The 60,948-nt window shown below is 31.8% G+C and overlaps 5 protein-coding genes and 1 pseudogene across 9 annotated transcripts; 1 reads left to right on the top strand and 5 right to left on the bottom strand.

Moving 5' to 3' along the window:
• Positions 1-489: 489 nt before the first annotated feature.
• On the top strand, positions 490-2,666 carry LOC133672818 (protein PHYTOCHROME KINASE SUBSTRATE 4). Its single transcript, XM_062093351.1, has one exon. It carries the CDS (start codon positions 848-850, stop codon positions 2,468-2,470), a length of 1,623 nt encoding a protein of 540 aa, XP_061949335.1. The 5' UTR covers positions 490-847; the 3' UTR covers positions 2,471-2,666.
• A 7,091-nt stretch (positions 2,667-9,757) lies between these two features.
• On the bottom strand, positions 9,758-12,988 carry LOC133672684 (probable RNA helicase SDE3). 4 transcript variants are annotated; one of them, XR_009834889.1, is made up of 4 exons: positions 12,060-12,987; positions 11,492-11,713; positions 10,244-11,335; positions 9,758-10,022 (listed from the first exon to the last, which is right to left on the bottom strand). XR_009834889.1 is itself a non-coding variant. In XM_062093171.1 (4 exons), the coding sequence occupies exons 1-4, from the start codon at positions 12,537-12,539 to the stop codon at positions 10,003-10,005; spliced, it is 1,665 nt and encodes a 554-aa protein (XP_061949155.1). In that variant the 5' UTR covers positions 12,540-12,988; the 3' UTR covers positions 9,758-10,002. The 4 variants fall into 4 exon arrangements, 2 of the variants coding, with proteins under 2 accessions (XP_061949155.1, XP_061949154.1); XR_009834888.1 differs by having other exon boundaries at positions 10,305-11,335; positions 12,060-12,986; XM_062093171.1 differs by having other exon boundaries at positions 10,393-11,335; positions 12,060-12,988.
• Positions 12,989-17,049: 4,061 nt separating this feature from the next.
• LOC133672664 (probable RNA helicase SDE3) lies at positions 17,050-21,328 on the bottom strand. 2 transcript variants are annotated; one of them, XR_009834883.1, is made up of 4 exons: positions 20,043-21,328; positions 19,475-19,696; positions 18,286-19,319; positions 17,050-17,314 (listed from the first exon to the last, which is right to left on the bottom strand). XR_009834883.1 is itself a non-coding variant. In XM_062093146.1 (3 exons), the coding sequence occupies exons 1-3, from the start codon at positions 20,895-20,897 to the stop codon at positions 18,339-18,341; spliced, it is 2,058 nt and encodes a 685-aa protein (XP_061949130.1). In that variant the 5' UTR covers positions 20,898-21,327; the 3' UTR covers positions 17,050-18,338. The 2 variants fall into 2 exon arrangements, 1 of the variants encoding a protein (XP_061949130.1); XM_062093146.1 differs by having other exon boundaries at positions 17,050-19,319; positions 20,043-21,327.
• Positions 21,329-24,481: 3,153 nt separating this feature from the next.
• On the bottom strand, positions 24,482-27,025 carry LOC133673565 (F-box protein At1g11270-like). The gene is made up of 2 exons (XM_062094438.1): positions 26,891-27,025; positions 24,482-26,088 (listed from the first exon to the last, which is right to left on the bottom strand). Exon 2 carries the CDS (start codon positions 26,012-26,014, stop codon positions 24,830-24,832), a length of 1,185 nt encoding a protein of 394 aa, XP_061950422.1. The 5' UTR covers positions 26,015-26,088; positions 26,891-27,025; the 3' UTR covers positions 24,482-24,829.
• A 5,157-nt stretch (positions 27,026-32,182) lies between these two features.
• Positions 32,183-38,044, bottom strand: LOC133672614 (dihydroorotate dehydrogenase (quinone), mitochondrial-like; annotated as a pseudogene).
• Positions 38,045-52,593: 14,549 nt separating this feature from the next.
• Positions 52,594-55,224, bottom strand: LOC133672891 (cytochrome P450 726A27-like). The gene is made up of 2 exons (XM_062093449.1): positions 54,008-55,224; positions 52,594-53,453 (listed from the first exon to the last, which is right to left on the bottom strand). Exons 1-2 carry the CDS (start codon positions 54,893-54,895, stop codon positions 52,827-52,829), a joined length of 1,515 nt encoding a protein of 504 aa, XP_061949433.1. The 5' UTR covers positions 54,896-55,224; the 3' UTR covers positions 52,594-52,826.
• Between the last annotated feature and the right edge of the window lie 5,724 nt (positions 55,225-60,948).

Raw genomic sequence — 60,948 nt, 5'->3', positions numbered from 1 at the left:
CTATAGTGCTACAGATAAAACCACCCCTCTTCATTGCTTCTTTTGTACGTGTGTGTGAAATTATGTCTCTCTCATCATGTGGATGGTATATCGTTTGGTGGAGTTAATGTTGCTGTTCATGGAGGCAACTTCCACAAGTGACAATGGACACCAGCGGTAGAGGAATGTGTATGTGAACTGGGGAGGGTCAGGTTTGCTTGACATTTAGGAATAAAGGTTGATGGAAAACATCATGTTGACATTATTATATACTGTCCTTGTTGTTCATACCCCAATCCTTAGAGATGTTGATTGATTTCGGTAGACGTGCATGTAGGGCATGGTAAACCTTTAATCTAACATGATATGCCTTTAGTTTTTGTACATTTTGTGCCTGGTTGGTGCTGGCCTTTGTCGTAAAAGAACACGAATCGTGTCAAAGAAAAACTGTAATGTTCTCCTAGCTCAATGCTTGGGTTCGAGTCTTGACATAACCAGGTAAGGGGTTGGTGCTGGAACTGTGACTAATCCCCATGCCACTTGAGAATTCGAATGTGTTGCGTGGGACCTGACGCCATGCTCTTTGACGAGGTGTGAAGACCACTATTTTCTTATCATCCATCCCCTAAGAAAAAGACGAGAGAGAGACTGTAACTGCTAAATTATAAGACTAGGTGGGAACATTTTACTGCTTTATTATTGATTCTTGCTGTAGACGAGGGATGTGTTGTACCTCTCTACATATAGTAGAACAAAGGGAATTCCAGAGGCAGCCCATGCTATATTATTACTACTACTACTGTTCTTTTCTCATACTTTTGTGTGCAATTGGATTTGAATTTTTGGTTAAAAGAGTGTGAATTTTAGTATGGAAAGATCGAGAGTGATGAAAACTATTGCCGCGGGAAGCATAGCTCCACAGCCAATTTTTGACATCATTGAACCCACTAATCCTTACATTTCTTATCCACAAAAATCAACTGTTAGAGATGCATCCTTTTCTTCTTATCTCAGACCGACGCCAGAACAGATTAATCGAGTTGATGATTCTGAGATATGCATTTTTGATGCGCAGAGTTATTACTTCAACGAAGGTGGCAGCTGTGATCCCAAATTGAACAAGAGAGTTTCTCCAGTTAATGCTAATCTTGAACGCATATCCGAGCGATATGATTTCTCTTCGGTTCCTAGATTCTCTTCTGCTTCATCTTCTGTTGTGGATGGATATGGTAGGAATTATAGAGCTCGCTCTTTCCACGCAACGCCAACAGCTTCATCTGAAGCTAGTTGGAATAGCCAGACTGGCTTATTGTCGAATCCACCTGGTGCTATCGCTGTCTCGCTGCGAAATCCACCTCGAAACGATGACAAGAAAAAGGGGCGCGGCACAAAATGGCTTCTTGGGAGAAAATGTCCATGTTCAGGTAAGAAATCTGTTCAAATTGAGGAAAAGCTATCAGAAGCAAGAACCCCATCGCGGATAAGCCACACTAGAGTCTCTTCGGATCTCAAAAAGAAGATTCAGAATCAAATTCCTACCACTGTAGAAAATCCTCTTGAAAAAAGTTTGGGTGCACCGGACTGGCTCGAAAGGCGTGAAGTAATTCCTAGCACTCATAGAATCTCATTAGACAACAAGCTCGAAAGACGTGAAGTGATTCCTAATTCTCATCGAATCTCAGCAGACAATAACCGATTCCCTTCAAGCTTAAGCCACCAACTTGTAGTGGCCTCAGCAAGACCATTCAGTACTGATACTACTGCTGGGTTCAGTTTTCCTGTACAGAGCCAAACCCCACCTCCTACAAAACTGGTGTTGCCATCAGCTACTTATAACCCTCCTCTTGAGGATCCACCTCGCCATTCGTTGGAAGTTTTTCGGCCAGCTGATGATCCTATTCCAACCAAGTCAATTTCTGATCTTCACCGACGTCAAAGCTTCACAGTCATAGACGATGACATGGCAAGTGATGCAAGTTCAGACCTGTTTGAGATCGAGAGCTTCTCAACTCAAACAACATCATATGCAATGTGTCCTAATCTTCGTGATTCTCTTGATGATGCTTCAAGCTTTAACGCAAGGCGATTAGCTGCAACCAATGGAGGGAGTTTGTATTGTAGACGAAGTCTTGATGATCCTAGAACACCATCAGTTGCAGCAACAGAATGTTATGAGCCAAGCGAGGCTAGCATAGACTGGAGTGTGACAACAGCAGAAGGCTTTGATAGAGGAAGTGTTACAAACTTCTCAGTTAGTGCATCAGAAGTTGATGAAATGACAATGATGCGCGGCGGCGGCGGCGGCGGAGCAGGGAAGAAGAGAGGAGGGAATGGAGGGTTGTTGATGAGCTGTAGGTGTGAGAAGGCGGTAAGTGTGGGGCCACATCCGGTAAAATGTGTGGCCACAGAGGGACAAAGAGTAGTGAGTTCCACACAGAGGCATGTGGGAAGTAGGGCAGCTATTAAGAACAAACCACCACTAGCTAGCTAGGTCTCACTCTGTTCGCTTGCCATGACCTTTTGCAGTATAGGAAGCAAGCTGTGATGGTACGTAAACAACTTGCTTCCCATGTTCAGTTCCTCTAAGCAGAGACTCTTTTCTTCCTTTTCATTGAATGTTGATCAAGCGACTTAATACTTTTGTTTGAGTGAATAAATGAACAATTACAGTGCATTTGAAGTTCTAACACAGCCCTTTTTTACGTGGTTAATTATGTTCTTTGTTTTTCTTTTGAGAAAACCTATAATTCATCAGCTCTAGGTTTTCTGTGATAAAATATTTTTAATTTCTTTTTTAAATTAATATTTTTTAATATTAAAAATTGAATGACACAGTTAGCCAAGCAAATCGCCTAATGTGACATCTTGTCACCTAAACACACGAACAATTAACACTGAAACTCTAGAGAGGTAAGATCATCCTTTTGCATTGTTTAGAAACACTGTAATGAATAAAAACTCTTGAAAGCAAAAAATAATGAAATAGTATCTAGGCACAATTAAATTACTTAATGCCATCAGAAAAAAAACACTTAAAACTTCACTACAAGGGCTTTTTGGTCTTTTTTTTCTCTTGACTCCTTTTGTAATACTAATATTGGATTAATGACAATTTCATCTTTTATCAATGATAAAACATTAATAAAAAAAAAAGGTTACTAGTTAACACACGGTGTTTAGTTAGCGCATGCAGGTGGCATCATAAGATCATCAAACACCACCCCATCTGTGACAATGTTAGAAGCGCATCCACATCCTTTTTCTAGCGGTGCGATGTATGTTGGTGGAGATATAACAGTTTATTGCCAATGATTATTTTTTCTCTTCTTTTCTCTCTCATACCCAAGTTGACCTTCTTTAGTATTTTAATTTTAGTTCTTATTATTTTGATATTTAATTTTTATTCTTGGCCCTTTAATAAAAAAATTATTTACTTTTAATTTAGTCATTCAATTTTAATTTGTTGTATATTATTATTATTTTTTAATTTGATCCTCATTCTTTTAATTTTTTTTCTTTGTTATATTTAATTTTCTTTTCAATTTAACCATATAATAAAAAATATTTGGTTGCTCTCTATTTTATTTTTTTATTTCAATTTTCTTCCTCATTTTTTCTATTACCTTTATTTTATTTTATTCGTTTTTTTTTGTAATTGATTTTTTTCTCAAATTTCATCATTTAGCATTTAACTTGTTGAAAATTTGGCTTCATGATTTTTCCATGTATTAACTCACCCATTTCAAAGTTATTGATTAATTTTTTCTCATCGAGTTGACGTTGACATTGTCTTTTTATATAAAAAACATCAAAATAAAAAAATATAAATGTAAAAGATTAGGACAAATGGACTAAAATGAGAAGCAAGAAAATGAAGGGACCAAGAAAAAACCAAGTTGCTTAAGGATTAAGCAATTGAGAGGATGAGACAAAATTAGTTTGCCTATATTTAGTTAATAAAATCTCAAAAAAGGGAGGCTATAAAAAAAAATAATAATTAAGGAGACGACACTAAAAATACATAAAAAGTACAAAAAAAGAAACTTTCTCTCTCTCTCTCTCTAACTTAAAAAAAACCCTATAACTTATAGGGTTTTTTTTACAACAAGACCTACCAACCTCCATCAACCTTTCACCTTCCCTCACACTCACTAGCACACCATACAAAGAGAAAAGAAACAAATACAAAAGGTCCCTTTTCTTCTTTAGCGGTCGTGACCTATCAACCAATCTCTTTTTTAGTAGACCAACAACCTTTCCTTCAACTGCACTAACTGTCTAATAACAACCTTTCTTCTTCATAACCACAAACCACAACCTTACCCTTTCATTGTTCTCACCTTTGCACTACCATTGAAACCAACCAAAAAACCCACAATTCATGATATCTCTCTCTCTCTCTCTCTCTCTCTCTCATATGATCTCCACAGATCCTCCTCTATATAACCCATGGACACCACAAGATCTCCTCCTTTGGAAACCATCTCTCTAGCAATGCCCATACCCAACAACTCAATATTGTGAGCCACCATAACCTCAACCACAACCAGTGTGAGCAGCTTCTCCATCAGCACCAGTAGCCTTTCTTTATAATTTGTCAACTTCTTTGTGTGCAACCACATTAACCATACACCATCTATGATCAACTCCTTTTTTTTTACACTTTTCTTCTCTATTTCATAGCAAAACAACAACCTCATCACACCCATGGTCAACATACAATATTGATAGCTTGCCTCACTCCATGGAAATGATTGGTGGTGATGAAAACCAATAGAAAAGGAAATAGATATGTAGATGGAAAAAAGGAGAAAATAAAACTGATTGTTTGTGTGAGTTTTTTCTTTTTTGCAAATAGAGTGACCTTCATCACCGGTACAAAGAGAAAGCACTCCAGATCCACCAAGTTTTTCCATTTTAGTAGCAATTAATGACTCTTGAGCCCAAGAGCTAGCAGTAGCAGTGGCATGTGGAATCCATACACCGCCATTATTCCTACATTTCTAGATTCCTATAGTGTTGTTCCCGAGGTTTTAGTAACTCCTCCAACCAATTCTAACTTTCAAAAATTATTTCTTTAATGAATTGTTGTAATCTTGATTGATATTTGGAGATGGTGGTAAATACAAGTAATTATAAGGTGTGTGAGTAAATTACAAAAAAAATGACGTGTGAGTGTTTTTTGCATTTTTCTCCTAGCACGTGTTAAATAAATGGTAAAAAAAAGATACCTTTTTTAGTTAATCAAATGTTTTAAACTGCATATGACCAAGTTTCTCCAAAACAATCATGTTTGCATTTAATAAAAAAAATACAAAAAATATAAAAGAAAAAAACCAAAAATATATTGCATGATTTAGAATTTCTTGAAAACATCAAAAAATTCAAAAAATAGTTTTTATATTTTGCATGCATCATGATTTGTTGGGCTTTTGAAAAACATATTTTTCTGCTTTTAAAAATACATTAAAAAATAGTTTTTATATTTTTCAAGGCTAAAAAAAATCCCTAGCAGAGTTGCCTCTCAACTTTGTTGCTTTTAAAAAATATATTTTTCTGTTTTATAAGCTTATTATATAAAGTCTTTCTACAAGGCTTTATACCATGAGCTTTATAAAATATTTTCAAGAATTTTACAAGAAGGATTCCTCAAAAGAAGCCAGCAAAGTTCTAAGCCTAGCAAGGCTTTAGTTGATTAAAAACCCAACAATATTTTAACAAAGAAAGAGTTAATAAGATTTCATCAAATAAGGACCCAGTAAGGTTCTGAGCCCAATAAAATTCTAGTTAATAAAAAAAACTCAACAAGGTTTTAAGAAAGATAGAGTCCAGCAAAATTCTAGCAAATAAAGACATAATAAGGTTCTGAGCCTAGTAAGACTCAAGTTAATCAAAAACCCATCAAGGTTTTATCAAAGAAGAGTCTAGCAAGACTCCATCAAATAAGGACTTAACAAGGTTCTGAGCTCAATAAGGCTTAATTTGATGATTAGAAGTCCAATAAGGACAATCCAAAAAATATGACAAGATGATTCATCTAAAAAAGAAAGGCAAGACATTTTCTAAAAAAAATCCAATACACCAATAAAAAATATCATCACTCAAAATCAATCATTTCACTTATGAAAGATCCTAGATATTTTTCACAATGGGCAGGTCACTCGATCATAAATCATGGGTAGGTTACCTGGTCACAATCCACGGGCATGTTACCCAAACACAGACCACCATTCATGAAAAATCTTAGTAATTTTTCACACAATGGGCAGGTTACCCGATCACAAACCTCGAGCAAGTCACCCAATTAGAGACCATGAGAGGTTTTTTGATTACAAATCACGGGTAGGTTATTCGAATACAAACCATTAAAAAATCCTAGATATTTTTCACATAATAGATATGTTACCTGATCAGAGACCATGAGCAGGTCACCTAAAAAAGAGACAAGTGTCATAACATAATTTTTTACCCCTTTTAAAAAAATTAAAAAACAACAAAAAAATATATATTTTTGATGCATTTGCTTTATTTTTGTCATTTTGACGCCTTTTTGAAAGAATACAAAATTTGAAAATTTGTTTTCAATGCATTTAGCTATTAACACATCTATTTTAAAATCGTTGATTAATTTTTGTCATCAAGTTGATGTTGGATTTTTTTTTAAATAAATCAAAATATAAAAAATAATAAAAAGGAAAAAATAAAAAAAATAAAAAAGAGACCAAAGTGCAAAGTAAGAAAATGGAGGGACCAAGATAAAACCAAGTTACTTAGAGCCCAAATAATTGGGAGGAAGAGACAAAATTACTTTGCTTATAAATAGTAAAAGAAAAATCTAAAAAATAAGGGAGGCTATCAAAAAAAAAAAAAAACCCTGAAGGGGAGGATACTGAAATTACATATAAAAAGATAAATACAAAAGAGGAATTCTGTCTCTCTCTCTCTCATCTAAAAAAAAACCCTAGACCCTTTTTTTTTTTTCCAATAAGAACCATTAGCCTCCATCAACCTTTCACCTTCCCTCACACTTCAGCCACCATACTCACCAGCATACACACATAAAGAGAAAAGAAACAAACATAAAAAGGTCTTTTTTTCTCCTATGACAGTCGTGGCCCATCAACCACCATTGTTCCTACACTTCCAGAGTCCTCTAGTGTTGTTCCTAAGTTCTAGCAACTCCTTCATCCAATTTCTAACTTTGAAAAACTATTCTCTGATTAATTATTGTAATCTTGATTGATATTTGGGGATGATTTTAAATATATGTGATTGTAGGGTGTGAATAAATTAGTGAAAAAAAGATGTGCGCATGTTTGTCTTTTTTAGCATGTCTTAAATAAATGGTAAAAAAAGTGGATAAAATTGTTTTTAATTAACCAAATGTTTTTTAATTGCATATGGTCAAGTTTATTAAAAAATAATAATTTTTTAATTTTTAATAAAAAAATACAAAAAATATGAAAGTAAAAGAGAAACAAATTCAAAAATAGGTTTTAAATTTTGCATGCTTCATGAACTTAAAAACAAGTTTACCTCATGCTTCATTTTGCATGGCTTGACCCATAAAACTACAGTTCATCTTATTAAGGTTGGTACATTTTAATTAATAGACATACTAATGGATAGTAAAACACAATAAGGTTTTAGAAATAATCAGAAAAATAAACAACACAGTTTATCTTAAGAAAAGAGTATTGGGGGTTATATTATCTTCTTTATACATAACGAATCCTCTTATCTAGACTCTAAAGAGTTGTTAAGATTTCTAATAACCAAAATACTATGTGGCGATTCCAAACATTTTAAACTATAAAAGGGTAAGAATAAATTATTGTTTCTACACACCTAAAATTTTAATTTGGAAGGACGATCACCACAACATCGTATATGTGTGATATGTATGTGTTTAATATGTGTAGTTTTGTATAATTTTTTTCCTTTTAATTTTGTTCATTCAATTTCATGTTTGTGTTTATTTTTATTATCATTTGATTGAATAAAGAAAGTATTTTAATAAATAGATTCAGTAAACTATGTAAATATTTCATGTTGCAAGATCAATATCTTGATTTATATCTGTTTCTTAATTTTTTTTTAAATTTTGTTATTTACACAAAGAGTTTTTAATTTATTTAATTAAATACTTGCATAAATTTTTAAATTAATACTTAGAATTTTTTTTTATGTAAAACAACACATAAAAAAACTTATATATCTATTTTTTTTTTCTAATTAATGCAACGTTTACTAGTAACAAAGGGCAGAAAGCCCCTGGTTTTGGACATTAAAAGCTTCTGTGGTTAACTGAAACCGAACCTTTATTCAAAGCCATAAATGAAGGAAAGTAAACAACAAAAACCATTAGCAAATGAGCACAAACCATCCCTAGTTTTTATATTTTTCCATGAGAGTAAAACAGAAACTTGCCTGTCAAGTCAGACCAAAACAAGGGGCTATATAGGTTTTTTCATCCATTACCCTATTACCCTGCTATACTAAAAAGAGTTAAAAGAATCTTAATGGAGTTTCGTTGATCCTTATAATGGGTGTTCTGGCATAAAAATACATGTTTGTATTTGTGTTTGAAAAATATTTTTTAAAAAATTAAATTTTTTATATTTATCTTTATTTCAAATTAATATTTTTTAGTGTTTTTAAATTATTTTGATATGCTGATATCAGAAATAATTTTTTTAAATAAAAAAACATTATTTTAATGCATTTTCAAACAAAAAATATTTTGAAAAACAACCGCATCCACACTCTCAAACACTCCTATAATAGGTTCAACTTTAAGTTTATAACTATATTCAACTCAATTTTTAATATTTTATAAATTATATATTTAACCAATTTATTTTTTTAAAAACACTTGAGCGGGTTAGATATATAGGTTAAACTATTTTTTTATGAATATTAAAAATATCAACGGATTAGATTTATAACGTTAATTTTCATGGGTTCGATTTAATTAGAACTAAGATTTGGGCTCAATAAATTAACCAAAAACCTGTTATAAGATGTAACAAATAATTTATGTTTAATATATCAATTGAATCAAGTGACTAAAATGAAAGAATCAATTGCAAATAACAGTTAGAATATATAAAAATAAATTGAGTTCGTTGCTATAGAATATACTAGTTGGGTTGGGTTGATCATGTTTTAAAAATCATGACCTCCCACCTAACCCATGATATCCATTTCTTAGGTTTTTTTTTACTCCGTTACCATCCATAATATTTATATTATTTAATTTTAATAAGTTGGGTCGAGTTAGATAATATTACAGATGGACTGATTTTTTGAACACTCTTGCTGCTCGTATTACCTATATGAACAATGAATCTCATTTTTTTTTTTCAATTTCATTCTTACTTTTTTTAATAGTAGTTTAGGTTGTCTTTAGATCAGTTAAGTTAATAGAATCATATCGATATAACTCTAACACGGTTTAATTTTAAATTCAAACCAGGCAAGTAGTGAAGTTACAGGTTTTTGTGCTAATTGCATTATTTTTTTTCTCAATTTTTTCTAGATTTTTTTTACCAATTAATAAGGTTATTTTTTAACAAACCAAGCCGACCATGCCATTTCAAGATAATTCTCGCAAGTTTTAATTTTCAACTTGGGGTACATAAGAAATGGGGCATGGAAGTGTTTTTTTTTTCTCTTTTAATTTATCATTTTTTTCTTAATTTTAAAATAGACTCATTAGATTAAATTTTAATAACAAATGTGAAATAGTTATTTACTATTTGATCCGACAAGCATCTTTCATGTAAACTAGTGATCACTATATAAATAAGTGACAAGCCACACACCCTTCGTGTCCAAATTCATTTCCTTATCTAAAAAAACATTCAACAAAAAAAACCTCCTTTTGTGGCTTCTCTTGTACTTTTGTTGTCACAACTTGTTCGTCCTCAAAACACAAACATGGTTTTTGTATCCACATTACCTTCTTCTTCTCTTAGACCTCTTCTTGTGCTGCTGCTGCTGCTATGTCTTCTTCTTCTTCTACCACAAAGCAGAAACCACTGCCAAAGGATAGAATCAAGTTCGTGTCAGAGATTGAGATTGAAGATTAAATTCTCTACTTTTTAAGTATATAAAAAACAGAACTTAATTTTTAAGTGATTAAAACAAAACCACCACATAAACAGCACTACAACAGAAAGCAATAAACCACAAGAAAGAAAATTATTCTACTTGAATTTTTCTAGTCAAGCAAACAATCGGTAAATTTGAGTCAACTTACAGAAGAACTCTCTTCGTATTTCACTCATATATACACAAGACCAGGCAATGAGAAAGCTTACAGGAAATCCAATGAGTTAAGAGTATCATGGCGTTGCAGATATGGAAGACCACCTTAGTCATAAGATACAGATGCATAGCTATAATTACCAACTGATTCTTTCTCGGGATCACCCAGCTGTGTGATAAACTGTGGAAGTAAACTCCGGTATGGCTTGCTATTGCGAAGTCTTTCAAAGTAGGATGTCATTAGTCCATTCTTCCTTGCAATGTTGGAGCGAACCCAGCCTGAATGGTTTCCTGGTGCACCAGTAACTATCACTGCTGTCTCCTCACTAGCCAAATTCGCCAGAGGCACCATTGCTTCTGGCTCAGTAGCTGATGAAGCATCAACCAAAAATATATGACTAAAATGACCAGCAGCTATCCCTTCATTACGCAGCCGAAAGCTACTAACAAAAGTAGACAAGATTACTCTAAATTTCCGGAGCTCCTGAAGAGATGGACACGTAAAACACTCCCCTTTGTAAGCACACGATGGTAGGATGTCAATAGGCACCCCATCTATCTCTCGAAAAGCAGCATTTGCTCGAAACATATCTGACTCTGGAATGTCATTGTTTAAGCTTTGCATCAGCATATCACATGTTCTGTTAATGGGTGCACATATAAGAATCCGAAGCTTTGACGAGCTTTGATAAATTTGGAGCACTGCTTCCTGGATTACCAATCCAGTCCTTGATAGTTCTGAAAACTTGTTTAAACAGAGTGGACCTTCAACAATATAAGGCGGTGGTCCTTGGAAGCTCAAAATCTCACGAACTGCAGAGCTTTGATACCCATCAAGATTATGATTGCAAAAGTGGAGAGGTGTAGAGATTGGAAATATCTTTTTGGAGACACCATCAGGGAAAAGAAAACTTTTAAATAAAGGATCTGAAGCCGCTTCAATAGCGTGGTGAGCCCTTTTCAAACAAACTCTGTTAAATGAGAAGCTAACATCATATTTACAGGTTGAAAGATGCTGCAAAAGAAAATCTTCACCAAATTCAACCACTACACGAGTGCTCTTCTCCACACGATATATAATACCCTGGTGTGAATTTGAAAACATTAACGATGTCAATAAGTTGACTACACTAAATGAAGCTCAAGTTAAATAACACTTGATTTCCACCACCTGCTTCATCCCCAAAGTAAAATGGTATACTTCACAGCATATGGTAACTAGAAAGTTGAGGACGCTAACCTGACATGGCTCGGTCTTTTGACCTGAAGGTCGTGCAAAGGCAAAGTCTCTGGACAAAAGAAACGGCCGTCTCTCACAACAAGAGTCAATCTCAAATTCTACAAAGATCTTATCATCCTTCTCATAAGTTTCATTGAGGTATTCATTCCTGCGTGACTTCTTAATGATTTCTGCACGTTGCAACTTGAGAGTAATCTTCTCCAATTTAAATTCACTCCATTTCTGATTCAAACAAGGCACACAATGATCCAGATCTCAGTGCAAAAACAAGAAATTTGGAACCAGAAAATTGTACTCTATATATAGAATGCAACAAATAAGAACTTCTAAACTCTTCACTCAGCACCTTAGGAAGCCCTTCATTTTGCCTCCTTTAAAACTATAGCCATGGAAAAAGTTTGGTCAGCCTTCACTCATATTTCATTTTGTAGATTACTTCAAAATATCACACTCTCAATGATCATCATGAACAACAATTCAAATGTTGTGGCAACAAGTTTTCATAAGAAGCTTTTTATGTGAAAATAGTGCTCTAATGTACATCAAAAGGAATTCATTTAATCAGTACCTCAATGTAGAAGTCTTCGGCATACAGAAGTGCTGCAAAATAATGCTTGTATGTCGAAAGAGACAGCGGTTCATTAAGAACTCCAGGCACCTTGTCTCTCTTGATCAAGTCCTCAATATCCTTAGGAATCGCATATACAGGTGACATACCCTTTTGAACCCGCATGTAGCTGACCTTTGTCTGCTCGTTAATTGAATCTGGGGAAACCTGAGACAGGGTTGGTTTGAAGGATGGGGGCTGTTTAGAGGATGATGAAGATGGTCCTGAAGAAGATGGGGATGCTTTAGGCAAAGATGGAGAAGGTTTAGAAGATGAAGATCCTGGTTTAAGGAATGATGGGAGTGGTTTGGGAGACGGGGATGGATGGAAAGCAGTAGGATGAGTTTTACTTGTTGACCTTGAACCTAGCACTACATGGAGATCTTCTTCATGTTCTTCTACACCAAGCACCCACTTTAAGAATTCAAGACACCCAGACATGTTGACTGACCTTCTACAACAAAAACACACCCAAATACTTAAAGTTCCTGTTTGGTTCCCAAGAAAATAACAGCAAAAGTTTCGATCAGGGATTGCCTTCTCCACGAATTATTTCCCTAGAACACCATGGGTGAAACTCCCCTAGTTCTTTGATACTTGCTAGCTAGAAAATTGGGGGACTGGGATTTTTAGAAGAAGAAAACATAAAACTTGAAAAGCACGCAGTATCGTATCTGGACTCCACTCTAAACAGAAATCTTGTGAGATGATCAATACAAGTGATGAGATGGAAATGGAATAGATGAGCACAGCTTTTCATTTTCTGGTGAACTAAATGATGATAGAAAGTAGGATGCAGGCATCAAAGAAAGGGTGATGGAACAAAAAAATATATTAAAGAAGGACTGACTTATTATTTATCTGTGGTGGAGTAGAGCTGCATCTGATACTGAAAGTTGAAAAGCCACTATCATGCATCGATCCCTTTTTTTTAAAAGAAAGAAAGAAAGAAAGAAAGATACGTTACTGTACAATGTAAGGATTCAAAACAAATTGTATTTTTATACGTGAAACCCACCACTAAACTCAGGTAAAACCGTAGTTTTCTGGAAATATTTTCTACAAGCTTTTCTTTTTTGCTAAGGTTTAATCGTGATTGATTGATATCTAAGTTGAAATTACTGAATTTATTGGTTGTTAAATAAAAACAATGAAATAATTAGTATTCAAGTAGGATTGCTGCATCAATTAATATCCAATTACAATTACTGGATTTATGGAGATGTTGAAATAAGTAGCATATAAATAGGATTGCCAGATTGTTTGATATTTAATTGGATTACCAGAGTTTTTAACTTTAAAATAAAAAAGCCAAAATAATTGACATTCAAATAAAATTATTGGATTGACTGATGTATGGTTGGAATTACTAAATTTATTGGTTTTCAAATGAAAATGCTTGAATAATTAGCGAACACAAGGATTTGCTGGATTGATGGGTAGCTGAATGAGGATTTTTGGATGAATTAGTATCCATGACGAATAATTTGATTAATTGGATATTAAGTAGGATAGCCAAGTTGTTAAATCATTTAAGAAAGATGACCTCAAAAACAGAAGAAAATATTGAACATAGAAATCTACTTGAGTAGTTGTTGAGTGATTAGAATAAAAAGAGTAATTTATAATTAGGAATGAATTCGTTGAAAATTATTTGAAATCATGTTTAATGTTTAATTCATATTGGCAATTAGTATACTATCATATTAATCCTTGTTCCAGGTCTAGGATTGTCAAGAGTACTTTTTTGATTGATTAGAATAAAAAGTGTAAGTTATAATTAGAAATGAATTCATTGAGAATTATTTGAAATCATGTTTAATCCATAAATATTCTATTGTTAATCCTTGTTCTAGATCTAGGATTGTCAAGAGTAATCTTTTGTTATTACTTTCATGTTTTAGTTAATAGGAGGAGATTGTATATAATTTTGTGTTTATAGGTTATGAATTGTAACTCCTTAAATACTCTTCTTGGTATGTAAATTAAAGTATATGAATTCTAATGTTATACTAGAAAAGAACTTGTATTTAAAGTAGTAACAATGTGTTTCTTATACCCATTTCCTCATTATTTAATTTTGCGTTGTTTTAGTAGTGTACTATATTAATTATGTTAACATGATATGGAGTGATGTTGTTAAGATATTGACGAGATGCAGTCCTTAATGAAATGGATTGATGATTGATGATTGATTTGATTATTATTATATTGTTGTCGATACTTGGAATTGTCAAATATTAGAAGAAACTTTATCGAAATTTTAATAGGGATTATGATAATTAAAAAAAGAGTAAAGTTATAAAAAAAATATTACTCTAGTTTCAATAACTATGACTTGATATTTTGTTAGAAGTATTTCTTGTAAAAATTAGAGTTGTTACATTAAAGATAAAGGCTCAACCAATAAAGATAAAAAAAGTAAGCATTCCTTTTTTGATAGAGCTTGTTTGAGAAAACATTATTGCTGAAGAGAAAGGTGATCTCTTTAGATAATTGATATTTTGTCTTAATATTGAAGTTATTTATTTGTATTAAGTTAATTTAAGTTTTACATTACATGAAAATAAAATTGATGAAATGATTTGCAGGTTCACCTTGCATGTTCGATCACTTCTATAATAAGTAATTGTTTGAAGAACTATTGTTTCAATAGAGTCATCTTCACGATTATCTTAAATGGATGAATATGTTAGATGCTTGGTAGAGAAATTTTAAGGTTAGAGAATTAAATAATCTCTACTTTGAGTTATTAGCTTTTAAAAGTTTAAAAACTAATTAATGTATGAAATCAATTAAGAATTTAGTTGGATGAGAGCAACCAGGTACTTGTCAAAAGAGTGTGGAAATACTACAATGCAACTAGATAAGTTTAAATCAATTAATGTTATACTATTGTAAACTTGTATTCTATAATTTCTTTATCTTAATTTTTTAACAAATTTCTATAATAGATTGCGTGATTTATAGTTTAATGCCTATAATTGTTTTTTTAGAAAAGCCAGTTCTAATGACGTTGAGAAGTGAAAAAGAACATAGAGTAATTGAGCATTGTTTCAACAATTTATGAAAACATAAACTTTTAGAAGGCGCTACCGATCCGGTACACAAAACACATATAAAGAAATTCGTGGTTTGATGATCTAGCATAGCGGAAGAGTAATTTCTTGTGTCAACCATACAAAATATCTTGTAAGAGCTTGTTGTATATTTATTTCTTAAAGTTTTAATTAAATGTTTATTTGTGAGACTTTTAACAAACAATTTAATTTGCAGAAAAAACAACATAGATATGAATCGACTCTAATGGAGATATATGAGGAAACTCATATAAGGAATGAGGATAGAGAGAAAAGGAGAAAGAGAGTGTTGATACAAGAGCGAAAGTGTTAATTGTGAGTTTATATATCATTGTTTTAATAATGTTTATTTGCATCAATAATATGAGATGCAATTAAATTTAGGGATTTGACTTGTTTTTTATTTTTTATTTTGTAGGAGATTATATAACACCAGTATGACTATGAAAATTGAGGAAGACATTTCCACACATTCTCTTTATCATCCTCAACTGTGTTTGAATGTTGTTGCAAGTGATGGACCTAATAAGAATAAGACTTGTAATATTAGGGGTGATTATTTTCGGTTCGATTTGGTTTTTATAAAAAAAATAACCAAACTGATTCTAAGCCTAGCAAGGCTTTAGTTGATTAAAAACCCAACAATCTTTTAACAATGAAAGAGTTCAACAAAACTCTAGCAAATAAAGACCTAATAAGGTTCTGAACCTAGTAAGGCTCAAGTTAATCAAAAACCCATCAAGGTTTTATCAAAGAAGAGTCTAGCAAGACTCCATCAAATAAGGACTTAACAAGGTTCTGAGCTCAACAAGGCTCAATTTTATGATTAGAAGTCCAACAAGGACAATCCAAAAAATATGAGAAGATGATTCATCTAAAAAAGAAAGGCAAGACATTTTCTAAAAAAAATCCAATACACCATTAAAAAATATCATCACTCAAAATCAATCATTTCACTTATAAAAGATCCTAGATATTTTTCACAATGGGCAGGTCACCTGATCATAAATCATGGGTAGGTTACTCGATCACAATCCATGGGCATGTTACCAAAACATGGACCATTCATGAAAAATCCTTGTAATTCTAGACTTTGAAGAGTAGTTAAGATTTCTAATAACCAAAATACTATGTGGCGATTCCAAACATTTTAAACTATAAAAAGGTAAGAATTTCTTATTGTTTCTACACACCTAAAAGCTTAATTTGGGAAGACGATCACCATGACACCATATATGTGTGACATGTATGTATTTAATTTTTGAAGATATTATTATGATTCATCTATATATATATATATATGTTTTATATAGATGAAATTTATTTTTAAAAATAAAAAATATTATTTTTTTGATAATATTTCAAATATGTGTTGTTTGGTATAATTGTTTTCCTTATAATTTAGTCATTCAAGTTCATGTTTGTGTTTGTTTCTATTATCAATTGAATCAATCGACTAAAATGAAAGAATTAATTGTAAAAAGCAGTTAGAATATATAAAAATAAATTGAGTTTGTTGCTATAGAATATACTAGTTGGGTTGGGTTGACCATGTTTTAAAAATCATGACTTGTCACCTAACTCATGATATTCATTTCTTAGGTTTTTTTTACTCCGTTACCTTCCGTAATATTTATATTATCTAATTTTAATAGGTTGGGTAGAGTTAGATAATATTATAGAGGGGCTGATTTTTTGAACACCCTTGCTGCTCATATTACCTATATGAACAATGAAGCTTATTTTTTTCATTTCTTTTTAATTTTTAATTTTTTTTAATTTTATTCTTACTTTTTTTAATAGTAATTTAGGTTGCTTTTAAATCAGTTAAATTGACAGAAACACATTGATTATGTGATGCGACAAACATCTTTCTTGTAAACTAGTGATCACTATATAAATAAGTGACAAGCCACAAACCCTTCGTGTCCAAATTCATTTCCTTATCTAAAAAAACATTCAACAAAAAAAACCTCCTTTTGTGGCTTCTCTTGTACTTTTGTTGTCACAACTTGTTCGTCCTCAAAACACAAACATGGTTTTTGTATCCACATTACCTTCTTCTTCTCTTAGACCTCTTCTTGTGCTGCTGCTGCTGCTATGTCTTCTTCTTCTTCTACCACAAAGCAGAAACCACTGCCAAAGGATAGAATCAAGTTCGTGTCAGAGATTGAAGATCAAATACAGAAGCCTAGGTTTTGTGCAGACCAGCTGGCTTGGCCTTAAGGACTTGTGTTTGTATGAAAATGGAAACAAGTTCTTTCATTTTATTTTCTAGTTTTCTTGTACCTCTCTTTACCCTTTTTTTTTTTAAAAAAAAAAGATGTTAGAGAAGTAACCCTTGTTTTTTTAACTGACAGAAAAGAGTAAGCCTCTCTTTCTATGTTTACACACACACAATTCATGAAACTGTTAATTATAACTTTGATTTCACAGCAGAATGTTTTGGCCTTGTATCTGAAGTCTTATATGACAGGGTGATTTTAACTCCATTTGCTGAATCCTGAATGCAATGGCAGGGCCAAAATGTTACATCACACGCCTTACATCCAATTTGTCTTTACAGTTTAGGCAGAGACCATTTTGGAACACTAAAAAATGAAAGCAAAACATGAATTTGGTCATGAAATGCCCTGCTCTGCATTTGCTTCGATAATTTTCCAAGCATCCCTTTAGGCAACTGACTGGCCTCTTATATGCTTGACCAACATTGTAGTCAGAAGCAAGATGCTGGAGAAAGCTTTTAACCTTATATTCGTCAGCAAGGCAGATGAAGACCAATCAATAACCCACGAAACATAAAAAATGCAGAAACCAAAACACATGCTCAAAATTATTGGCATAAACAGCAAAACAATGAAAACCCAAGATCAAAATTTTAAATTCTCTACTTTTTAAGTATATAAAAAAGAACTTTTTAAGTGATTAAAACAAAACCACCACATAAACTGCACTACAGCAGAAAGCAATAAACCACAAGAAAGAAAATTATTCTACTTGAATTTTTCTAGTCAAGCAAACAATCGGTAAATTTGAGTCAACTTACAGAAGAACTCTCTTCGTATTTCACTCATATATACACAAGACCAGGCAATGAGAAAGCTTACAGGAAATCCAATGAGTTAAGAGTATCACGGCGTTGCAGATATGGAAGAACACCTTAGTCATAAGATACAGATGCATAGCTGTAATCACCAACTGATTCTTTCTCGGGATCAGCCAGCTGTGTGATAAACTGTGGAAGTAAACTCCGGTATGGCTTGCTATTGCGAAGTCTTTCAAAGTAGGATGTCATTAGTCCATTCTTCCTTGCAATGTTGGAGCGAACCCAGCCTGAATGGTTTCTTGGTGCACCAGTAACTATCACTGCTGTCTCCTCACTAGCCAAATTCGCCAGAGGCACCATTGCTTCTGGCTCAGTAGCTGATGAAGCATCAACCAAAAATATATGACTAAAATGACCAGCAGCTATCCCTTCATTACGCAGCCGAAAGCTACTAACAAAAGTAGACAAGATTACTCTAAATTTCCGGAGCTCCTGAAGAGATGGACACGTAAAACACTCCCCTTTGTAAGCACACGATGGTAGGATGTCAATAGGCACCCCATCAATCTCTCGAAAAGCAGCATTTGCTCGAAACATATCTGACTCTGGAATGTCATTGTTTAAGCTTTGCATCAGCAAATCACATGTTCTGTTAATGGGTGCACATATAAGAATCCGAAGCTTTGACGAGCTTTGATAAATTTGGAGCACTGCTTCCTGGATTACCAATCCGGTCGTTGATAGTTGTTTTGAAAACTTTTTTGAACAGAGTGGACCTTCAACAAGATAAGGCGGTGGTCCTTGGAAGCTCAAAATCTCACGAACTGCAGAGCTTTGATACACATCAAGTTTATGATTGCAAAAGTGGAGAGGTGTAGAGATTGGGAATATCTTTTTGGAGACACCATCAGGGAAAAGAAAACTTTTAAATAAAGGATCTGAAGCCGCTTCAATTGCTTGGTGAGCCCTTTTCAAACAAACTCTGTTAAATGAGAAGCTAACATCATATTTACGGGTTGAATGATGCTGCAAAAGAAAATCTTCACCAAATTCAACCAATACACGAGTGCTCCTCTCCACACGATATATAATACCCTGGTGTGAATTTGAAAACATTAACGATGTCAATAAGTTGACTGCACTAAATGAAGCTCAAGTTAAATAATGCTTGATTTCCACCATCTGCTTCATCCCCAAAGTGAAATGGCATTCTTCACAGCATATGGTAACTAGAAGTTGAGGACGCTAACCTGACATGGCTCGGTCTTTTGACCTGAAGGTCGTGCAAAGGCAAAGTCTCTGGACAAAAGAAACGGCCGTCTCTCACAACAAGAGTCAATCTCAAATTCTACAAAGATCTTATCATCCTTCTCATAAGTTTCATTGAGGTATTCATTCCTGCGTGACTTCTTAATGATTTCTGCACGTTGCAACTTGAGAGTAATATTCTCCAATTTAAATTCACTCCATTTCTGATTCAAACAAGGCACACAATGATCCAGATCTCAGTGCACAAACAAGAAATTTGAAACCAGAAAATTGTACTCTATATATAGAATGCAACAAATAAGAACTTCTAAACTCTTCACTCAGCACCTTAGGAAGCCCTTCATTTTGCCTCCTTTAAAACTATAGCCATGGAAAAAGTTTGGTCAGCCTTGACTCATATTTCAGTTTGTAGATTACTTCAAAATGTCACACTCTCAATGATCATCATGAACAACAATTCAAATGTTGAGGCAACAAGTTTTCATAAGAAGCTTTTTATGTGAAAATAGTGCTCTAATGTACATCAAAAGGAACACATTTAATCAGTACCTCAATGTAGAAGTCTTCGGCATACAGAAGTGCTGCAAAATAATCCTTGTATGTCGAAAGAGACAGCGGTTCATTAAGAACTCCAGGCACCTTGTCTCTCTTGATCAAGTCCTCAATATCCTTAGGAATCGCATATACAGGTGACATACCCTTTTGAACCCACGTGTAGCTGACCTTTGTCTGCTCATTAATTGAATCTGGGGAAACCTGAGACAGAGTTCGTTTGAAGGATGGGGGCTGTTTAGAGGATGATGAAGATGGTCCTGGGGAAGATGGGGATGCTTTAGGCGAAGATGGAGAAGGTTTAGAAGATGAGGATCCTGCTTTAATGAATGATGGGAGTGGTTTGGGAGACGGGGATGGATGGAAAGCAGTAGGATGAGCTTTATGGGATGATTTTGATGAAGAAGTTGAATGTGGAGGTGGAAATGGAGATGATGTGAATGACAACGTTGTAGCTTGAGGGGATGCATTCGACGAAGTTGTTGAAGGTGCAGGTGGAGAGGGTCTAGAAGAAAATGTTGCCGGTATATGTAAGGATCGAGGTTGATTAGAAGATGATGTTGTGGGGTTAGGCCATGAAGGTGTTGGAATTGAAGAAGGTGAGAGAAATCTTGATGAAGATTGAGGTACTGCAGGGGACGATGTAGGTGGATCACAGGAATATATAGGTGCATATGTGTAATTATTGGAACCCAGAAGTCTATCAGAGACTCTTCCCACAGACCTAGTGAATCTTGATCCAACATCTGATGAATTACTTGTTGACCTTGAACCTAGCACTTCAAGGAGATCTTCTTCATGTTCTTCTACACAACAAAGCACACACTTTAAGAAGTCAAGACACCCAGACATGTTGACCGACCTTCTACAACAAAAACACACCCAAATACTTAAAGTTGATGTTTGGTTCCCAAGAAAATAACAGCGACAGTTTCGATCAGGGATCGCCTTCTCCACGAATTATTTCCCTAGAACCCCATGCATGGGTGAAACTCCCCTAGTTCTTTGATACTTGCTAGCTAGAAAATTGGGGGACTGGGATTTTTAGAAGAAGAAAACATAAAACTTAAAAAGCACGCAGTATCGTATCTGGACTAAACTCCAAACAGAAATCTTGTGAGATGGAAATGGAATAGATGAGCACAGCTTTTCATTTTCTGGTGAACCAAATGATGATAGAAATTAGGATGCAGGCATCAAAGAAAGGGTGATGGAACAAAAAAATATATTAAAGAAGGACTGACTTATTATTTATCAGTGGTGGAGTAGAGCTGCATCTGATACTGAAAGTTGAAAAGCCACTATCATGTATGGATACCTTTTTTGTTTTTTTTTTTTAATGTAAGGATACAAAATCAAATTGTATTTTTATAAACTGAGGTAAAACCTTAGTTTTTTAGAAATATTTTCTACAAGCTTTTCTTTTTCGCTAAGGTTTAATCGTGGTTGATTGATATCTAGTGAAAATTACTGAATTTATTAGTTTTCAAATAAAAACGCTGAAGTAATAAGCATTCAATTAGGATTGCCGAATCAATTAATATCCAATTATAATTACCAGATTTATTGACTTCTAAATGGAGATGTCAGAATAAATAGCATATAAATAGAATTGTCAGATTAATTGATATTTTTTATTTGGTTTACTAGATTTTTTTGCTCTAAAAATAAAAAAGTCAAAATAATTGATGTTTAAATAAAATTACTGGATTGACCAGTATCTCGTTGGAATTACTGAATTTATTGGTTTTTAAATAAAAATGCTTGAATAATTAGCAACTAGAAGGGTTTGTCGGATTGATGCGTAGCTGAATGAGGATTTTCAATTGAATTAGTATCCATGACAAATAATTTGATTAATTGGATATTAAGTTGGATAGCCAAGTTGTTAAATCATTTAAGAAAGATGACCTCAAGAACTGAAAAAAATATTAAACATTGAAATCTACCTCAGTAGTTGTTGAATGATTAGAATAAAAAGAGTAAATTATAATTAGGAATGAATTCGTTGAGAATTATTTGAAATCATATTTAATTCATATTGGCAATTAGTATATTATCATGTTAATCCTTGTTCCAGGTCTAGGATTGTCAAGAGTAATCTTTTGATTGATTAGAATAAAAAGGATAAATTATAATCAGAAATGAATTCATTGAGAATTATTTGAAATCATGTTTAATTCATATTGACAATTAATATATTCTATTATTAATCCTTGTTTTAGATCTAGGATTGTCAAGAGTAATTTTTTGTTATTAATTTCCTTTTTTAGTTAATAGGAGGAGTTTGCATATAATTTTGTATTTATAGATTATGAATTGCAACTCCTTAAATACTATTCTTGGTATGTAAACTGAAGTATATGAATTCTAATGTTGTACTAGAAAATAATTTGTATTTAAAGTAGTAATAATGTGTTTCTTATGCCCATTTCCTCATCATTTAATTTTGTGGTTTTAGTAGTGCATTAAATTAATTATGTTAAAATGATATGGGGGATGTTGTTAAGATATTTATAAGATACGGTCCTTAATGAAATGGATTGATAATTGATTTTGATTTGAGTGTTATTATATTGATGTCGATACTTGAAATTATCAAATATTAGAAGAAATTTTATCGAAATTTTAGTAGGGATTATGATAATTAAAAAAGAGTAAAGTTATAAAAAATTACTCTAATTTCAATAACTATGACTTGATATCTTGTTAGAAGTTTTTTTTTTTGTATAAATTAGAGTTGTTACATTAAAGATCAAGGCTCAACCAATAAAGATAACAAAGTAAGCATCCCCTCTTTGATAAAGCTTGTTTGAGAAAAAATTATTGCAGAATAGAAAGGCGATCTCTTTAGATAATTAATTTTTTTTTTCAATATTGAAGTTATTTATTTGTATTAAGTTAATTTAAATTTTAAATTATATGAAAATAAAATTGATAAAATAATTTGCAGGTTCATCTTGCATGTTTGATCACCTCTACAATAAGTAATTGTTCGAAGAACCATTGTTTCAATAGAGTCATCTTCACGAATATTTTAAATGGATGGATATGTTAGATGCTTGGTAGATAAATTTTAAGGTTAGATAATTAAATAATCTTTACTTTGAGTTATTAGCTTTTAAAATTTAAAAAACTAATTAATGTATGAAATCAATTAAGAATTTAGTTGGATGAGAGCAACGAGGTGCTTGTCAAAAGAGTGTGAAAATACTACAATGCAACTAGGTAAGTTTAAATCAATTAATGTTATACTATTGTAAACTTGTATTCTATAATTTCTTTATCGTATTTTTTTTAACAAATTTCTATAATAGATTGCGTGATTTATGATATGATGTTTATAAAAAAACAATTAGGAAAGCCAGTTCTAATGACGTTGAGAAGTGAAAAAGATATAAACTAAGGTATGCCATATAGAGTAATTCGGCATTGTTTCAATAATTTATGAAAACATAAACTTTTAGAAGGCGCTCCCGTTCCGGTACACAAAACATATATAAAGAAATTCATGGTTTGATGATCTAGTATAACGAGGAGTAATTTCTTGTGTCAACCATGCAAAGCATCTTGTGACAGCTTGTTGTATATTTATTTCTTGAAGTTTTAATTAAATGTTTATTTGTCAGACTTTTAACAAACAATTTAATTTGCAGGAAAAACAGCTTGAATGTAAATCGACTCTAATGGAGATATATGAGGAAACCCGTATAAGAAACGAGGTTAGAGGGAAAAGGGAAAAGAAAGTGTTGTTACAAGAGCGAAAGTATTCGTTGTGAGTTTTTTTTTTTTATATATATATATATATATATATATATATCATTGTCTTAATAATGTTTATTTGCATCAATAATATGAGATGCAATTAAATTTAGAAATTTGACTTGTTTTTTTATTTTGTAGGAGACTATATAACACCAGCATGACTATGAAATTTGATAAAAACATTTCCACTCATTATGTTTATGATCCTCAAGTGTATTTGAATGTTATTCCAAGTGATGAACCTAATATGAATAAGACTTATAATATTAGAAGAAATCATTTTCGGTTCGGTTTGGTTTTTATATTAAAAAAATAACAAAACCGGTTCAAACCAACCAGTTTCGGTTCGGTTATTTTAGAATATTAGAAAAATAACAAAACCGGTTCAAACCAACCAATTTCGGTTCGGTTATTTTAGAACAAAAACCGATTCAAATCGACCGGTTTCGGTTTGGCTTGGTTTTTTTGTTTATTTCCAGTTTGGGTTCAGTTCAGTTTTTTCAGTTTCAGGCTTATAAAACCAAAACCGAACCAAACTAGTAGGTTTAACAATACGATTTTAAAAAAATAACATTCACAAAGAGTTGTGAAAACCAAACCGAACCGGTCGGTTTGTCAAATTCTAATGTTTTTCACCAAAATCGTATTGACCTAAAGAGTTGTGAAATATATAGCCTATCAAATGGGATGCCTCCAACAACATCTATTGCACGGCCAAAACCATGATAAGATCATAGTACAATTAATCACCGTTCGCAAGAACAGAAGAAACAAAAGTGAACAACAGAATGGACAGCAACTAGTTCCACATTTGAATTTAAGTTATAAACATCAACCGTGTCTCAAATTCTGCAATAACTGAAGAACTATATTAGTATTTGATTGTGTAGTTGACCTATATGGACAACGGCATCCAATCTACACCACCCCTTTGATAAAAAACAAGCTACATAATGTGGCATTGCCGGGTTTGGAACTATGAAATCCAAATCAATTTCCCCATTCACCAGAAACCAAGTTTATGAGCTCTTTAACACAGGAAGCTGACTTTGAACTGAAAGGAGTGCATTAGGCGAGACAAAGGAGGGCTTGAAATGAGCAGTGTTGAAATGCTCAGGAAGGCCATGGATGTCTTGGTGGAAGTACTGCGCCTTTTCAGGGACAAAACGAGTAAACCAATCCTTTTTGACATTTTTGTTATCTGTAATGCATACCTGTAACATGAAACTCTTGTGGCTAAGCTGAGAAATTGTTTTATAGAAAAAGTACTTGTTCCAACATACATATGTATCATGCTCCTCTCTAAAGTTGGCAGAAAATCCTTTGACCTTGTTCCCAGCTACTTCCCAAATTTTAATCATATGACCGTTATGTTCCACTATAGTTAAAGATGCCCCCAAGACCTGTAACTCATAACATTCGTGAGAAAGACACAACCTATGAAAAGGAATGGTATAGAAAGTCTCACTGCTTAGATCAAATGCAAGAATAGGTTCATCGATAGTTTTATCATCTATTATCCAGTGGAGAGATCCATTCCAAAACACTGCAGCATCCCAATCAGATGTGCATAGATTTTGTGGGGGATTCAACTGTCTCCACGAACTTTCTCCAAGAGTAATTATCTGGAACTTGCTGAGATGCTTATTACTGCTAGTTCTATAGTCTCGAATAACTTTGTACTTGCCTGATGACTGATCAAAGCCAAAAGCAAGCTTATGACGGACGAGATGTGCTTTTGACCTGGATAATGGTAATATCACACTCTCTTTTGTTATTGGATTGCATATACAGACAGGATCTAGCCTTTTTTCTGAAGCCATGCAGAGAAATCCATCGCAAAAACATCTAACTCCAAGGGCAGGCAGCTTAAACTTGAGACGAGTGCGGCACTTGATTTTCTCAAGTTGAATCTCCCTAGCCTTAAGATCCTCGATATCAACTAAATATAGGCTGCTCATATCAACTTCACGTTGTGATTGGACAATAAACCGACATGGTTTATTCTTTGTCACACCCAGTTGCAAGCTGATGAAGTATGGACTTTGGATCATCCTACACCAACTCTTACAAACACTTCTAAATCTAAGAATTGATTCCACAGGAAGTCTTGCCAAAACCTCACAAAACATCTCAGGCGGCAAAATGGCTTCCCCTTGTGCATCATCATTGTAATTGTTCACACGTCTTCTCTTCGACTTCATTAGAAGATAAACAAACTATGACGTTCCAGTGAAGTCAAAATTCTTGCCGCAAAACCCTACTCTTGCTCATAAATCTTCAGAGAAACATAAATCAAATTCCTCATGAGACATCACAACAGAATTCAAACATAAGAAAACAATCAAATTGATGCATAGTTACATAAATACTAAATACCCAATGCAATCTATATGAATCTACATCAGCAACAGATGAAATAACTGCGATTCACCTTTGATGTAGTGAATTCCCATCCATTTACTTCAAATCAATTTCATTGACAATCACAATCAAAACAACAACACCACAAGTTTTCTTCTTCAATTCAAACAAATTTCTCACAACAACAAAAGTAAAGATCAGACTTTAATTCAACAAAGTAAAGACAGCTCACTTTTTCAACAATTTTTTACTGTAGAGAAAAAATTCACACATAACAGTGTATCATCATCCAGATTTAGAGACTTCCACAATGAAAGAAGCTATCTTTAAACCAAGCCATCATCATACAAGTAAAATAATCAAAACCCAATTGAATCAAACAAACACAGCGAATGTTGTAACACTATCTATAGATTCATAAAAAAAGAAGAAGCAAACTTTTGACCAACCAAACAACATACAAGTAGAAATATCAAAACCCAATTGAACTAAACAAATATCATGCCGATTTAAATGTTGAGACAATGAAAAAGCAAAATTTTGACCAAACCACGAACAGAACACGGAAATAATGAAAACCAGTTGAACTAAACAAAGATTGAACAAACACAGGAAGTGTAATACAGTAACCAATTCAGATCATGACCCAGAATTCATTAACAGAAAGAAGAAGAAGAAAAGGCGTAAATACATGTATACGTGTATAGCTATCGTACCTGGGTTTGGTGTTGATGCTCTCAGAGAGAGAGAGAGGGAGAGAGGGAGAGAGGAGTTAGGGGGGCTCGGGGGGTTTTGGCAGTATTATGTGAAGAAAACTTTAAGATGTTGAAGTCTTTGATGATTAAAAAAAAAATCAATTTAAAATTGTAATCTGAATTCGACCCTTTTAATATATCGTTTTGTTACAAAAATCAATTAAATTACTGTTTACTAGTTTAATTTTCTATTTAAGACCCTTTTTGAGGATTTGGTTTGATAAATTGATTATTTTTTTTATGTTTTAAGGGTATTTATTAGATGTTTACATGTGAAAATAACTTAAAAACTTACTTTTGGACTAAAAAAACAATTTTTATTTTTCTAAACATGAATGCTTGAATTTTGATAGACAAACGACATATTATTTATCTTTATTTTTTTAAAAATATTATAGTGGATAGAAAAAAAATAAAAGGTCAGGGGCATGAGCCTGGACTTGTAAGCCTATATATTTGAACTTCATTGTTAATGGACTAGGTGCATTAGGTTGAACAATTTTTTTTTTTAATTTTGATTTATTTTATTTAAATATAAATTAATTAAAAGAGATTAAATATCTATAAGTGTGACATTCAGTTTTAATTGATATTATTTAAAATAAATAAATAAAACTAATATTTATGATTTTTTAATAGAATATCATTTAATATATACTTAGTTTATAAATTAGATTGCAATTTTTTTTATATTAAAGGACATTCTTTTTATACAGTCTTACTTAAAAATATTTATTTTAGTTTTATTTAATCAATTTTATATGCATGTTTTTTTTATTGTCATTTTATTAAATAAAAATTTATCTTAAAAAAAATATATTAAACACAATTGAGTTAATGACCCATGTTTAAAGATGAGATATTTATATCTTCATCTATTTATAAACTCTTTAATTTAACATTTGTATACATATCATTTAGTTTTTACTTAGCTTTCACACCATACAATAACATTTTTTTTCTAATATTTATGGGTGTTCTTTTTATGTAACCTTGAATAATATATTTTTTTTGGGACAATTACAAAAAAAATTTATTCTTTAGTTTGTTTTTCATTTTCCATCTAAGGTTTGAGAAATTACTGTTTCTCTCTATGGTCAAAGAGACAAATAAAATTATTCAATGACTTTACTTCTTTAGTTTATTTCTCTCTTTTTTTTTCCTTTAATTTTACTTTTATGTGCATATCTCTTTTTATTATCGTTTTATTAAATAAAAATTGATCTCAAGAAAAAATAATATTAAATACATCCGAGTCCATAACCCGTGTTTAAAGATAAGATATTTATTTCTACATCTATGTACAACCTCTAGTTTCTCTGTTTCTCTCTTAAAACACGACACTCTCATACAAAACATTAAATTTGAAGCAAAATCTTTGTTTTCTTATTCATAATCTCTTCATACGAGTATCAAGAGTCAAAAACCTTTTATTGGTGTTAATTTATTCTACCTTTTTCACCGGGGAATGTAGATAAAAGTGGAGAGTTAAGTTTTTTAAGTGAATCTTGATTGAATGACATGTGTGCGAGTTTATTTTATGTTAAAACTAGTTGTTAATGGTTAAAATATTATGAATATGCACTTGATTTAATGAAAAAATGAATAATTTTTAATTTATCCTAAACCTAATCCTAAAGCTTTGAAAAACCTAAACTATTGGATTTTGGCTTGACAATCAAGAAATTATATTGTTCTTTATATGTATGTTCTTCATATGTGTCAGGTATATGTTATACTAATTATAGACATTGCTATTGAAATCATGAAAACCCCTAATTTGATAAATTAGGGTTATTGTTCTTGAAGCTATAAAAACCCTAATTATTTAGTTTTTGGCTTGATTGATTACAATATTAAGTGTTGTAGTAATGTTTAAATTATTGTTTATACTTGTAATGCATCTTTTATGAAGTAAACATGAAAAACCTCTAATTTGACAAATGCAACATTTGATTTTAAATGCAAGACATTTAAAGTGGGAGTTAATGGATCAATTAAGTTCCAGGAATGTCAGATCTTCCATAATGTCAATCATTTTAGGACAGTGTTGAGAGAATACAAAGTTAAACATGACTATCATTTGAAGATATACCTTAATGAAAAGGAGAATGTTGTAACAACATGTTCAAGTAATGGTTATAAGTTAAAGGTTCATTCTTTATTTGTTCATGGGAGCAATACTTTCATGGTTAAAACTCTTAAGGATAAATATACTTATATCAAACTTTTCATTTTAAAAGCTATCAATTCTACTTGGATTATAAATAAAATACTATCTATTATTAGTGTTAATCCAAACATATCTAGAAAAACACTAAATACAATCTAAGAGGAAAAGTATGGTATCAAACCACATTTAATACTTTGAAGGGTTAGGACAAGGTCAAATAAATTCACGAAAAGAATTTATAAACTTATAAGGAGTCATTTATGAGACTTTATATATATATATCAAACTATCTTAATATGAGGTTCGTAAATGGTTATAAACCTTTTATTGGCATTGATGGATGCCATCTAAAAGGTCCATATGAAAGTGTCTTATTATTGGTAATGGAGTTGGATTGCAACAATGAAGGTTTTCTAGTTGCATATGCCATTGTTTAGGAAGGAAACAAAGACACATAAAGATGGTTCTTATATTCCTTATATGTGTTGGTAAACTTGAAAAGAATATAAGAAGGAACAATAAGATGATTAATCTAGTACTATTAAAAGGACATATGTTCTAAGGTTCAATATATGCAAGCAATACAGACATAATTTAAGGACTTATTAAATAGATATTGTTGAAAAAATTAGAAAATTTCATGGTGTTGTAAGTTCAAGTGGAGTTGTAATAGGTTTAAGTAGTAGTGGCAGTATAAAAAGCACTGACATGGGTTAAAGTGGTGGTGACAATATGGTGAGTATTAACAAAGGTGTTGTAGGTGTTGTCATGGGTGTTGAAAGATGTGTTATGGGGCTTGACAGGGGTGTGATGGGTGTTGACAATTACAATAGTGTTGGTTAAGGTATGAGTGAATTTAATAGGGGTTCTATAATTGTGAAAGTTAATAAAGGTTGTGGGATAACTTCTAGAGATGATATGAGAGATTCTAGAGGTAGTGTTAAAGGTAAAAAATTTAGTGATATAAATGTTAGTCCTCCTCTCAACCCTTACCTCAAAATCACGTGAGACTTCACTTAATATTCATATTTACTTTTTTTAACTCATAATTATACTAGTAATCAATTTGATTTTAAATTGCAAATTGTTGTTGGAACATCATCATCTCAACACTCAGCGCAAACTAGTTGCATTGATTGAAGTATGTATTGTGGATGATTGTTGCTTTTATAACATGTATAATATTTTGATTTTATATTATGTTTAGTGCATTGCAGCTTTAATATGCAAGATGTTTAGTGCATTAATTCACTATTGTAATTCATTTAATTTGAATATGATAAATCATATTGTAGTTAAGAATAGTAAAATTTCACACATTAAAATAACTATTACTAATAACTTTACACTTGCAAAGCTAGCCTCCATATTATGATTCTTGATCCAAACTTGACGTAATTCATCTTCAATTTTTTTATCATTTCATTTAGTATTCAATCAATATCATTAACACCTTATCCCTCTCTAGAGATTAAATCAATATCATTAATAGGTTTACACCAATCAATGAATATGTTCTCATATAACCTGTCATTACATATATAGAAAAGCTTGATTTTACTTGCTTTTGTTTTTTATATCCTAATAGTTATTCTTTTTTCATATTTCATGCACTTTCTATTCTTAAACTTTAGTATATCCAACTTGTTACAAGTTTGTAGGCTATTTGCATTTGATAAATATGATGATATTATTTCAAATGTGTAAGTTGCCAATTTTGGGTTGTGTTTTACAATGTATGTTAGTAATTTTATGGTTTTTTTTGGTAGTGTGAGTTTACAAGATTTGTAGTGAAGAATTGTTTCTGAAAGGTAAAGAATTGTTGCTACAATTTTTTGGAATTTTTGTTACAAATTTGTGTAACTAATTCTAGTTCAGTGGTATTTTTATTAGGTTGAAATGACGACTAACATTGAAAATTTATTGCTTTTGGTTGAAACTTGCAAACCTTATTTTGTGAACTTTTAATGTTTTTGGTTATATTTAATTTGATCAAGAATTGTTGCTGTATCTATTTTATACATGATTTTAGTGGCATTTGTTTAAATAATAGAACATTGAGAAACAACTATTTTTTTTTAAATGTCAATCGTAACACAATCCTTTTTTTTTAAGTCATCGAGGGCACTTTAGTCATTAAAATTATAATAATAACAAACTTGTAAATAATGATTGACTTTATTTTGACCCCAAAATATGGGGTGTAAAGTGTAATGATGTTACTAAAGATTAGGAGGGAAACCATAATTTTTCAAAGGAAAAATGAAATACGAACCATCGTATAAAAGATTTTTTTATAATTATCCCATTTTTTTCTTTGAATCTTATTCAATCTTTTTCATGTGCATGTTTATTTTTATTATCGTTTGATTAAATAAAAAGTTAATTCTAAAAAACAAAATTATTAACCACATTTAAATTCATGACCTGTGTTGCGAGATCAAATATTTTAATTTATATCCATCTCTCAAATTTTAAATTTAATCTTTAATTATCATTAACAATTCTTTTGTATCTATTGACATAAATAATTTTTAATATATTTAATTAAATATATACATCAACTTATCAATTTATGATATAAGATTTTTTTATGGTTTCACAAACAAAAAAAACTCAAAGTTCTTTGAGAGTGGTCATAATATTGTATTTCTCGTTTGATATTTCAAAAACGTTTTTGAAAAAAATTAATTTTTATTTTTATTTTTTTTGTTTCAAATTAATATTTTTTTTGGTTTTTTCAAATTATTTTAATATACTAATGTTAAAAATAATTTTTTAAAAATATTATTTTGATATATTTGTTTTAAGAAAACACTTTAAAAAACAATCACAACCACTTAAACCTAAGTATTACCAGATAGGTCTGCATAAACAAATTTGTTCATTATAAAGATGACCTGCTTAAGACTTGATTTGAAATTCTAAGTATACCATTTCCCGTTAAATCAATACATAAACATCTTAATTTGATTTTCCGTATTGAAAAGCATATTGCTATTCCATCTTATGTGTTAAGACAGTGCAGAACAACAAGATAACACGAGGGGAAGTTTCACCTTTCTCGAAGAGATTAAAAAAAAAAAAAACTATTTCTCCAGAATTTCTATTCTGTCACTTCAAAATCGTTGTCATATTGTACCAAAAACAAAAAAATTTCTCCACTCCACCCAAAAAAGATGGGAAAAAAAAAAGAGTGAAAGAAACTGAGCGTTCTGCGGGGGAGAGAAAGCGGAGACAACAAAACTAGAGGGACCAGTTAATCGTGTAAAATATTGCTAAACAAACGAAATAAATAAAGCTCTCTCCATATGTTCTTTCTTTCTTGCCTGCATGCTCAGACAGACACTGTTCTCTATCTGCTTTGCAATAAAAATTGGGATACCCTATCTGTAATCTGCACCAACTGCCTCCAAAATAGACTTGAAACCATCCCTTTCTAAGCACTCGGCCAGCTCAGCCTACAACAAGTCCTGGTTAGAATATTGTATTTGAAAACAGTTTTTAACAATTTCCAGTGTTATCATTGCTTGTATGTTTCTGCTTCATTTATCAGATGAGTCTCCATCTGAATTCTTCCTTCTTTTACAAAGCAATACACTTCCCAAAGGAAGCTTTGCTAAGAGCTTAAGCTATACACAAAAATCCTTCCATATCCCATAGAAAAACAATAAAAAAAGAAGAAGCTTTTTCCCCTTAAAATAGAGCACAATTTAATGTCACACTTTTATTTTCTAGATGTCGCCCTTGAGGCTCCAAAAATGCAGAAACACATTGCAATGTTACCTTTATTCGAGGAATCAGGGCTGGTCCCCCATAGGCAAATCCTGTATAAAGCTGAACAAGAGTTGCTCCAGCTCGAATTTTTTTGTATGCATCCTCACCACTGAATTGTCAGTAAGTAATTTAAGTTCAGGTAACAAATTCATGAAGCAATCGTTACGTTAATGACACTAATGAAGATGGATTCTTTAGATTTTACCTGAAAACACCTCCACAGCCTATCAAAGGAATCTTCCCCTGGAATGAAACAAAATATACATGCTCAATAAATAACTCAGGAAAATTTATACTAACAGGAAAAAGAACTATTACAGAATTCAAGCCAAACAGCCTATCAAAGATTGCATGTTTCTTAATTTAAAGGGGAAAAAATTATATAATGGCGTTACATAGTAAATCCAAAAGTTCTATAATGAACAACAGAATTAAAAAGGATTTACTGGATAATATGAAACGAAAGGAGAAAGCATTCATGCACTCATGGGCAAAGAAGCATCAAAATGTGGGGTAAATTAGAGTGTCTATAGAGGATTGTCTATTAGAAAGGAAGGAAATGAGCTGGATTATTTGGCAGTCATGATACAATACAATTAATAAGTAACTTAGAAATTTGAAACGATTCATATGATTATTGGAGCTTTTTGTTTGTTTGCTGAGAATTATGATTATTGGAACTTGCCAGCATAATGATTGGGTAATGGAATTTCTTCATGGTACTGACTTGCTCTAGTGATCTTGACCACAGAATAGTCAATCCATTATCAAGTGAATGCCAAGGATGCATAGGAACTTAATTTAATATTTATCATAAGAACAGCCAACATACCCTTGTCAAAATATACATCTCTTTTAAGATATTGGTAGACAAATTGAGGAGAGGTTTCCCACTCAAGCCACCAGTTTCCTCAGCCACTGGGTATTTCTTTACAAAATCTGGCCTTGATATTGTTGTATTTGATATAATCTAGCCCAGTAGCAGAAGAAGCAAAATCAGCATTGATAAGCGAGTAACATGACTGTGTGGAAGTAATGTCCTTATTTCTGCAGTGAGTAGGATATATATATATATATATATATATATATATATATATATATATATAGGAAACCATAATTATTGCAGCTTCATCCACAAGAACAAAAAAATTCATACTATTGCTATTATTGAACTGCATGAAAACATCATCTTCTTCACTACAAAAAAACCAAAGTCAGACTGATAGGAGTTTCCACAAATAATATTCAGTAGAAATATATTTTTAATTTATTCTAATCATTTAAGCCAAGAATATGAGATAAAAAAAGTATAACTAGCAAACTAATATATTGTGTTTGTCTTTGGGCTGCGCTTGCAACCTTTATGTAGATAGATATTTTAGTTTTTGGTATGCGAAGTTTTCAGTATGGATATCCTAATGTGATTTAATCTAATTGCATGATATGGACTTCCACAACTGCAACTAATCCCTTCATCACATACAAGCCTAACTAAAACAAGAAAATAAAACAACACATGCACATTAGGGGAGGGTGAAAATTACATTTCACCGTATAGTAGATGGGTGGAGTCAAGGATATTGCTAGTACCAAGGACCCATAAATGAGTTATGCATAACAGAAGAATATGTGATATCCACAAATATTTAAGAAAATTAAAACAATTGGAACCACTTCATACATATCTATCCACCATACTTGTAACCAAGTCATAAATTATTTTAAGAAACTAATTAGAAAGCTTCATTCATCTGAAAAGTAACCAAAGTTCTGAACACAAAAACACGAATGTCCAGCTAAAAGTAAAAGCAGATGGAGTTCTTGATGGGAACAAAACATACCAGTCCATCCAAGCGGAGTGCAAGAGAAACCTACAAGAAATCACAAACAAGGAACTATAAGAGTGCTGCATGTGGAAGTGGAGAACAGACATGAAAATAAGAGCTGTTAGACACTGCTGCAATGTCTTCGAGGTCTTCCTTGGACAAGTCAGGAGCAATTTTCACAAGCAAAGGAGGAGGACCCTCCTCAACCCATTGCATTTCATCACGAGCAGCTTGGACCTAAATGAAAGAGAGGTGTAAGTCAGGCGTAAGCATCACACAATTTCAAGAGAGGTGTAAGTCAGGCGGAAGCATCACACAATTTCAAGAGAGGTGTAAGTCAGGCGTAAGCATCCATATCTTCTTAACTAGGTCCTTTAATTGCTTTCTTCCCTGAAGCATAAGCAATCCAGGAGTATTGGGTGATGACACGTTAATAACCTATGCAAGACAAGAACATATTTTCAAATCATATCAAACAGAATTCAATTCCTCTTAGTCTGTCATGTACTTGACTAGGTAAAAGAGCCATGCTATTGGCACTCCATTTTTCATTTTCACAGTATGCATATAAGTATCGTCAAGTTAAGCGCATGTAGCTAGATGATGGAGTGCCAATAGACCACCCTAGTGAATTGTGCCCATAGCATTTGTAAGAAAAACCACAAGCTTTCATGAACCGGAAGATAGAAGAACAAAAAGAAAGACAGATATGGAAAGAAAGTTCTACCAAGTAATCAGAATATTGGGACAATGTATGAACCCCTTGTACAAATCTGCAGCAGCATCTTCACTTGTCTTGTTCTTTCCCAGATTGACCCCGAGAATGCCAGGACGGGCTTTGCCTCCATGTATGACTTTGTTGTTAGAGGTAGATGAAGCGCTTGAAGTTTCATCCAACTTTCTTTTTCCATGTTGTGCACCCAATCGCTTTGCAACAGCTACAATGCCTTCACTATTAAATCCACAGCGATTGATAATTACACTGGCACAAACATAAAGCAATGATATATATCAGTACTGAAACACTTTCCTAGAAACAAATTTACAAAAAAAAAAAAATTTTCTGAAGTCCATACGATAAAAAAAAATGGTCTCTTCCACATGTCCAAGCACCAAAGAATCAAATTTTCACTAATCCAAGAACCATCCACCACCACTACTAGATGCACAGGAAAAAAAGGGGTATTCTCACCCTTCCTGACACAATCTGAAGATAAGTGGCTTTGGATTTTGTGCAACAGGGGTAACAGAGCCAACCTCCACAGGGCCAAAACCTAACCCAAGCAAGCCGTCAACAGCCTCAGCATTTTTATCAAAGCCAGCAGCTAGACCTATAGGGTTGGAGAACTTACTACCCCAAACTTCCAGTCCTAAAACTGAAGGATCAGGCCTCTTCTCCCTCGGAACCCAACCACGAGCAGCTGCTGAGACAGCAAGCTTATGAGCAAACTCAGCATCTAAAAGGGCAAAAATTGGATTCACGAGTTTCGTTGCATTGAATAGCCAACCACTGCAAGGAAATTATACACAGAATAAGTTTACATCCCAGGAATAAAATACAAGTATTCAAGGTAATTTCAAATTGAACTCACATCATTAGTGATTCATGAGATTATCTAGTAATGTAAATTTATCCAATACTATAAAAGCTTCAAAGAATATAAACAAAGCATGATTATCAAAATCTATCATGGTATGTATCCAAATTCTTTCAATATATCAAGCAGTCATTCATGTTTAAATTCTTGTTCATGGAACATTCATATATAAATCATTACTCTGGAATTAGAGTTCCAATATGCATGCAACAAGTTTAAATGTGAATTAAGGAAATGTCTTATTAGAGGTTTGAATGAAGTACCAGAAAGTTGCTTCATCCACTGTACTAACATAAGCTCCTCCAGCTATAACCAATCCTATGGTTGTTCCTGTTAATAACCTTCCCTATAGTGGAAAATAACCACAGATTTAAAAATCGGAATTGAACAGGAACATTTCTACTCTTGCATTGTATACTGGAGCTCAATAGGAAAATCGTGCGATATAAATAACAAAGAGGAAAACAAAAAACCAAAAGGAACCAAAACTTTGTTACAGTGTGCGAAAGCAGCACATTAAGAGACTTATGAATCAACAAAAATGGTATATTGGAAAAAGGAATCTGGAATTAATAGTTTAAGCAAATAGCTATGCATGAAAGAAAAAAACACAATGACACTCATTAATTCATTCAATGAACAAAAATTTACCAAAACCAGAATAAATGGGTGCCTCCAATGACACTTTCTTCTCTAAATTTACACTCCAATCATTTCAGCATATTCATTTATCAACTTGCCTTCAAGCAACAAAAGAAAAAAAAAACTCTATTTTGAATTATAAATTAACAACTAAAAGTCTCATGGTTTGACTCTAGCAGCAAATACAAAAATTGAAACTACAATCTCAAAACAAACCTCTACTCGGTCCCCAAGAATATCTACATTCAAAAATTCATCAAAGATTAAAAACCCAATGAAACAAAGACGAAAAGCTATACTGAATACAACACAACTCAAAACACTAAACATTCCAAAAAGAGCCCATTTTCTCATATCAACCCAATCTCTCATATCGTGACCAGAAATGTAAAAAAAAGTAAACAAGGAAAAGTTTACCTTTTTTGAGAAGTGAGGGATTTTTGGAGCAGTTTCTGATGACGACGAGGGAGAAGAGCAATGTCTAACGCCACTAGCAGGACTTGAAGTAACCCTTCTGAGCAAAATATCTTTAAGTACTCTCCTTGAAGCCATAGATCAAGAAACACTCGCTACATAGCAGAATCTATCTTTTTATGTCAACCCACCCAAAAAACAGGGGTTTGTGGTGCTTTGGTTTCAGAGGCGGAGAAAGAGAGGTTTTAGCAGAGAGAATGAGAGGCTGCGTTTTGGATCAATGGGTGTGGTTTAAGCATAAAACTGGGTGTAAACTATGTCTTCCTCGCTCCTTTATTTCAACAATGAAAGTTCGATTATTGGTGAAATTCTTTTCTTTGTTCATATTATGGAAAATCCCCAAACATCTTTAGCCTCTATGATTGTTTGTGACAAATTTATCCTATGTTCCTCACATTTCATCAATTTAGAGTAATGTAACTGAATTGTAAGCAATTGTTCGTGATTTTATAAAGTACACAACGGACCTTATAGATTATATAAAGCACTGCAAGAAAAAACAACAATAAGAGCGAAAAACTGTGTCACTAATCACGATTTGTTAATATAATCCACGTTGTTACCATTTAACTTTCCTCAAAGTTGGAGCATCCTTTTCTTTTTCCTTTTCCTTTCGTTTTTTAATTCCTGCTGACCAGAATGTGTTCATAGGTCCACCCAAGTCATATATTCCCCTAAAAGCAGCGGAAAGTAAGGAAGCAAGTGTTCGGCACTCAGTCACTGCTTACACACACATGTTATAATGACTGCCTGATGTTTTTTACCCGCACTGCACGTGAAGGGGGTTAATTTTTTTTAATATAAAAAAGATTTTAAATGGTGATAATTCAGTGAATTCCGGGTAATTTAATTAATAAGCGATCTTAAATAACCCTAGAAAAAATAAATTCAAGGGTGTGCGTGCACCGTGACATTGTTTGGCGACGGAGGAGGCTCTTGTCATGCCTCTTGTGTGAGGTATGGTATGTTAGAAAAGTTTTTGAATTCAATCATAAAATTATGATTAATATTCAAGAGCAGCCACCTAATATTATGATCACTAGAAACTTATGGTCTGTGAGAGTCTGGGTAAAAGACTGGTTGTACAAGGAAAAGACTCATCACCCCCAGTGCACCCTATCTAATGTAAATTGCATTGTTGTTTGATTATTTTTTTCTAAGTCAGGTTTCTATTCGTTGGTTTTTTCTAAAGTTCAAGGTAGATCTCTCTTCATGAGAAAGTCTCTATCTTATTAGATTAAATTCTAATTGTTCTAAAGTCTTAATTTTAGCATAATATTTATTTACACCTTGCATCTTTCATACCTAAAGGTGTACTTTATCGTGTAATTTTACACCGCACATATATTAAAGTCTACATCTGGATCTTATAAAAAAAAGATTTGAAAAAGGTTTTTGATACTTCGGCCAAACCCTAATGGATGATCATAAACTGGTTATGATATCCATTTTTTTTTTGAATTTTCAAAACATGAGAAAGATGCAATTTTTTTATGAAAATATGCTTGGAAAATTTTAGGATTTGGTCATATGCATGAAAACAATATATATATATATATATATATATATATATATATATATATATATATATATATATATATATATATTAAAAGTTTTTGAATTTTTTTAAAATGTTTTGAATTTTTTTTTTGAAATATTTTGGAGAAAACCAAGTATTTTAATATTGAATTTGTATTTTACGGTGTAAATATGCAACCCGATATTATGCAAAATTGGTAGAAAAATATTTGAGAAAATCAGATTTTTTTAAAATGATTTTTTATTTTTTAAAAATATTATAATATATATTATTATAAATAAATATATATTAAATATACATAGGCTGGGTTGGCCTAGCTAACTGGGTTGAGCTAAGGAAAGAGAGGTTGGGCCAATATCAGCCCAACATATATTATTTTGTTTTTTTTGGTCTAGGCCGGTCCGGGCCCATCCATTTGAGTTGAGGCCTGAACTGGCTCGGCTAGAGGCCAAAGTTAATTAGTTAGTCGCTGCATGCAACAGCCTCGACGAAGAAGAAGAAGGAGTTGTGGACAAGATAAGGATGTTTGATAGGTGGCTTTGGTGGAAACAAGGGTGGTTGGCGTTGGTTGTGGGGTGAAGGAGAGAGAAGAAACAAAAAATTATAGAGAAGAGAGAGAGGAGGTCACGGTGGCTGCTTTGCCGCTGGTGAGGAGCTGGGTTGATTGAGATGATGGTGGTCAAGCTGGTGGTGACGATGAAGGTTGGTGCTAATGTTGTTGCTGCCGGTGCTAAAGAAGGAAGAAAAGAAAAATGGTGGCGTTGATGGGCTGCTGCCACTGTGGAGGAAAAGGGAGATACAATCGGTGGAGAGGGTGGTGGTCAAGCTGGTGATGAGGGTGTTGGTAGCCGTGGTTGGCTGTTGGGACGAGAGAGAGACAGAGAGAGAGAGAGAGAGAGAGAGAGAGAGAGAGAGAGAGAAGGTGGCAGAAAAAGGGAAGAGGCTGATTTTCTGGCTTACTTTGGACCCGATTTTCTTCCTCCTTAGACTCTGAAATCCACCTCTATTTATAGGCGGTAGAAGAGGGCACTCTTGTCTACACCGGGAAAAATTTACAGCCATTGATTCAGTTGAGAAGGATCCCAACCGTTGGTTCAAAGTACACATCTTAAGTTGTCAAATCTACAGGAAAAGGCTGACTGAGTTGACCTATTTAGGCCGATGCCGTGGCCGACGGGTTGTCATTCAGCCTGAACGGTCCATAAGGGGTTGTACAGAAATTGTAGAGGATCATTGGAGTGCAAGATTTGTCAACTTTGATTGACGTTAGATGAATTAAATGCATACGCAAAATAGCCTCCCTAAGTTATCATTTTACAAAAAATTGAAGATGAAGATGAACAATACTAGAATTCTGTTTTTAGCCAAAGTTCATTTCAGTCCTCTCTCTTTAAATTTTATTTTATTGCACCCCTAAGTGACCCTATACTTTTGATTTAGTGCAATTTAGCCCTTGTTGAACTTGAATTAAAACCCTAAATTTACGTGCCTTTTGCATTGTGGTCCTTGATATCGATTTCATGCAATTTAACCCCTAGTTGACCATTAAACTTTTAATTTATTCAATTTTACCCTCAGATTTTGTCAATTAAGCCCCTATAGTTTGGCAGATTTTGCAGATTCATCCTTGGTTGTGAAATTATTCAATTTGACCCCTAATTGACCCTAAAACTTCAATTTTCTTGCAATTTTATCTCTGATTTCAAGCAATTAACTTGGTAAAAATTAAATTTGGTCTCTTAAAATTTCAATCTTCTTAATTAAGCCTAAATTGGGCTCCCAAACTTAAGTTTTTATCAATTAAGCCCCTAATAAAATTAATTTGACCCTTTTAAAGTATAATTAAATCCTTGCACTTAATTAAATCCTTCAATTGGACCCAAATTAATTCTTAAACATAATTAAAATTTAATTTCACCTATGATGAAATCAAATTGGCCTATTAAAAATTTAATTATGTCATTGAACTTGATTTTTATGCAAATTCATCCAATATTCATTCAATTTGACCTTGAATTTGCATTTTTTTCTCCATGTTTGGGCATAATGGGGTACAATTAGGTCTTGAATTTCCTCCAAAATTGCAGTTTGATTCCCCGACTTGCTTTCTCCACGTTGCTAGCTTTTATTTTATTATTTTATTTTTATTTTAAAAAAAGTGAATTTTAAGGAGTAACCTAGAATGACGTTATAACAAAAACAATACCATTTTTACTTTTAGCTGAATAAAAAATCAAGCGATTAATTAGGGGAAAATAATGTCAACACCTGTTGATTTTTTATACCATTATTTTTCTTTATCAAAATATTGTCATTTTTATTTTCTGCACAAAAAAAAATTCGATTAACGTTGGTAACCCTGATCATTCAACCTAACTCGTCACTCGAGATATGACACCCTAGCAGGCCTGTGTGACTGGGCTCTTAAGTGTTTTTTTTCGTCTACCCTAATTTTTTTTTAAAAAAATTCAGACGACACATCGTTTGATTTGCCTAGATTCCAACCATTATGGTGGTCGAAAAATCAGGGCTTAAGTTATTTTGACCTAAAAACTCGTTTTTAAACCCATTTCTTACCCAAAACACCTTAAAAACTACGATAAACCTATCTACAGCCTTTAAAAAAACCTAAAACAATTGTCTTAAAGACCAAAATCAACCCGAAACAAAAAAATCAACTCAAGCTCATATATGTTTTTTTCATGAAGTTTAACGGTAAACAAAACACCTAATATGAACTTCTCTCATCAAATAGAACAATTTGACACAAAAATCATCCATTTTGATAGCTTATATTGGTGTCAACGATATGTTTCTCTCTCTCTATTGTTAGAATCTAGTGACCTCTCTCTCCACTCTCTCAACCAGGGACTAAAAAATAACAAAAAAAAAACTTTTGTATCAAAATTGAATTTAAACAATATTGAGGTATCAAAATTGTATAATCTATGTTATTTTTTATGTTCGAGGACCGAAGTGTATTTTTTGCAAAACTTATGAGATGTTACCCATGTTTAACATATTTTTCATTTCAGTCACTTGTCTTTCAATCCCACCCTTTTATAAGAAATCAAAATTAATTGGTCTTCAATTAGGATTAAGTCACCAAAAACAATTGAAGACCAAATTGAAAAAACAAAAAATTTTGCACGACCCATCCACAGTAATGTGTGAGAGGATGAACAATGCACTTCTACACGGTGAAATATCCACGCCTTTTAGATTTATACTTAATAATTAGTCAAAGTAGCAAAGACTTTTTTTCATTTTTTCCCTATATATTCTGAAGTTACAACTGTGTTATGAGATATTTAAGAGTGTATTTGAGATTATAATGAAGGTTGCTTTATAATATGTTTTTCACATCAAAATGATAAAAAAAATACTAAAAAAAATATAAATCTAAAGCTAAAATAAAAATTTAAAAGCATGGTTGAACTGCAATATGAAACAGTCTGGCCATTCAGCCCTACATCATTTTAATCTAATTACCATCATTGATGCATATTATATATGCTTTATTCTCTAGTTCTTAAACATGTTAGCTTCTCTGTACACTAGTGTTTTTGTTCTCTACAATAACCAAGGTACTAATTCATGTATAATTCAGTTAATTAGACTTGACAGATCAAGAACTATTATTACCTTTCATTGGCTAATTAATGCATTTGTAAAATGAGAATATTGAATTGCATGCCTTGTATAATAGACATGGAAAAGAAAGCCAAAATGTGTGTTAATTGCATTAGACAAAAGCTACTTAAAGGTTCTTAATGAACAAGATCTTGCACAAGGACCACTAACTCGTTACGAGTTAGTGCACCAAAAATTTAAACATGATGATGATGATGATCATCATCCTAGTTGTTCAGGCCAAGCTTTCATGACCTCACCCTCACTTTAACCAAGCCTAAATGGGCTACCTTCCATGTTTTTTTTACCTTGACCTAGTACCCCTACCAAACACGTATCTTAGTGAATTTTTTTAGTTTCAAGATAAAATGGTGTCTCACACTACCTACTAGCGGACACCAAATTTTCTATGCAGAGTATAGTCACCTTTTTATTACTAATGGTTATTTCCTTTTCATATGTCATCACAAAAGGTATGGTTAATCACCAACCCCTCCACTAATGACACAAGCACCATAACCAATGACGAACATTAACCTGTCTACCAATGGTACAACAACTAACAACTCACCACGAGGTATCTACAACCCCACTCTCTATGAGGCACTTGAAACATCACTTTCCATAAAATAAGATGACGTGACTAAGATTTATAAATACTTTAAGTCACCAAGTAAACATTTAAGCTAGGCAAGTTCATTCAACAAGCTTAAATAGAACACACGACTTTTCTTATGTTATTTACTCTTTTTCTATTTTCTATATATTATTTCCCTCATACAACTTATTAACTTAAATATTAGAGGATTCCTTATTCTGACTATAGACTTGTTTTGCAGGAATAACCAAGCTTAAAGATAGTCCACATTCAAGTTCACACATTTTAACCCAATAACTAGTAATAAAAAGCCCAATCCAATCCTCATGACTTCATCATTATGCAATGACCAATTATGCAAGACCATGGGATGTAATCCAAGTAATATTTGTAATCGATTTGTCATTAAACATTGTTTCATAGTCCTCACCAAATGCAATAAAAAAAGGGAAAAACATTTTAGTGGAGGACTTGAGCATTTACTCGCGACATGTTGCATGTTAGATCATTTAAAAAAAAACATTAAAAAAATATTTAAGTATTGCTAATGATGTGAACCATGTGATCATGTGGTTATGCAACCCATAATTAAGATTGAAATATGATCCCAGAAAGCTGAAAGAGGTTTAATAGAAGTGTGACATAATATAAACATGTCCCAAGGCACCAACACTATTAAAATTGAATCAAATGATGCCATGAAGCCATTTAATTTTTGATAAGTCAGTTTTAGTTATTTCAAGAACCAAAGGATACAAGAATCACTCTTATACATTAAGTTAACAAAACTTTAGAATTATTATTGATCAAAATGTTTTTGAAAGTTAGGCTTCTAAGAGTTTAAGTACTTCTGAAAAATTAACCCTAATGGATCTACCCTTATGGGCTGAATTGACCCATTTACGAAACTGACCCAAAACCTATACTAGTATGCCTAAACCCTAATCCATACAAGCCTTGAATCCTGGCTAAAAATAAAGTATTAATTAAGCCTAAACAAGCCTTAGGCCATAGTTGAAATAATAAAAATAAAACTCATAAGTTAATTCCCTATGTTGTTGTGAGATGAAAAGAAGAAAAAAAAAACAATACAAGTCTAATATAAAGCATATTTATTGCCAACAATGTTGTCCAATAATCTTGAAACTAATCTATCAAATACCATCAGCTTTTCTTTCTTTGTATATCTAAGATGAATAAGGAATCTTTGTAAGAAAAGAATTTTGAAACATTAATGAGTTCTTGTCGTACTTGAAAATTATGTTGCAGCCTATTAAATATCCTTATAGAACTAGAAAATTCCAAAAACAAGCTACCATATCCTTGTAGGAAAAGAATCATTTTCAAATAGGAAGTTCACAAGTCAAAAAGAAGTAAATAACAAAACTTGTACAATCTTTTTTGACCTATATCATAAGGCCTTTTCGAACTCCGGTTCATTTGAAAGTTTACCTCAATATAGAACAATATTTTGGAGAACTTTGGGTAAATTTTGAGGCTAATCTAACAATCAGATTGAGAATTATGATTATTGTCGTAAAACTAGACAATTATGCTAGAATTTAATTTCTTTGTTCAACCATTTCTTGGGTCATATTAGCATACATGTTTTAAAGAAGAAAAAATTAAATAGTGTAGAGATTAGCCTAAAATGACTTGATGAATTTGATAAGTTGAAAGACAACCTGGAAAACAAAAAAAAAATAGTTTGACTAAAAAAAATTTCAAGATAGCATCTTTTTTTTAAAAAAAATATTAAGACGACAATATATTGGATCGATCCGGGTCAACCTAGGTTAACATGTAAAATCGATGTTCCGTCAAGAAATAGAGATAACCTCTTTGAAAATAAATCAAAATAAATTATGAAGCTAAATCCTCAATAAATTGCATGTTAAAAGATGAAATTGAAAAAAAAACTATTTTTTTAAAAAAGTAATGTTCCATAGAACAATATTTAGTGAGTAAGGACCAATGATTACCCCTCCTCAATTAGTGTTTGCTAACTAGTTATGGACCCATGCTATGCTATGTGATTAAATTGTTTTGAGTAAAAAATGACGTTCAGATACTGCAAACGCATTTTAAAGCATGAAGATAATTTTGCAACTTTGGATCATAGACCTGATTGGGTCAAATAGGTTAGTTTTATTTTAATTAAATGACATAAAAAAATAGGCAAAGACAACAGATGGACCAAATTAAACAAAATGATCATGATAACCTGAGAAAAAAAAACATTTTAAAACATTTTGTTCAGATTCCACAAACATGTTTTAAAGCATGAAAAAATACATGTGTCTTAGGTCATAAACCCAATTAGGTCAAATAAGTTTGTTTTAGTTTGATTAGATGATATAACAAATAGGCAATAACAATAGATGAACCAAATTAAAAAAAAATGATCATGATAACCAGGGTAAAAAATGTTTTTTCAAAAGATGATAAACGATATAGCTCAATTCACAGTCCATTAAATACAGAAGGATGGAAATTGAGAAAAGAAAGTACAAAAAAAAATCAGCTCGATTCAATTTGAGTTATCATAACAAACCTATAACTCGGGTAATAAAGGCTAAGCCAACTTGGGTTAGCCTATCAAACCCGCAACCCAGACCATGAAATCAAAATAACTTTATAAAAAAAGAAAACGAAGAAAAACACCTATGTTAACTTTTTAAATTCATGACCCTGAGTTATTAGATCGAAAACACCCTATTTGGAAATCTACAAAACCCCAACCAATCAAATATTGAAAGCAAAAATTGAAAAAAGAATCTCAATTATATAAAAGGAACCAAAACAAAAATAAGAGTTAAAAGAATGAGAATCAAAATTAAAATAAAAAATACATTTTATTTTTTATTGAATGGTGAAATTGAAAAAAAATTTAATTCAACCAAAAGACAAAAAAAATTAAAAGAATGAGGATCAAAATTTAAATTAAAAATAAAAAAATATTTTACTTGAAGGGTAAAATTAAAAAAAAATCAATTAAATAAAAGTACAAAAAAATAAAAAGAATAAGGAACTAAATTGGAAAAAATAAGATATCACAAATTGAGATTGAATGATGAAATTCAAAACAAATTGAAATTTTATAAAGAGGACAAGAATAAAAAATAGAAATCAAAAGAATAAGGACTAATTTTGACATCTTAATAAATCAGAAGACAATTCTATAATTTCGCATGGCTAGTATGATTTTCGAGGGAAAGAAAAAGAAAAGTGAGAAGAGAAGAAAAAAGGCTATTGTTATCTCACCACCACCCCGACATTGCCACATAACATCCCAAAAAAAGAGAGGATACCATTGACACCTCCAGTAATACAATGAAAGATGATGTTTGGCCATTAGGAGGCTCCGTACATAGTGCTCGAAAGGTGTTTACGCATCCTTCATGTTTGTGTATGCAACAAACACACCAATCACTTTTTTTTTATAATATTTTATGTTTATTAAAATAAAAAATTACCCTTAAGATAACCTAATAATAACAAAAAGAACCAGTTTGAAAATACTAAAAAGCCTTGGATGCTAGTATACAAAATTTTAATTCCAAGGGTATTTTGGTTGTTTTACTATATTTTTAAAATGCAAAAATACCTATTTATTCATAATCAATTTAGTAATAACTAATTGACATCGTGAAAATATCTCAATGCTCTCAATAGTAAATTCAATCATTTTTTGTGAGAAGAACAACATTGATATTACACTGTTCTAGTGAACAGTACTTATGAATCTAAATGAACAATGTTTTCCAAGCAATATTAGTTTTGATTAATTGTTCCCATAAAGATACGGGCAATATGTTCTCATACAATTAATATGGGATGAGTTCATTGCATACTTGTTAATAGAAAAACGAATAAAATATTATAGTGAGTACTATTGCTATAGGTTATCACTAGATAGGTTCTTGAGCTATGTCATAGGTTGGGTTGAATTTTTTCTAATATAAAAAGAGAATGCCCGGACAATAATAATATTTTTAAAAGAGAAAGAAAAATTTTGGTCTCAAGTCATTGATTTGAATGAGTTTCAACAATCTAGGTTAATTTAATAATATTAAAAAAAGCAAGCTAAAAAAATAATTCAATGACTTATTGAAAAAAATTAATGCTTGCCAATATTATAAAAACATGCCTTTTCAATATTTTTAAAATGTCTCAACAATCTTATTTAATAACAAAAAAAAAAACTAAATGATAATGAGATAACCTCAAAAAGAAAAATGAAAGAAATCCAAAGCTCAATTACTAGTAAATCAAATGTTGAAAGAAGAACTAAAAAAAAAAACTTGAGTTAACATGTCAAATTTACAACCTTGTCGCGAGGCTGAAATAACCTCACATAGAAAAAATTGAATAAAATAATGGAGGTCAGCTCTCAAGCAAACTAAATGATAAAAGGTGAAACTAAAATAAATCAATATAAAGAAAAAAATCAAGAAAAAAAGTTGAGTTAACCCAAGTTAACTTGATTGACGTGCAATCTAGGATATGAGATCATGATAACTTTATAGAAAAAAAAAAAGCAAAAACAATCATGAAGCACAAGACCCAGTTACCTAATATTGAAGGATGAATTTGAAAAAAATTATTTTTTAAAAAAATAACCTAATAAAGATGAAAGTTAAATTGAGCTAATTTTTAAAACATGTAACCCGGGTAATGAGACCGATTACCCAAAAAAGAAAAATATGAAAAAATCACGAAGTAAAATTCCTAATCATTCAAGAAAATAATAAGGGACTAAATTGAGAAATAATATAAATCAAGAAATGGATAAAAATAACAAAAAAAAAATTACAATAAAAAAAATGAGAATCAAATTGGATAAAAAAAATTAAATCTTAAGAGATAAAATAAAAAAAATGATAAAAAAATTAACAATCAAAAGAATAAGAGCCGAATTAGATAGAAAATTAAATGAAATAAAATGTTTTATGATGAAATTCAAAAAAATCTACTTGAAAAAATATTATATATAAAATAAATAATAATAATAAAAAAATACAGACTTAATCAAATACAAAATAATATGATACATTTAATTTTTAAAATGAATGACATGAAATATGAGGGGAGAAGAGAGGATGGCATGACCCCCTACTGCGGCTCCACTGTGACCGCTTGTACAAAAAAAAAAAAAAAGAAAACAAAAAAAAAACACTCAAACTCCCAAGCTTACGCTCATACATGAACATGGAACATGTGGCATTCTCTTATCTCCCTCCCTGGAGATTCATTGTTCTTATTCTTCCATAAACACGCACCATCCCTTCATCTGTTAATACCTTACTTTTTCCCACATTCCTTCATCAAGCTTCATTAAACACTATCATCATCTTTGGAGTTCATCCAAGTTGGTACCCTCAATTTGAAACTTGCATTAGTCTCACTTCATTTGGTGGACTGTGGGATCCAGTAATTTTATAGGTGCAATTTCTATCAATTTTGTTAATTTTCATATTATATATTATTTAATAATAAAAAGACAAAAGTGATAGGTTATGTGATTTTGATATAAAAATCATAAAACACAGCTACCAAATTGAAAAATTGTTAACATACAAGTGAAATTGAAATGTTTTAACAAATACACGATGCAAAGATATGATGCAAAGATATCAAGCCTTGCTTTTTAATAACAAGACATCAGCCTCCAAAAATAGACACTTGGTTTGATTATCTTGTTGCTGACCCAATTCTATATGCATTCCGTTAATGTTATTAAAATTACAAGTTGACTTTGAAAAACTCAATCTTTCTATGTGGAAACAACAATCCGTGCAAGTCATTGGAAAAAAACATCGATGAACTCGCTGACTATAAAAACTTGGTCTTATTGTGAGACTTTCTTCTCTACATTCATCATATATGCTAGGTAGCACTATATTTCTTTCCACGTCATTCGTCTCAAGATGGCTAGTAGCATAATTAATAAAGATGTAATCTTGTCTCCCTAACCCGATTTCTTTATCTAAATCAAACACTATTTTTGTACCCCAACAATTCACTAAATCTTTTTGCTTCGCCAACAATTTGTTTCCACAATCACATCAAAATCAATCATATCTAAAACATTTAAGATCTTCTATAAAGATTTTATCTCCAATATCTATTCCACAATCCGGATACACATACTCCATCAATATTGATTCATCTAAGGCAGTAGAGATTGAAATAGAGAATTCTAATAGAGTTGGTTGCCTATATAATCTCATGGAAAATACATGGATATAAACGAATAGGTTTTACTCGTATCAAACAATACTTTGGCTTCAAACGAGTAAACAAGAAGAATACTTGAAACAATTGTGTTGGATACCTAAGCATCATGCTGAGTCAAGGCAAAAACTCTGACATACCTCTATCTCTGTTGTATCTAGTTTTTATCACCTACATCCTAGCCTCTCTAACCATGACCACCAAAACCTCTACCACCATGAGCCACAGATTGGCTTGTCGATGGTGCTTGAATAGGAGATTGAATTGAAACATATGCTCTCAAAGCTTATATCTGTCTCCTAGGACACTCTCAAATCTTATGAACCATCTAGCCACTACCAAAACAAGACCTAATCCTCCAATAGCACTATGTACTAGTATGGTCTCCTTCACAATGTTGACATGAAGAATTGTCCCCTGATGGAACAAATAAGCTACGAGGTGCAAACTGAACTGAACTCTAACTATAGCTCTGAGCACCACTACTGTCATTTTGACTGCTTAAGCTGTTGGCAAAAGATCTCTATCTAAACATTCTCAAAACCTATAAGCCCTGACGACCACTCCATCCTTTAAACGGACCTACACTCGATCATTACTGTCTAAAAACTGACCCTCTTTTCTAGGCCTTTTAGACTAGCCTATAGCCATATCCTTTAATTCCTATACTTCAATCAACATAGTGCTGTCAACTGCTAAGAAGTGGGATGGAAACACCTAAGACACCATCACCATATACATTAAGGATTTAATTAAGTCCTCTAATGAACCTCTTCACTCTCCACTCCTCGATGGATATAAGATGTGTATAATACCTTTTCAACTGAGTAAACTTCAAACCATACTCATCTATTATTATGATCCCTTGAGATAGCCTCTCAAACTCATAAACTCGAGCATCCTTAACACTTTGAGGAAGAAATATGTCCAAGAACATAGTTCTAAACTAGTTCCTAGCCTTGCTCTCTTCCTAAACTCAAACCAAGAGATGGCTACTTCTCCCTCCAACCCGAATAATGCCAAACTCATGGCTCGATTGTCTGTACTCCCCAAAGCTTCACACCGCCACCATATGTCATCTAGAAACTTTTGAGAATCTTCTAAGTTGTCCATCCTAGTAAAGGTAGGAAATGCTAACTTCATAAATTCATTCAATGACACATTGACTCCTTGAACAGTTTGGGATGAAGATGATACATCTTTATCCTTTCTTCGATCTCTTTCCATACTACACTCTATCTAGGTCTGCAAAGCCTAGCTAAACTGTTTAATTTTATAAGGGATTTGGGGTTAACTACTCCACCTATTTCATCAACCATATTCTCCTTTTTAACTCTTGAGGATCCTCCTCTACTGGTGGAGGTACCTCCTCAACATGTTAAAGTGCGAGTACACTACCCCTTCTCATATACCTTGTAGTCCTTAACTGTACAATAAAGATGTCATCCTGATTGTACCTACTCTAATAGTACCATCTATTTTTTTATTCCCCAACTTTTCCTATAAGAAGTGAGAGCACTTAAGTCATGCTAGAACAATAACATAATAATTATCATAGAATTATAGAAAAACATATATATCACAAAGTTCAAATAGTTGAAGAAGACATGCTTGATGAGAATTCAAAAACCTAAGGACAACAAACAAGACGATATAGATCCAATGTTTAACGCATTACAAAATTAATTATATTACTATTTCTTTGACCTACAACTTTGATACCAAGTTTTTAATGACTCGATTTTTGTATCCATGACTAGCACATAGGCAAGGACCCCCTTCAGGTTTCCATACCTCTATGAACCAAGAATTACATACACACTTTTACCATTTAAACAAACTAGAGATCTATACAGCTTTCGATACCATAATTAAAGTCCATAATATAAATCAACATCTTAATACATGACTTAATATAAATATTATAATTGTGGTGTTGTAACAAGATATAACAAAATAATATTAATTACAATAAAAGAGCAGGTTCTAAAGTCCAACAAAGGTGACCTTTTAGAAAAAATTAATGCCTGAAAATGATAAATAACAAGAGGGTGATTTCAACAACTCGGTGAGTAAATAACGTTCAATATACACATATGAGGTAATAAGGAAAAGAGAAACATATACAAATTTGACTTTAAGCTTTTACAAGAAAGTTTCATAAACAAGCTATAACAAGGAATATTATAAGGTAAGGCTCGTCAAAAATTCAAAATGCAATGAGCATGCGGCTCTAAACTGTAGGATGATCAGTTCACACATGTTAGTGACTACCTCGACCAGCTAAGGTCTAAATATAATGTGCACAAAAACTAACACTACCCTATTAGTATGGGTATTCTAACTAGCATATCAAGAGATCATATCATAATCAAACAAATATAATTATTTCTTAATATCAATCAAATGAGAAGCTATCAAATCAGATATACACATATCTCATATCTAGAATTTAGATTAAAAAAATTATCATGTTATATATATATGCGCGCATGATCCATTTTATACTAACAATTCAAATATTTGTACTATTTCTCATGCATATGAAATATTATTCACTCACCTGACTGAAATGTAAAACAAACATGGAAGCATGTGCCAAAAAAAATCCTATTGATATCTTGCTGGTAGAATATCAAGATTATTTGAATACAAAAGAAGACATACTAAAAACAAACTCGAAAAAAATATACAATATATATAATACACTGAATTTAGGGTCTAACCCATAACTCTATACGTTTAGAAACTAAAATGTAATTATAAACCGGAATTGATTAACCTGATCAATCCCAAACATATCCTAATATGATTGAAGCTAAAAGAATTAATTATACCTAACTACATAATCAATCATTCTAGTGGTTCAACCCAACCAATCGATCGAAATCCAACACACCAATTGGTCTACCAGTTTAACCTAATTGGTCTACTAAATTTAACACACCAACTGGTCTACTGAATTTAGTAACCAACCAGTCTTCTAGTCCAACCCGACCGATCAACTAGTTGGTTAGAAATTCCAGATCAGTTTCACTTAAAATGGCAGATTCAGAACAATCCAACACACCCAGTCACAACTCCATATTCGTGTAGACAAAGCATGGTTGTGGCACTTCCCTAGCACTACTCAAATTAAGTATATATAAATTGAATATAAAAGATGTTAACCAAGACCACGACGAACTTTGCTATCTGAAAGTCGAAAATTGTTTATTTTCCAGAAGGGTAAACTTCCCAAGTTCTTGGAAATACATGAGAAACACATTTAGCAAACGTTCTATAGTTTACTTTAACTTGCACAATCAAAAGAACATCACAAAGTAAAAACTAAGCAGTTTAGTGCAAGTAGATTTGATTCAGGGACCAACACTTCGGTGAAACTGTCACAGACTTTCATCATTCCACAGGCAAAGGACAAGGATCATATGGAATGGGAATCAAGTTAAGATAATGTTTTTTCTTAACTGTTCCCCCAAAAGCCTCATTCATGTCAAGATCTTCTAAAGCTGCTCCACTGGAAAGTTTCCAATCGAAATGGTATAGCAGCCGTGCAAGCAGAAGCTCAGCATTACCTATACCGAACAGCATGCCAGGGCACATCCTCTTTCCAGCACCAAATGGGATAAATTCAAAATTTGTACCCTTGTAATCAATTGAACTCTCTTGGAATCTCTCTGGATAGAATTTCTCTGCTTCAGTCCAATCATTAGAATCCCTACCAATAGCCCACGCATTGATTATTACTTTACTTTTAGCTTGTATGACATATCCATTAATCTCGCATGTCTTGCTGCATTCCCTTGGAATCAAAGAAATGGGTGGATGTAGTCTCAGAGTTTCTTTGATGATCAGCTTCAAGAATTTCAGATTTTGAAGACCTGTTTCATCAACATTCTCTGAATCACTAAAGACTTGCCTCACTTCTTCTTGTGCCTTTTTCATTACCCTTGGATTTTTCAACATTTCTGACATTGACCATTCCAAAAGTGTTGATGTTGTTTCACTCCCAGCACCAAACATTTCCTGTAACAAGACTTGCGAGTTAGGGAACTGATCATATCTTTCTTAATTAGTGCATAGAAATCATTTATCAATTCAACTTGGAGAGATAATTGTTTTCTTGATTATGGATCTCTAATTGTTTAACCTTGGTGTGTGTGAATTGGGATCAGTATTGATCGTTTAACTACTTGGTCCCTTCTCCAGCGCCTTTTTTGAAGGCATTGGAAAGGCACGATTTTCTACATCAACCGGTCCGACTATTGTGTCATGATGGCTGTGATCTCCAAGATCCAGCCACCTCTTTAGCAGGATTCGACCATGCCTCAGGTCACTGAATTGATTTGTTTCAAACATCCAGTTCAATGACGGGCTGGTGCCTTTAAAGACACCGGAGAAGGCACAACATATATAGACTTAAATTTGAGTCCGAATACCTTACACAAATTAGACCAAAAGTTCTTGAATTTAAGTAGTATCAACAGTTAAAGGTCGATTTATTTAGCATCAGGTGTGCAGGCATGTATTTAAAACATGTGTGAAATGTGAAGCACAAACAGATTTCTATATGTACTAACCACGATGATTGCTTTGATGCTGTCTGTTGTTAAAGGAAATTCAAGGTTTCCTTGATTCTGTAGATTTAGAAGAACATCCAGAAGAACTTCCACTTCGTTGTCTTGATCAGTCTTTCTCTCTTCCTTGCTGGCTCTACGTTCATTTATAATGTTTTCAAGGATCTCATCTGCTTCTTTATGCGACCTTTCGAGTCTAGACCTCAGCTTACTGATCATGTACAAGAACTTAGCAGAAGGGAACACATCTACAATATTCAGACCAGCCAATGCCTCTGCCACATCTTCAATGATTGGTAAGAAGGCTTCTTGGTTTTTGGATTTCTTACCGATGCTTGTTCTTGCAATGACGCCGTTTGATAAGTCAAGCATCATTTTGCTAAGGTTGATTGGCGAACCGGCTTTCGCATAAATATTTCTAATAAAATTGGATACCTCTTCTTCCCTTACTGATCTGAATGATCTTACACGTTTTGCACTAAATAGTTCCAACGTGCAAACTTTCCTCATTTGTCTCCAATAGTCTCCATATGGTGCAAACCCAATGTTCTTGCGATTGTAAAACATGATATTTGCAACAAGGAGACAAGGTCTCTCGACAAAGTTGATCTCGTGTGTTTTCATTACTTCTTTTGCTGCTTCCCCTGAAGAAACAACGACAGTTGAGACTTCTCCAATTTGAAGTTGCATGACGGGTCCATATTTCTTGGCCAGGTCTGTTAGGCAATGATGGGGAAGAGAGCCGGCTAGCTGGTGAATGTTTCCAATGAGGGGTAATTTCCATGGTCCTGGAGGTAAGGCTAGAGTTGAGCCACTGCCTTTCGATTTCTTCCACAATCTCAATACAGCAAGGATAAAGAGAAGGCTGGCTAGAAGGATTGGGAACTCCATAAAGAGAAAATCGACAGGATTAATGGCTAACGCTGCAGCCAGTGAAATTGGTAAGGGAGGCTAATGTATCATTCCTGCCCTTTTATCATAATCTCTCTCAAGTTGCAATTAAAAATATCCAGGGAACTTGAAACATGGCGGCATGGCTAAGATGTCAAGGATTCTATGATGACGAAGGGGGACAAAAATTTCCAATTCAGCAACAAGAATTTGCTCTTCAGCTTTCATACGTACGGAAGCATCATGAATCGATCTTTTGCTCCTCTTTTAAAACAGAAAAATAAATAAAGCTTAAGACCCACTAATAATTTTTTAAATCGTATAACGGCTAAGGTTGGAGGAATTCTTTCCAGCTAAATGAAAAGAAATGATGATGAAGAGAGGCACACCCACTAATACTGTATATGCATCTAGCACGGCTGTACCAAGTCCCCACACAAAGCCAAAGGGTTAATTTGCTGTGCTATTTATGTTACATTTAAAATAATTAAATAATGCTTGATTAAGAGGTTGTATCTAACTATGATTTCAGTTGTTTTTTAAAATATTTTTTTGTTTGAAAGTAAATTAAAATAATATATTTTTTAATTTTTTCTAGATCATTTTTTAAACTAGAACATCAAAATAATCTAAAAACAAAAAAAAAATTAATTTGAACTTAAGAAAACAATAAAAAAATTTTAAATTATTAATTTGCTTTTGAGATATAAAATTATCAATAAATATTATACTAAAATAATAATTAAAGAAATACTTTTTTTAGCATTAAATGATTTATGACTTCCTAAACCCCTATAACATGTGAACATATTTCTTATAAAACAATTCTCAAGTTTTTTTCTCTAAATAAAATTGAATAAGGTAATAATATATATGTATAGACACTTCATGAATAAGATCATTTATATATATAAAAATAGATTTTATAATAAGCTATTATACTTTTGGTTTAACACTCTACTTCGACAATTTCATTTTAAAATGATACCGTTTTGTTTTCAAAGTAAAATAAATAGTAATTAAAGATTTATTTTAGAAAAAAAACAATATCAATTTTAAAAAAATTGATTTCATAATTACTCTTATAATTTATAAACAATTTTTTTTAAAAAAATTATGTTATGCTGATAATCTAACTAATCATTTAATTGAGTTTTTTAGTGCCTAATTTACCTTCTAATTTTATTCAAATATAAAATACAAAATAAGAAACACGTGAGAAGAAAATCACCATCTATACTAACCCTTAACCTAAATGTCTCCATCCTCTCTTTTTTCCTCATTCATGGCCTGTTTTCAAAGTTTTTGACTTTGATCAACAATTTTGATGGAATTTTCTTTACATACGAAAGTATAATTTGTTATTCATCTTTATAATAATACCCCGTATGAAAATATTAAAGTGATAAGAATTAATAAAAATAAATTATAAAAAATTATAAAATTTAATTTTTAATCAATTTAATAAAATTAAAAAAATTTATTGATAAAAAAACTCAAATTAATCTAAGTTAACTTGTTAAACTCGCAATCTAAGTTACGAGACTACAATAACTCTAAGTTATGAATTGAATAATAAGAATAAAGTTTTTTTAAAAAAACAGTGTTTATAATCATGAATATTGATCCGTGAAGAGATAATGAGTGAATTTATTTTTTGTTTTATTTTTTTAATAATAATAATCTTGCAAAAAGTGAAAGAAAATCAAGTTATTTTTTAATTCAATTACTTGTACAAAAGATTCGTCTTACAAAGTGAAAAGTCAAGAAATGATACAAAGTGAAAAGTCATTATATCACAAGCAACTAGAAGCCCACTAATCCCATGTTTATATATATATATATATATATAGAAAGTGATTGAACTCATCTCTTAATATGAGCTCACCACAAAACAGATTTGACTTTTGGACTAAATGCAAACCGTATAGTGACAACTAGTTATGACACCGTGGGTCGAATAAATTTTATTTTTAATATAAAAATAAATATTTAGGTTTTTTAAATGTATTTTTTTGATATAAAAAAATCTCAATTGTGAATTAAAAAATTAATACATGTATTAAATTAAATAACTTGATAATTATATATGTTAATAAATAAAAAAATTATTTACAATAACTAAAATTAAATTGAAAATATTAAGAGATAGATGTAGATTAAAAAAATTTGATTTTTCAATACAAAATAATGAATTTGCAAGATTTTTAAATGTATTTTTTTTCAAGATATTAGAAATCAAGGGGTTGTAATTGACACTTAGAAAATATCAATCCCTTTCAGGAAAAAAAAAGCCACGGAATTTAAGGGGAAACGAGAGAAAAAAAGACGAAATTAAAGAGGAGAAAAACTAGTAGCCAAGGAACAACCACCATGCGCCGTCTCTAATGGAAAAAACTGTCGAGATTCATCCAGAGACACTAAAGAAGACTGCTTTGATGGCCGGACAACGCCGTTCATATCATCTCAATGCGACAGGTCCTCCCACATGTTGGCACTCATTCTACGCCAACTATTTTTTTATCCTTTAGTTAACTTTGATCCTTGATTGTACAAGAACCCTTTAATACAATCCTAAATTTCTTCCCACAAGAGCCTAAGCTCTTTTCTTTCAATTTAGTACCTAATTATCTAAGAAATCTTCAATTTAGGCTTGAATTCCATTCAACCCAGACCTAATACAGGGCCAGTCAGGGAAGGGAAAAGAAAAATGACAGCTGACCTACTGGGTTAATGCATTGTGATTATATTCATTACCTAGGTTATAATTCATGTGTTAAACCATGGTGCATCGGGGGTTATTCCCATGATCTCTGTCTCAAAATAAAAACATGAAAATATGTCATACTGAGGTTTTTTTTTTTTTTGTTAAAGCTAACCCACATTTTTATCGGTCAATTGATTTGTCGTTGGCCTTGTCAAATCAACTTGGACATGTTGGGTGTAACTCCCACATAATTAACTTGAAGTTCAGGCTATGCAAACAATTGAATTAAAAGATTTAAAAGTTAACTTCAGGGTCCATGGGATTAGTCGAGGTGCGCGCAAGCTGGCTCGGACACCCACGATAAAAAAAAAAAAAAAAAAAGATTTAAAAGTTGATCTGCTAACATTTAAGAAGAGTTTCTTTCTCCATTGCTATTTTTTTTTTTTACAAAAACAACCTTGCTTAATATTTTTTTTTCTATTGGATTTGTTTTTACTCAAATAAGGGTTCAAATGGGTTATCTTTGTACATTATGAGGTTAAAATTGATTATTTTTAAATTCATCCTTTGGCATGGAGTTAGTTAGAAATTATGCTTCGTGTTTTTCCTTAATTGAGTGATCTTGGCTTCATGACCCAAGTTGTATATCTAAAAACTTAACCGGGTTAGCATCATTCTTTTTTATTAGGGTATTTCTTTTTTAAAACGTATTTTTTTTTATTTTCATCTTTCCAAGTTTGGTTTTATTATTAAATTGGATTCATGATTTTTTTCAATTTTTTTTTTATATTTGGTTACCCTGATCTCATTACCAGGACCGCAGTTTTTTCGAGTTATCCCCAGTTAACTCGGGTTTTTTTTTATCTTTGCTTTTTTTAATTTAATATTTTTTCAGTTTCGTCCTTCAATATTGAGTTGCTTTAGAAATGAGTATCATCATTTTTTCACGGTTTGACTTCTATTGAGTTATCATCAATTTTAATTCACATGATTCAGGTCATTGGATTTAATAGGCTTGTCCGTTTGGTGGGGCTTCTTTTTTTTTTTTTAAATTGATTTTCTTTTGCTTTTATCCTTTTACATCAAATTTGTTAGAATTAGACTTCATCTTTTTTTTATTTGTGTTCTTTTGACTTATCCTGATCTAATGAATCGGGTCGTAAATTTTGCTTGCTTATTCAAGTTGATTTGAGTCGCTTTTTTTTTTTATTCAATTTCAATTATTTCATGAAAACTTTTTTTTCTCATATGATTTATTATCATTGCAATTTTTTAGTCACTTAATTAAATGATACCAACTTATTTAATCATGTGGGATCTATAACTCCTCTCTTTAGCGTGCTTATGTTGTAAAGCAATTTTGTTTAATTCATTCAATCATCGAGGTAGCTTGGAGCGACAGATTTAAAATATATATATTTACAGTTTTTTACACGATACCATGACTTAACTTGTTTTCTTGTTTGTTTTATTTTTTCTTTATTCATAGAAGTCAACATGCCCAACAACTCTGAAAAAATTTCTTGGCCGTTGATTTTTTTAATTTAATGTTTATTTAGGTTTTGTCTTTTAATATTAAATTGATTTAAAAATAAATATTGTCATTAGATTTGATAGGCTTGTCTAGTTTGATGGTACTTTTTTTTTTATTAATTTTATTTTTCTACATTAAAGTTGTTGGGATTAGACTTTATCTTTTTTCTATTTGTTTTTTTTAGCTTATTCTAATCTAATGAATCAGCAGCATATTTTACATGCTTATTCAAGTTGATTTAAATTTTTATTTTTATGTATATTTACAGATTTTTTCACGACACCATGACTTAACTTGTTTTTTGTTTGTTTTATTTTTTCTTGATTCAGAGAAGACTTTTATTCAAGATGCCCAACAACTCTGATTATATATATATATATATATAAAAGCCCAATACAAATTAAGTTCATTAAAACCCAAGTAACATGGTTTCTATCTAGACAGATCTAATTCTATAACACATGCAAATGGTGACAAACAAAATTATGGTCGGGGCTACTCAGAAATGTATCAAAATACTATTTTTTTTATTTTTTTAAAATTAATTTTAATATCAGTATATTAAAATAATCTAAAAACATCAAAAAAAATATTAATTAGTAAGAATAGCAATCACTAAAACAAGCATCCATTTAATAATCACTAGCTTAAATTCTAAACAAAATGATAAATTATTTCTATAACTAAACGCAATAAATAAAATTTCAAGTTAATTTTTAATTAAAAAAAAACAAATCATCAATGTTATATACACTTTAAAGTATTATAAGTTGTTTTTTATGTTTAATTGTGAAATGGAAAGATATGTTTATACTTCATAAAAAATAATTAAAAAAGTATATGAATTAATACAATAAAAGGAGTTTTTAACATTACTTAGATACTAAAGTGGATAGTTAATTTTCCAAGTAAAATTAAAAAGATAAATGCAAATGTAAATACTTTATTCTGGCTATTTATTTATTTATTTATTTTATCTTAGAGGTTAATTCTAGTTGCTAAGAATAAATAATTGTTATTTTTGTATATGTATCATACAAATACAACTTATTTATATAAAATATAAGAGGAAAAAATTTGAAAACAAAATACAATAATCTCTTTAAAGTATTATATTTTAGAAAAAAAATTAAAAGATTAATTACTATTAAAAAAAAAGTTAAACTGAAGTTAAAGAGATGGATCAAAATTTAAAATATATAAAAATATTAAAAATAAAAATAGAGATCAAGCCCGACGAACGACACATCATCTCCGTAGAAGACCTATTTATTATGTTTGGATATGTTTTAGGAACATAAGATACCCTACCATTCATTTAATGTTTTTTAGCCACGTAAACCTATTTTTCAACTTGTTTGCTTAAAAAATACTATAAAAATCTCAACCAACCCAAGTTTGTTCCTATAACACATTCTAATCACTTTTTAAAAAATAAAATTTAAATTAAAAAAAAATTTATAAACCTCGATTTATTTTTTTCTTACATGGATAAAAGGTAACACAACCTTCATTGAAATCTTTTTAAAAGGACAAATTCATTGACACAAAAATATGTCTTCTTGGTGGTTGGAAAGTAGTTATTTTAACACTTTTACTCTACTCAATATTTTTCATTAATTTTCTATAATCTCCTAAAATTATTAAGAAACTGAAAAGTAAAAAAAATAAAATTGAAATCAAAACATGAAATTCATAAACAATAAGGACCGATAATACATTAATTGAAACTTTAGGGGACCAAATTGCAGTTTCTTGTGCTAAAATGAAAATATGATCATTTTTATATAATTAAATTTCATCCTTGTTTTT

Source organism: Populus nigra, chromosome 14 (genome assembly GCF_951802175.1).
Source record: "Populus nigra chromosome 14, ddPopNigr1.1, whole genome shotgun sequence".
In the NCBI taxonomy this organism is placed as follows: domain Eukaryota; kingdom Viridiplantae; phylum Streptophyta; class Magnoliopsida; order Malpighiales; family Salicaceae; genus Populus; species Populus nigra.
Note: the sequence above shows the minus strand (reverse complement) of the source record. Positions and strands in the feature narration are given on the sequence as shown.

What these genes read in the sequence shown, in the direction of transcription:
- LOC133672818 (XM_062093351.1), top strand. Translation starts at nt 848, where the DNA reads ATGGAAAGATCGAGAGTGATGAAAACTATTGCCGCGGGAAGCATAGCT.
- LOC133672684 (XM_062093170.1), bottom strand. Translation starts at nt 12,539, where the DNA reads ATGTCTGGGTGTCTTGAATTCTTAAAGTGGGTGCTTGGTGTAGAAGAA. An exon ending in CCGAAGACTTCTACATTGAG is followed by an intron (nt 11,714 to 12,059) that starts GTACTGATTAAA and finishes TGTTTGAATCAG; the next exon opens with AAATGGAGTGAATTTAAATT. An exon ending in AAAAGACCGAGCCATGTCAG is followed by an intron (nt 11,336 to 11,491) that starts GTTAGCGTCCTC and finishes AATTCACACCAG; the next exon opens with GGTATTATATATCGTGTGGA.
- LOC133672664 (XM_062093146.1), bottom strand. Translation starts at nt 20,897, where the DNA reads ATGTCTGGGTGTCTTGACTTCTTAAAGTGTGTGCTTTGTTGTGTAGAA. An exon ending in CCGAAGACTTCTACATTGAG is followed by an intron (nt 19,697 to 20,042) that starts GTACTGATTAAA and finishes TGTTTGAATCAG; the next exon opens with AAATGGAGTGAATTTAAATT. An exon ending in AAAAGACCGAGCCATGTCAG is followed by an intron (nt 19,320 to 19,474) that starts GTTAGCGTCCTC and finishes AATTCACACCAG; the next exon opens with GGTATTATATATCGTGTGGA.
- LOC133673565 (XM_062094438.1), bottom strand. Translation starts at nt 26,014, where the DNA reads ATGAAGTCGAAGAGAAGACGTGTGAACAATTACAATGATGATGCACAA.
- LOC133672891 (XM_062093449.1), bottom strand. Translation starts at nt 54,895, where the DNA reads ATGGAGTTCCCAATCCTTCTAGCCAGCCTTCTCTTTATCCTTGCTGTA. An exon ending in GCATCAAAGCAATCATCGTG is followed by an intron (nt 53,454 to 54,007) that starts GTTAGTACATAT and finishes GTCTTGTTACAG; the next exon opens with GAAATGTTTGGTGCTGGGAG.